This window comes from Cavia porcellus, unplaced genomic scaffold (assembly GCF_034190915.1).
Source record: "Cavia porcellus strain 051 isolate PalLab524CR breed Dunkin Hartley unplaced genomic scaffold, mCavPor4.1 scaffold_1, whole genome shotgun sequence".
NCBI classification, from domain to species: Eukaryota; Metazoa; Chordata; class Mammalia; order Rodentia; family Caviidae; genus Cavia; species Cavia porcellus.
The window spans coordinates 216,682,547-216,754,635 of record NW_026947484.1 but is presented as its reverse complement, the minus strand read 5'-3'; the positions used below and the strand labels follow the sequence as shown (position 1 = coordinate 216,754,635).

Sequence of the window (72,089 nt, the reverse complement as noted above, 5' to 3'; positions counted from 1 at the left end):
GGCGCGGTGGTGACTCCAGCCGCACATTCCCCTCTCGGGCGGGATTGGTGAAAAGTGCCTGGCTTGCGTGACGCTGCCGGCCGACTCCGTAGGCTGGCCCAAACCAGATCCCAGAGCCTGACGGAGGCCGGGAGGGGCGGGCCCCCGCGTAGGCTGCCTGGTGCGCAGCGGTGAGTGGGAACACCTAACTGGCGCAATTCGATCAGGCTGTGGCTGACAGGGAGAGAAGCTGGGCCTCTCATATAAGCTTGCATATATAAGGAGCAGAGAATATGGGAAGAGGCAGCAACAAGAAAGGCTCCTCAGCCCCCAATTCTGAGAAACAGGCAATAGCGGACACCGCACCAATACACATAAAGCACCATATAGAGAGCCTCATAGACCAATTCAGGAATGAAGTTATCAACGACCTGAAGCTAGAAGTATGCAAAATAGTTAGAGAAATGCTAAGCCCCACCCAAGAAAGAACAGATGGTGGAATGGAAGAACAGAAAAAGAGGGGAGAATTGTTTGATGGAGAAAACAGGGAAAGCATAGAATACGTGAAGCAGGTTCAAAGGGACTACCAAGAAACTAAGAAGTCTATCGAAGACTGGCATAACAGCTTGAAAGAAACTAAGGACAGACTATCTGAACTGGAGGGCAGAATTGTAATATGGGAGAATGAAATGAAAAACTTCTTAAAAATAACAAAGAAACAAACAGCAATAATACAAAGACAAGAAGATGATAAGAGGATACATAACTTAAGGATTAAGAACATAAAAGAAGAAGTAGGGACACAAACAAATGAACTACAAAAGCTACTCATAGAAATAATCCAGGAGAATTTTCCTAATTTAGCAAAAGGTAAAGATACTCAGATGTATGAGGCATACAGGACCCCAGCTACCTACAACCCAAACAGAGCAACACCCAGGCATATAATAATAAAAATTCCAGAAATTCAATACAAGAACAGAATATTAAAAGCTGTCAGAGACAAGAAACAGATCACTTACAAGGGAGCACCCATCAGAATTACAGCAGATTTCTCTGCACAAACCATCAAATCACGAAGAGCGTGGGGGAAATAATTCAAGCTTTGAAAGATAATAATCTCCAGCCAAGATTGAGATATCCTGCACAACTGTCCCTGGAAATTGATGGAAAAACAAGGTGCTTCCAGGATAAAGAGGAACTGGGGGAATTTGCAACCACCAATTCAACTCTACAGAGAGTATTGCAGGATATTCTAAAAAAAGAAAAATACAAAGAATCCAGAAATAGTGGAGGCCACAACTAATGGAGCAGAGAACAAAGTGAAGAAGACAAACTGACAGCTACTGACAGAATAAGAGCTCAACAGAAATGAAGCAGAGAAGATTGGATGATAGGAACAGCTATTTTGGAGAAAATGACATCTTAATAGGTAATACTGATTTAGTATCATCTTGTTTTGAAGTCTCATCTAGCTTTTGTCCTTCTGTCTCCAATGGTCTAAATAGGTTGTATCTTACTGGATTTTATTATGTACGATAGTATAAGCAAAAACCTTTTAAAGACAAGGAGATTATACAGAAACCATTGTTCATTTTCTGTTAGTCGATTCTAAATACTCTGTAATGCTGTCATTCTCTTAAATGGTTTTACATTGTTTTGATATACTTAATGCTACAGTATACGAAGTTGTACTCAAGGATTTCAAGGAAAGAGACAATATGGTAACTACTTTTAGGTCAGGATTATCTGGTGGTGAAACACTATTCTGCTTAAATGGTTATGTTTTGATCTGTGCTGTTTCGTTGTTATGCCCTCTTTTATCTCAATCTCCACTCAATTATTTACTTTTTTAATACTTTTTTAAAATTTTTATTCTTTTAATTAAAGGAAAAAAAATAACAGGATATATTATAGTAACCCACTTTGACTTTCCATTACCTCGATTTAAAGCCCTGTATTACTCTCACCATCTGGTTTTTAACTGATGTTCCCCTATTCTGTTTTGCTGGATAGTATCAGGTTCGAAAATTTAGGCATCAGCTGTGAAGATAATGAGATTCATTATAACGCCCATTCTCGTTGACTTTTATCTACTTTTGAAGACCTACAATGTCTCCAATGGTTTGGTTTTGTCGGTTTTGTTCTTTACTGTTTTGTTCAATTGTATTATAACTAATGGTATAGGCAATTCTATTAGAGATAGCGGGAGGCATTATGGTAACCATTGTTGATCACCTTGTATTATGTTTTCACATTATCTATTATGTCCACCCTTTTGACTTGACCAATTCTGTTCTGTTATGTCACATTTGGTTTTACTCTCTTCCAAAAAAGTAATAAGAACCGTGAGAGCAATGAAACCCAAAATGTGTAATAGTCATTGTACAAAAGAGAGGAAAAGAAAGTGCTCTAAACTATATAACTGCATGTATATTTAAGTGTATAAGATAGAATATGATATCACAGAGTTTTATTGGATCATTGAACAGAACTGTTTGCAGTATCATTGTTGGAATGTCCACTTTACAAGCTTTAATTTTGTGACTTGAACAATTATTTCTAAGATGACAATATGTAATCCATTAACTAGTAATTTCCTACTGTTCACTTTTTTTTCTGCAAATCTGTATAACTTGTACCCTTTCTCAGCTTTTTTTTTTCTTTTCTCCTTAAATAAAATTTAAAAAAAAATAAAAAAAAAAGAAAGCAAAAAAAAAAAAAGAATATTTTATTGCATGTCATAAACAACAAAAATAACCCATCTGGGGGCTGGGGATTTAGCTCAGCGGCATAAGCACCTCCCTTGCAAGCACAAGGTCATAAGTTCGATCCCTGATACCAGTAAAAAAAAAAAAAAAAAAAAAAAAAAAAAAAAAAATCTGGTCTCACACTTTTTCCCTTTGTTGAAAATCTTTTTTGTTATAAAATTGAAAATGTGGCTTCCCTGTTGAAGAGTAGGAGCAGCTATTTGACTCTCCTTGCCCATTCTGATGCCCAGCACTATTTTGGTGCTTGATAAACAACAAAAGCAGCTCTTGCATTTACCACCTCTCACTGTTGTAAGTCAGAATATGTTTATCTTCAACCCAGGCCTAATTCTTTCTTTATGATATCTCTCTGCACTTTGTTTAGTCAAGTACCAACTATACAGCTGTTGTGTGCAATCTTCATGGCCCGTGGACTCCCTCCAAAACTATGTTCCCTTTTGAGACAGAAATCCAGAGAGATGAAGATAATTCTTCCATCTGATCCTGTCTTTCTGACTAAGGTTTCACCATTCAATTCACTCTTTCTCATAGTGTCCTAGCCACTAACCATCTTAATCCACCTTCTCTTTTAGATGAACTTTAATTTGTCAGTGGACTCTCAAAATGAGGTCTCTACATTGCACGCCACACTTTAGGTGTGACCCACTGAAGAATCAGTCAACCTGTTGTGAAGGCCAAGGTGAACTGGCTCTTTAGTAAAAGTAAGACCTCAGGTCTTTTTCACGCAAATTCTCTCTCATCACAATCACTCCTTCTCTCACACTCACAGGTCATATTACCATATTAAATTATGGTGTATTGTATACAAGCCAGAATGTCTAGGTACCAGCTGATTACATCAGCAAGGCATTGAGTGAAGATGAGGAAAGTTGCCAGGATAAATAGGTGGAGAAGAAGCGAGGTGTGGAGGAGGGTTGAGGCGTTAAGGAAGCATTGTGGGTTCTCCTACGAGTTGCTGTCTGAGCTGTTCGTTCTCCAGGAGAGGCTTTGGTCCTGACATCGAGCAATGCTTCCTGGCTCCGGAGGGGAAGACATGTGCTGCTTGGTCTCCAGGATGAACTCTTTCATGCTGCTTCCTGGCATGTACCTGACTGTGCTTGTCGTCGGAGGAGCTCAGGGCCTTCATGTCACTGAGGACAGCTGTGGTGCCTTTCAGGATAGCCCTGGTCTTTGTGAGTGTGACTTCTCGGCTCCAGCGTAGAACCCTCATCCCATTAGCACAACTCCTTCACCCTGATGGCATAGACTTTCTGGCCTCCACCACTGAACGTTGGGTCTTCCTGGCACAGATCTGTAAAAGAGACTGGCATGAGTCCTTCTTGTGGGCTCTGGACCTCCAGTTGGACTCGTGGGAGGCATTGTCCTGAGCTCTGGGTTTTTATCTGGACTCATGTGGGACATTGCCATGGGATTTAGGCTCTTGACTAAATAATCTATGTCTTTGGTGTTGCAGATAGATTTCCTGCATGTTCCTGTGTTAACTTCTGGTGACCATTATAAAAATATTATAAACTCCATGTCCTAATCCTAGTTATTCTCTGTGTACAACCCTTGACTACAACACTCTTTAAACTAACCCTTCATACCTCAGCTTTTCCCAACAGCTGTTGCCTGAATAAATTTTTCTCTTCTCTAAAACAAAATAGGCAAACTATAGTCAATGGCCCAAATTCAGCCACCACCTGTTCTTGTAAATAAATTTTATTGGAATATAGCTGTGCTTATTTTTGACATATTGTCTACATTGTTTTCCCACTACACTACCAAAGTTGCCACAGAATCTGCATTTTAAACAGGTCAAAAATATTTACCATAGAGCCTTTAATGAAAAAAAAAAAAAATTACCAATTTCCCTACCCAAAGTTTTAACATGTATAGGACAGAACCAAGCTAAATTTTGGGTGACATATGTCCCCAATTCATGTGAAATTACTAAGCAGATTACTTGAAAACAGTATCTCACAGTATCTCTGTGAGATACTTGAATTCATGTAAAAAACATGATCATTAACTTGAGTCTGTGCTGAACTTAAGACATACTATGCTCCTGCCATGCCTTGATCCTAATAACTGCATCAAAGAAAGAATGAGTTTAATTAGCTAATTAGACATTTATCAGTTAATTCAAAATTTTGTCTTCTAGGATATAAGTAGATGAAAGAAAAGAACAGGAAATGGAAGAGGTAAATCTTGAAGGAAGAGAAGGAGGCTAGAAATAAAATTGACTCTAAGAAGCAATGAAGGTGCAGACTACAAGGGGTTTTTGCAGAGATGAATGGGTTTGTTCTGGCTGTGATTAAGCTCCCCACTTGTGCAGGCCTGGGTTCATGAGGGTTCGATCTTGCTCGCAAAGCAGGTAACTCAGAAAATGACCATGACTACTGCTTGAAACTGCTGCCCATCACGCTTCCTCCTTGCTGACCCTGTAGATGGTTCGTTCCTAAACTCAACACTATCGGAATCCAACATCCTGGCAGGATAGTGAATTCTCACAGCCTTCAATCCAGGCAACTCAAAGCTATTTGTCCTCTTTTAAACTCTGTGCCCTTTTCTCATTTTCCATTAACAGTTCTCACAGCAGTTTCCTAGAGCCTGAAGTGGATTGTGCAATGCCAGGTACCTGCTTGGAGGAAAAAATTATATTCACATTTGAATACGCACACACTAACAGAAAGTTAGGCCCAATGCCCTAAACCTCAGAGCACACTAAGAAAGGGGCATTTGCTAGCAGGAAAGAATACTGTCAAGTAATTGAGAGTATAGTCTTTGGTATCTGGCAGACCTGTTCCTTGATCCCTCCAACTCTCAGTTTTGTCATCTGCAAAACAGAAGTAATAGTGATGCTTCCTTGCCGGTTGTTTTAAGAATAAATGGTAAAATGCTTAAAGAGTACATCAGATCTAGTACATAATAAACATTCAGGAATTGTTTTAATTCCAGTGCTTTCTAAGACAATACCCAAAATACCCATCTTTGAATAACAACACTGGAATGCTATCATGCCCTACTTAACAAAGGAGAACACAAGGGCATACACGTTACAACGTTTTCCCAAGGCAAGAAAATAAACACCGACGCTGATGTGGAAAGAATGTTTTCAGTCCACTGCCTCCCATGCTTCTCCCATAAAAGAAGTCATTATATCATTAAACAAGCAATTGCCTTTGTTTTATTATTTTTCCAAATAAAAATTACCCATGTTGAACTTAAATGCCTGTTGTGCAGGCATTCTCAGAGTTCCAAACTCATTGTGGAACTCTTATCTTTTCTGTGAAGACACACGGTCAGCTGCCAAAACACAGAGACAAAATTACATGGCTCAAACATGACAGATGTTTATTTTATCCTTATGGTCATAGCCCAGAGGTAACACAGGGCATTAGGAGGCTCAGTTCCACCAAAGGACCCAGGGACTCAGCTCTGCTTTGCTGTTCAGCCATCTCCAGTAGTCCCTGTGATAAAGAAATATAACCTGCTAGATGTCAAATACAATGAACTCTAATGCCACAAAATCAAAAAATGAGTTAAGGAACAATGGAAGTTAAGAGTAGGAAAGGTTTATCAAAAGAGCTCCTGAAAGCCAGAAGTCCCAAAAGTGGGTCACTGTTGAGGTCATTTCTCCAAGAATGTTTTATATAGCAAAATCATAAGATACGTAAAACGTGGATCAATGAACCAATGAGATTACAAATATAGTCACTGAGCTACTATTGATCTAATAGAGAAGCAAGCTATCTAGCAAGGGTCCATAGAAAGGCATTTTTGGGAAGGAATAGATCCAGAAGCTCTGGTCACCCACATAGGTGACTGATGTGCATCTGGACTTTACTGGACTAAGTGATATCAATTATAGTATAATCTCAATTTATTGTGTATCCTTGTTTATCCTTATCTTGAGGTCTGGCTTTCAACGATGTGCCTTCAGTCACAGTTGTGATGTGATCTTATCTTCTGCACTTATTTCCTTGAGGGTCCAGCCTGCCTGTCTGCCTATTGATTTCCACCTAATTTAGCCATCTATAATACTTGCACCAATAGACTCAGCATTATCCAAAAACCTGTTAAAAACTCAAATACTCAGATCCCATCTCATAACCATTGGACCAGAAACTCTGGGGTGAGTGAGGCTCAGCAATCTATGCTTCACCAAGCCTTCTGGGTACTGTCCTTATCTATGTGATCAGAGTGGATTGAGCACCCATCTCACACATCACTGACTTCCAAGGAAGCAAGGTAGAAATTGCACCTGTTACACCTTCTGTCTGCCCTCCACTGCCAGGACACGGGATCATGAGGACACAGCCAGCAGCAAGGTAAAGGCAGTCTCTAACCTTGCAGTCATGTTCCTGGTGAAACCAAGGGAATTCCACTGTTAAAAGTAAGAACTGGGAAACAACTCAAAGTCCCAGTCACATCACTTAAGTGGAAGGGGCTGGCCTCCTGCTCCTCACACAGCAAGAAAAGATATCCTCATCATTTCTTAGGTCACAATTTTTTCCCTTTACACCTCTAGCTTTGACTTCACTTTCCCCAAAGTAAGTCTCTTAATCAAGTCAGTCCTTCCAAGGCTGATCATTTCTTTTGGCCTCTCCTGGTCTTTTTCTTTCATTTCCCCAAAATTGTATCACAAGAGTCCCTAGAATAGAGACTCTGGGGAGAAGTGACAACACAGCAGACCCCCTAGACTCAAATATCTTTGTTCCACACAGCTTCCAGGCCATGTCCACCAGAACTATTTACCTGCCCACTTTCTGATCGATCTCTCTCTCTGTCTCTGTCTCTCTCTCTCTGTCTGTGTGTGTGTGTGTCTCTGTGTGTGTCTCTCTCTGTTTCTCCCTGTCTTCTTTCTCCACTCCTCATCCCTAAACAAAAGCAAATCTCATCACAACAAGAACTCTTCCACTGAGTTTAAAGCAATACATTATTTTCTCCACCCAAAAGAAGTCCATGGTGCTGCTCTGCATTTCAATCAATCAAATTAAAAGGTCTTGGGAAAAGGGATTAGGCAATAAGACACATTTTCCCATGTTTATTTTTTACTTTTAAAATGGACTCCTTGCTATTGTTAACCCTGAAATGGTACTAATTTTTTGAAGTAGTATTTCTAGACAAGAATTCCCAGCCAGAGATATGGCTTGGCAGCACAGTGCTTGCCTGGCAAGCTCAAGGTCCTGAGTTTGATTCCCAATATCAAAGAGAGAGAGAGAGACAGAGAGAGAGAGAGAGAGAGAGAGAGAGAGAGAGAGAGAGAGAGAGAATTTCCTTCCCTACTGTCAGCTGTTTATTTCCTTGCATTAACCCCCCCCAAAAAGTCTAACTTTTTTAAATGAAGGATGTAGATAATTTTTTAAAAGTTGAAATAGTATAGGAAAGTATGAAATAAAAAGAAAATATTTCCCTCCTTACTGTTTCTTTCCAAAAGTGACTTTGCAAACAACTGCTTATACATCCTCCCACGGGAAAAAAAAAGGGTGCATAGTATAATGATGAATACACCTAACAATGCACTGACCACTTTTCTTAAGCTGGCTACTATACTAGGCATTTAACATGTGAGCCTGCAATCCTCCCAATTACTCTACCTACTGTGAGCCTCAGTTTTGCAGGTGACAAACCTGAGGTACTAGGAGAGAATAAGGCAACTTGCCCACTGGCACACATCAAGCAGCCCAGACAGACAGAATTCAAGGCTCTGTCCTTCAACATCTTGCCTAGCAGGACCTTCTCCACACAGTGAACCATACATTTCTCAAAGGCAAGTGAGCCAGTCACACACAGGACTGAATTGCATGAGGGATGTTCTCTCTCAGAGCTGGGCATAGCATTTCTAATATGTTCCCTTTGCAAAAAAAAAAAATTTTCAAAACTGTGTGTTTAACTATAAGAAAAATACAAAATAGAATCTTGTGAAAATAGAGATCAGGCCAAAAGATGGTCAAGAGATAAGAGTGGAATTGGCCTTCCCTTGGAAGAAAGGGGTTCTTCCAGCCTGGAAAGGTATCTGATGGGCATCTCCTAGGATCGTTCCACTAAGGAGAAGAAATTGTTCCACAGCAAGTGGTGTGATTCCAGAGTCCCAGAAAGAGATTCAGTCTGAGCAGTTGTACCTGACGGAGTTAAAGAGATAAGAAACACAAAACTACTGTTAAGAAAGGAGGGGGACTGATCTATAGAAAGACAAGGTGGGAGACTTGGCAGGAGCTGGGTGTGGTCTACAAATAGACTATGGGGTCTCATAGACCCTACAAGCTGGACACTGTGGTGAGACCATGAGTTTGTGATGTAGTACTCATCAAAGTGGGGATTCTACCTCTCACACAACCCGGGTTAAGGTGCTGTCTTTCTTGATAATCCCATTTCAAAGCAATGGCTTCAAATCCTCCAGAAAGACAGACCTGGACTATAAACCCACTGAGAGGCTGAAGAAGATTTGCACCTCAAAGGGTCAGAGAAGAAATTAAAGTGAATGCTCTAAGAGAAAGGAAGGCAGGGGGCCTATAATCCAGAAGAAGACTGAAATTTATTCAAAACTAGGGAACCTCAGTGCTGTCCTATTCAGCACCCACGTTTCCCAGTATGGGTCCTTATGATGCTCTCAATTAGATCTCAGCAACTTCCTTCAAGCTTACTGCCACAGCTGATTTTTTTCTTTCATTGTGCCATCAGCCTCTGTTTTTGGAAAGTGACTTTTTTTCTTCTTTTTCAGCTCAGGCATTCTTCCCCTCTCCTTTGGCATCTAAACTGTTAGGATTTTGAAAATAATTTCATTTAAAGATATAGAATTGAACTGGTGAGGCTTTTTATAATCAGTTCTCAGCACTACACCAATTTAGCTGACTTTGCATTTTTAAAAAGCTGCTGAGCTTCCTGCAGAGGCAAGATAGCAACCATTTAAACACAGCTATTGCTGAAAGGCTTTCTTCTGCTTAATTCTGGGCAGCTTTTACCTGAATGGCTTAGGTACAGTTGTGCTCAGAGACAAGACTCTCCAATGGGAGCCGGTCGGCAAGGAAGATGCTAAAACACTGTCAACAAAAATTCATGCAGAAAGAAGATATTCTACTTAAATAGAATTACCAGGAGCACAGTTCACAGCATTGACTGTACACAGTACCTGTCTGTATCTCTGAAAAATAAAAAGGAAGTCATTTCTTTAAGCTTCTTCAAGCAAGTCTTTGTCAAACTCTATTTAATTCCCTTCTGCTGGGATCTGTTGGGATGTGAAGGGTCCTTCTGTAGCCTCATTATGTCATCATACTATAGGGGAAATAAACTCCAAACCTACCAGATGTCTGGTACAAGTTTGTGTTCTGTAAAATCAGAGAATGAAGTTTATAAACAACACAGGTGAAGAGCAGAATATATTTACTGAGGGAAAGAAAGATTCTGTCTGAGAGAGACAGGAGGAGTCCCAAGTGGGAGGCCAAAGATCTTGTCTTTTCTAGGGATTTTATGAAGCAAAACCCCAAGATGAGGCAGGTCTAAGGTAGGGGGGAAATGGGAACTCACAAGGTAAGGATAAGGTGGGATAGAATTATGGACTACCAATAAGATTAACTGCTCAAATAAAATTGATTAAATCAGGAACATATGGAGAAGCACGTCCTGTAGCAAGCAAACATGCGTAAGGAGCAGTGACTCTTCCTAGAGGGTGTTGGGATGGTGACTCCTGGCTTCCTCAAGGTGACAGAGACAGTTTAGAATATCAGTTTTTGATGCTTATTCTTAGAACATATGTGGATGCATTTGTTTTATCTTTTGTCATGAGGTCTGGCCCACACTGGAGATGTCCATCTCCCCCATGGTTACAAGCTATCTGGTCTTCTGCACTGGTTCCTTTGAGGATCTAGCACTGACTGCCTATAATATTTTTATCTAACTCAGTTGCCTGTAACAATCACACTTAGAAAACAGTGTTTGCATCATGGTGTGAGATATATTTAAAGCCCAAAGGCTAGAGCAGCTTCCCCATGTTGTCCATCGAGAAAAAGCAAAACTGCAACAAGGCTGTGGTCATTCTCATCCATCCCACTCAGCTGATTCTAACATTAGCCACAAGGAAGCTGCTTTGGAAAGGGACAGAAAGAGTGGGTCTATTGTGCAGTTTATTTCATCTTTTATTTAACCCAAGGCCTTTGTACTAAGCTACATCCTCAGCATATATTTAATTGTTTGTTTGCTTGCTTATTTGTTTTAGACAGAGTCTCACTAAGTTGCTAAATTATCCAGGTTAGGCTCAAGCTTGTGATTTCACTTCAGCTCCCAGAGTGCTGAGACTGTGGGTGGGCAGCACCACACCTGGCTTCTCCAAACCTTTCAACACTAATAGGTATATAATCTCTGTGTGTTTCTGGAGGCCCTGTTCATGCATCCTGGAAATGTCATCCAAAGAGGTCTGGCAATGGTTCCCATGGTAGAGCCCAGCACCTGACTGAGGGCCCCATCAGCCTATTCCTGAGTTAATCTGAGTAGGCTAGGAACCCAGGAGACAGACCAGCCCCCACACATTTCAAGGACAACAGCTGAGGAAATGTATATAACACTGCAGGTTGTTAGAGAGCACTTTTCTCTTTCTGAGGAAAATCCCTTGAGTGAGGCAGAAAGAAAAGAGCTGTCACTCACTTGCCATCACAGCAGAGACATGTTAGTCTATTGGAGAGAACCAATCCATCAACCCACAGGGCCATTGCCTTGCCCTTAGGACCTGCCACTGCCACTCAACATCTGTTCCCTTCCTAAGCCAGCTCCATATTCAGGAACAAGTTTTCTTGACTGAAATAGATAAGATATTATAATAGGTTTTGCTTTGGTTCTCCTTTTAATGATTTTAAGATTATGAAGGATTTTTAAAATACCACTTAGATAACATCCACAGGCACCTTCTGCAAGGTGCAAATAATATCATATGTCGTATTTATTTTTAAATAGACATTTTCAAATATTTAACTGAAAGTGTTTTTTCAAGTGACCAAAGCAAATATCAGGGATTATTATGCAGAAGTGGGGCAATTAAAATTTGGAAAGAATACTTTCCACCTCTGTCACCCCAAAATTCAAGGTTTAATTCAAACCACTAAAATAACAGCCGATATGAAGCCAGGCAATGCAAGAGACCCCAGAAACCCAAGAACAATGAAAATGGTCTCAGTTCACATCCCATTAGCCTATGGGGTTTGGAGAAAATGCAACAAAGGAAAACATTGCAAGACTGGTGGTTTACCTTATCTTTGAGCCAGTATAAGCTTAAATGGGATCCTGTCTCATCCTTCCAGTGTTTTACATAAAGAAATTCAGGAACAAGGAATTTAGGAGTTGGCACAAATTTATAGACCTGATCTGAGTCTGAATTTGAACCCTAGTCAGTTGATTCCTTTTGAATTCCATTTTACACATTTGTCTTTCTATTCAGCTCTCAAACACAACTCTTCCCTGGATCAGAAATAAAGAAGACACAGAGTGGCCAGGGAAGGCTTTGGTAATAGGAGAATTCTTGGTTAGAGGATGCTGGATTATTAAGTTGTACCTTTTGTGTGATCATGTGTACACACACACACAGCTTTCAAAGTCTCCTAGGAGATACAAGCTGCATTATTCACTAATGAACTGTGGACATTTGGCTAGAAAGAGTGACAGGGAGGGAAACCATTAATGATGCCGGGGCCAAACTCTAAGTGCCAGGCACTGAACAGGAAGTATTTGTCAGTAATCACTTTATATAAGGACATCTGAACAGCTTGCAAAAAGAGCAAAATACATCCCTTACAGACAGGAAGAATCAACAATGTGAAATACTCTGAAAACTGTTCAACAGCAGTCCCTTTCAAAATACTATTAGCATACCTCACACACCAAGAGAAAACATTCCTAAAATTGATTTGGAAACAGAAGACACCTAGAATAACAAAGGCAATTCTGGGCAACAAACACAAAGCAGGAGGCAACATAATCCCTGACTTGAAGTTATAGCATAAAGCTACTGTGATAAAATCAGCATTGTACTCACATAAAAAAAGAAGACCTGAAAATCCATGGAATATATTTAAAAATACGGACACAACTACAAAGACATACAGCCACCTATCTTTGACAAAGCAGCCAAATCATGCTCACCGGAAAAAAAAGATAGCCTCTGTAATATAGGGTGCTGGAAAAAAATGGCTCTTTATATCCTAAACACTAAAACTAGACATCTCCATCACCATGCATCAAACTAAAGACAAAATGAATTGAAGATCCAAATATTAAAACAGAAACACTAAATCTACTGGAAGAGAAAGTAAAGAGAAATCTTGAGGACATGGGGGTAGGAAGAGAATTCATGAAAAAAGTATAAACTGCACAGGAAGTACTTCAAAGAATCAACAGCTAGGGTTGCATCTTATTAAAAAGATTTCACACATCAAAAAAAATCACCGACAGAGTAAAAAGACAACTCATAATTTGGGAAAAAATTTTAGTCAATTGTCCCTCACACAAAGAACTTCTATCTAGAACACAGAAAGAATTGGAAAAAATCAGACTACCCAAATTCAAAGATCTAATCCAAAAACGAGCCTCTGAGATGAATACACATATCCCAGATGAAGAAATACAAATGGCAAATAAATGTATGAAAAAAGTTCAACATCACTAGTCATTTGAGAGACGCAAATTAAAACAACACCGAGATTCCATCTCCTCCCTGAAAGAATGCTGTCATCAAGAAATCGGTAACAAATGCTGAAGGGACTATGGTGAAAAAAGAACCCTCCTACATTGTTGGTGGGTGTGTAGACTCGTACAGCCACTGTGAAAATCACTGTAGAAATCCATCAAAAAAGCCTTCCTGTGAACCCATGGCAGCCATGTAGGCCAGGAGGAGAACCAAAAGCCAATCCCCCACCTGGGAGCCAGCCAGCTGGTGTGCAGGCTGGGAGACAAGAACCCCACCCCACCATCCCCCTGGCAAGCAACCAGCTGATTCGGAAAAACAGAGGCTGAAGGGATAGCTACTGAATTTAAAAAACAACTTAATGCTTGTATTGTTTGATTGACTTTGTAGGCCTAAATAAATAGTCTGAGCATCTATTTGAGGGTAACAACATGCAATATGGCAACTATGGGGGATTTCCTTCTGTCTTGTTTTTGAAATCCAACCTTGTTCTCACTGTTTTGTTTGGTTCATTTTATTGTTTTGTTTTATTCTCTTAAAAAAAAAAAAACTAGGATTAGAGGTTCCATTCAATTCAGCTATTTCCCTTCTGGGGGTATCTTCCCAGAAGAGTTAAAAACATCATACCACAGTGACATATGCGCACCGATGTTTATAGCAGAACAATTTGTAATAGCTAAATCTTGGAAAAAACTCAAATGCCCATCAACTGAGGAATGGATAAAAAAGATGTGGTATTTTGATACAATGGATTACTACTCAGCCATAAAAAGAATAAAACTTGAAGCTTTTATAGGTAAATAGATGCAACTTGAGACCATACTCATAAGTGAAATAAATCAGACTCGCATGTATAAACATGATATTATCTCCCTAGTGTAAAATACTGAAAGAGTAAACAAGATGCAAAATGTACAATAGCTATTACGAAAGTGAAAGGGGAAGTAACTGCTCAAAAGGAAAGAGAACAATTGGGAGAGGGAAAGGAGAAAAGAAAGAAGTGAAGTTTATATATTCATATCTGAGCAACTCCTTTGAAAATAGCAATATGCAATATGCTAACCATTATTAATCTCCTTATTTTGTTTTCAAATTCTGTAGCATCATTTTTGTTCTTTTTTGGCTTTAAAATTTTTTTAAAATGAGCAAAACGAAACTCATAGGACCTCAGTAGTTTGTCTAAGGTTGGCAGCTATTGTTGCAAAAGCAAAATTTAAAACCCAAGTCTGAATAACTACACAGCAAGGCTCTTTCTGCAAAACTACATTGCCTCTCACTCTTACATTAGCCTTTTCCATTTTTAAAATGAGAATGTTGCATGGATGACTGTTAAGAAAAGGTTCACATATACATGCTTGTGTACCTATGCATAGGAAAGACTAAAAGGAAATGACCCAAAGTGTTAAAAGACTGGTTTGCTCCAGGATACAGAATGAGCAGAGTAGAGAAGTGAAGAGGAAGGCAGGCATACAAAACTTGAATCCTTTGTAATTAAAATACATTTATGTATCACTTGTGCAATTAGTTAAGAGACTGAACTAAATAGTCACAGAAATCCCTTCTAGCTACACCAATGAGTATTTCTCCTTATTGAGTTGTGGTTCTGCCTTCTGCAGATTCACTTTGCCTTTTAAAATGTGGTTTTTATCAGCACTGTGGGACAATTCTGCCATCTAGTGGTTATTTAAAATTATGAAGTCTTTTTTTTTTTTTTTTTTAAAGAAATTGGTCCATGTCCTATCTTAAGCATATTCCGTCTTGGGCAAAAAATAGCTTGACTTTTGTTTACTAATGATAAGCAATTAATTCAATAGAAGTAATGTGATCTATGGTGATATTTCTTTTATTTTTCCCTATACTACTCTTGGTTGACAGATTGACCAGCATCACAGCCACCAAGCACATTAGGCACATGTGGAAATTCCCCTCTTCATTTTACAGAGGTGAAAATCTGTCCCTGCGTTGGGGATATCTTTTTCCACCAAGACTGTCACCCTACCTCCAGCACCTCTCAAGTAGTTCCTGAGGGAAGATCAGCACAAAGGAAGTCTCTTTTCTATCCATGTTTTATCTAAACTTTAGATTTGGAACTTGTTGTCTGATACCGGATTAAGAAGCATGTCAAACCAAGCAAGACGGTAGACATCATTGGCTGACAAGGAAGGTCACTGCCATTGACTCTACATAGTGATGAGATCTGAATTGAGGCTTCTCTAGCTACAGAAAGCTCCTTCCTTTGAGACTGCACTGTTTTTCACCAGCTTCTTCCTCTACTGGTAGGTGTTTTCACAAACAGCATTTATGGATTTACACGCCAACCACATCGCATTCACCTCAAATTCTGAATTTGAAAAGCAGATAGAATCATGCCAGTCCAGGGAGGAATGATGTACTGCATGAGATCATTAACATCAGCTCTGTAACATGCTTTTCGTAGGACACATGAGAAAGGGACTTTGAAACACTGCTGGTGAAAATACGGATTGTTACAGTCTTTCCTAAGGCAATCTATCAACACCTGTCATGATTTAAAATCCTTGATAAGGAAATACCTATAAAAAGGCTTCTTGTAATATTGCTCCTAGTGACCAAAAAAACAAATCTAAAAATTCGGAGAAAAGAGAATATCTAATGATAGGGAGATGGTTGAATACATAAAGATTGGTACTTGATACTTTATGCCACTACTAAAAAAGAATTAGGCCTAAAGAAATAGACTTGCAAAAATTCCATGAAAATATTACTGATTGAGAGAAAAGGTAGACTGCAGGAAAAAAATCCTATTTCATATAATAGTCAAATATATATATGTTTATTTTGTATGTTTGTACCTATAGTAAAAGCATTACAAACAGGAAGGGTACACACAGATTAATACCAGTTAGAAAAGGGAAGTGCTGAATGCAGCAGGGTGTGCCTGTGGTCCCAGCACTCTGGGAGGTCGAGGCAGGATCATGAGCAACTTAGAACTTTTCTCAAAATAAAAAATGTTAGAAAATCTTTGCATATGTCTATGCCTTCAAGAGTTTTACCTATTTTATCTTCCAGCAGATTTCTGTTTAACCTTTAGATCTTGGTCCATTTTGATTTTAGTTTAGTACATGGAAGGATACATGGGTCTAGACTCAATCTTCTGCATCTGGATAGCCAATTTTCCCAACATCATTTATTAGAAACTATCATTCCAGTGTATGCCTTTTATCTCTTTGTCAAAGATCAAAAACTGAATGTACCTAGGTGTGGGAAACAATTTGAGTGACTCCCCTTGAATGCAGAACAATTGCTGCAACTTTGATTATATGGAAACTTCCTTACACTGATATGTACAGAGCTGACTATGGTATTTCCTTCTCTCTTCAGCTGGCTCTAAGCATTGTAAATAAGGCCAGCCAAGGTACTGGTATGCAATCTCTAAAGCCATCAGACAGTCTCTTGTTTCCCGCATTGTGTTCTCTTTAAAATATGTAAGCACAGCGGGATGGTAGTGCCAGTCAGCTCCAGCAACATCAACTGGGTATGAGCCTCAAGGTAAAGAGGCTATGACTCCCCAGGGCACGAAAGTTTACACATCAGAAACTGAAGCAACAGCCTCCTAAAACAATTCAGTTGCTACCTTAATTGAATTATGCAAATTGATCCTTCTGCATATCCTTATCTCTGTATTTTGCAGAGATGCTTTTCTCCCTACCTAGCCAGCCAGCTCAAGTTACTCAGGTAGCTCCCATCATCCTCACTGTGACTCATCCTTGAGCCACCCGCTTCTTCACAAAATAATAAATTCTGGAAGAGGCCTAGGATCAGGGGCATTTGTCCATGCATCCTCACGGGATTAGATTTAGGACCCCTGGGCTGCCCTTAAATTGGAATATGTCTTGGTGTCTTTACTCTTACCTTGGGTTGCACTGGAAGTGGTTGACTGGAATTAACTTGCTGGAATTCCAATGATGTCTCAATGGGATTGTAAATACAACTTTCTGGATTATGAGGAAGACTAAAGAAGGGATTTTGATACTCAGATAACTGTACTCAACATTTTGGATTACAATACCTAGGATTGTTTCTGCTTTCTCTGTTCTGTTTCATTGATCCATACATTTGTTTTTTTGCCAGCACCAGGCAGTTTTTAATCACTATAGCTTTGGAATATAACTTCAAATTTGGGATTGTAATCTCCTGCTTTGCTTTTGTTATCCAGATTGCTTTAGCTATTCTTGGTCTTTTCTGATTCCATATGAATTTTAGGATTATTTTCTCTAGTTCTGTGAAAAATGTTGTTAGCATTTGACTCAGATTCCACTAAATCTGTAATGTATCAGTTTTGGAAGTATAGCCATTTTGAGTGTATTCATTCTGCTTGATAGTATTTCCCATGCAGTTAGAGAGAATATAAAGTAAAAATGGCCTTTATTCTAAGGATGCGGAGAGAAACTCCATTACCCCGGGGCCTGGTTTTCTCTGCTGGACACGTGGTGTGAGGGGCATACATACAGCTTTTGTCTGGGGTTGTGCCTAAAGGTGATTAGAACTCTTTTCCCACCACAGGTAAATTGCCTAGGGGCGGGGAAAATGACCTCAAGGTAAACATCCTTTGGTTCCGTCTCCCACTGCTGTAATGTCCTATCTAGGGCAAAATCCTTTCACTGTCTATCTAGAAACAGGAGATATCCTGGGATAGAGGGAGAGAGACAGACAGAAAGACAGAGACAGAGACAAAGACAGAGAGAGGGAAAGGATAAATAAGTAGGAAGAAGTTCAAATAATTTTCCAAATTATCTATTCCATTGTTTGAAAATATTTTAAAATATTTACTGATTCATTTCATTTCATATTATTAGTTTCTTTTTGTTCACTGAAAAGAAAATTTTGTCCTTTCATTTGTTTGTTTGTTTTTCTTTTTTTTTTTCATGCTGCAATGGTGATCTATAAATCAATTTTAACTTTTTTTTAAATTCTATTTAAAAGGAAAAGGAGAAAAAACAAAACAAAGTGGTGTAACAGTCCAAGTAATACAGACTACAAAAAAAAAAAAAAAAAAAAAAAAAAAAACAGTAAGAAATCACCAGTTAATACATTACACATTATCATTTAGAGATAGTTGCTCAAGTCACAGTATCAAAGCATACAAAGTGGACATTCAAACAGTGAGACTGCAAACAGTTGTGTTCAGTGATCCAACCAAAAACATTAATGTGGTCATCTATTTAACACCCTAAACACACTTGTGGTTGTATCCTTTAGAGCACTTTTTTTCCCTCTGTTTGTTTTCTTTTTAAGACGGAGTACTTGGTTTTTTGTTGTCATTGTTTTGATTTGGTTTGGTTTGGTTTGGTTCAGTTATGTCTTATACTCTGAGAAACATTTGGCCATTCTTTTTTATGGAAAAAAAGGTAAAATTTCATAAAAAGATGATATGAGAAATAATAGTTAATACCTTGCATATTACTATCTTTAGTTACTCAGAGTGTCAAATATGGTCATAAAAATATCTCCAACCAATATTAGTATAAACTGTTTTTCTATGAACTAAGACTAATAATGTAACTAATTTAATATTTTTCTCTTTTCTCTTCTTTCTGTTCCCATTTTCCTCACCCTGTTCCATTTCTCTTTTTACTAATTTCTTCCCACTTCATAATATCTATTGTACATTTCAGACCTCGTTTACTTTTTCAGTTTCTTACACCAGGGAGACAGTATAGTGTTTAAACATGGGAGTCTGATTTACTTCACTAACGAGCACGATCTCAAGTTTATTCCACTTACCTATAAAAGTGCTCAAGCTTATCCTTCTTTATGGTTTAGTACTCCATTGTATAAAAATACATGTTTTTATCCATTCCTCAGTTAATGGGCATTTGGGTTCTTTCTAGAATTTAGCTTTTACAAATTGTGTTGCTATAAACATGTATCACTGTAGGATGATGTTTTTAATTCTTCTGGGAAGATACCCAGAAGGGGAATAGCTAGGTCAAATGAGACTTCTAATCCTAGCTTTTTGAAGAATCCCCACACTGATTTCCACAGTGACTGTACCAGTCTACAAGACCACCAACAGTGGTGAAGGGTTCCTTTTCACCACAGCCCCTCCAGCATTTGTTATTGGTTGATTTCTTGATGATACTCATTCTTTCTGGAGTGAGATGGAATCTCAGTGTTATTTTAATTTACATTTCTCAAATGACCAGTAATATTGAACATTTTTTTCATATATTTATTTGCGATTTGTATTTCTTCATCTGAGATATGTGTGTTCATCTCAGAGGGCCATTTTTAGATTAGATCTTTGAATTTGGGGAGTCTGATTTTTTTTTAATTCTGTACATGCTTTATATAAAAGTTCTTTATCTGATGGACAATTGACTAAAATTCTTAATCTGTAGGTTGTCTTTTAACTTTTTTATTTCTTTTTATGCGGGATCCCAGTTGTTGATTCTTTGAAGTATTTTCTGTGAAGTTTGGATTTTTTTCATGAACTCTGCCTACCCTTATGTCTTCAAGATTTCTCCTTCCTTTATCTTCCCATAGAGTTAGTGTTTCTGTTTTAATATTTAGATCTTTGATCCATTTTGACTTTAGTTTGGTGCATGGTGATAGACATGTGTCTAGTTTCAGTGTTTAGCATATAGAGAGCCAGTTTTTCCAGCACCATATTTTAAAGAGGCTATCATTCTTCCAGTGAACATGTTTGGCTGCTTTGACAAAGATAAGGTGGCTGAGTGTCTTTGTAGTTGTGTCTGCATCTTCTAACCTCTTCTACTAACCCTCAGGTCTGGTTTTTTTGATCATTCTTTTAAGATTATAATACAGAATATATTAAATATTATTATTCTCTATTTTTGTTGTGAAGTTTATTTTATTTTTTCAAAGAAGAATGTTTTACATATTTTATTAATATTTAATTGTGTTACATTAAAATAAAAATTTTTTAATTTTAAAAGGCCCCTGGGATGCATCTCAGTGCAAAGGCTCTGGGTTCAACATCCAAGTATACATAAACACTGACTTCTCAAAAAATTATTCAGGCAGATAAAGAATCATTTTAAGAGAAATTACAATTGCTCTGCCCAGGACACCCTAGACAGTGTTCTGTTAACTCGTCTGTAATGAGTACTGTCCCTTTATTGGGGAGAGTAAAGAAATGGAAGAGTATTGTGTGTTTATTTTACACAAAAACATACCCTTATACAAACACATATACACCCAGGACTGTGACCATACCTAGCAGGAAAATTACTAAGACTTGGTTCAGATGAAACTGAAGTAATAACATAACCAATTCCTAGAGTCATTTTGAAGATCAAATGAGATCATGTTCTTTTTTTTTTTTTTTTTTTTTGTCTTTTTCTTTTTTTTATCGGTACCAGGGATCGAACTCACGACCACCTGCTTGCAAGGCAGGTGCTCATGCCGCTGAGCTAAATCCCCAGCCCCGAGATCATGTTCTTAAACTCAGTGTTACAGGAGAGAAACAATAAAGTGTCTAACACAGTTCCTGACATTTGGCAAATAGTCAGTAAATGTTGGTGCTATTTTGCTGCCTTTTCATTACTGTAAAATTAAAACCAATGAAAAACAGCGTTAGGGTCCATTGTGTTAGGCACACTCCAGCTCTGACCCATCATCCAGTTAGGTAAGAGGGTGGAAGATTAAATCACATCAGATCTGATGTCTACTCTAACTCCATGGTTCTATGAGTTTCCCTTTCTGTCATGTAACACACAACAGACTCAGAAATGCCTTCAGTTCTTCCAATCCCACTCTGCCTCAGTAACATCTCAAAAAACAATGAACCTGCATGTCCAAATAAAGCAAGAATATATGGTAAAGACCTATGAACACAGCAGAGTACAGGAAATGAAACAACACAGCTACAGTTCTTTATTTATCACCTGTTACAATGCCTAACGTGTACGAAATAAGTGTTTCTTGAATAAAGTATCTATTTTAATTCTTACTTCCTTTATTCTCTGTGTAATGAATGTATTCCCTGTCCTTGGCCAGTGAGCAAAGGGACATTCAGATTCTGATATGGTTTAAATTGAGACTGTCCCACCAAGGCCTCATGCACTCATATGCAGTTTTGGGAAAGTGAGTGTGGCATTACAGCTGACTTGCTGTTGGGAAATAAGGCCTGGCTGGAGGAAAAGGGCCACTGGCATACAGACCTGGCAAAAGGTATATCTCCCAAGTGGGTTCCTCCTCCCACTCTCCATTTCCTGGCCAACACAACATAAGCAGCTTTTCCTTCACTGTGCTCACCTGTCATGCAGTCTTTGCCTTGGATCCAGCTGACCATGGACCATAACATAAAAGAAAATAAACCTCTCCTCTTTTATGTTGTGGATGTCAGATATTTTGCCCCAGCTACAAGGGAAGTGACTAAGACAGCATCATATTTTGTGCCTCTTAACCTTTAAATTGTGAATTGTTTTCATGATGTATCCTTTTTAGTTCCTGATATGTAAATTTCTAACCTTTTCTATCCTTTCCAGCTTGGCCTGCATCTCTGCTTCCTCCTTTTTCAGATGGCCAAATTTGAGTTTGAAGATTTCTTTTTGCTCACGGTATTCTGCTAATGTTAATGTTTCATTTTGAGCTCCTTGGTCTTGCTTTTCCTGTTGTTTCTGCTTAATGGTTACTACAGGGGTCTGACTCATGGCAGGAGGTTTCTACTTTCCTGACATTTTCCATTGTCTTTCTGCATCTTCCCTCTGAGAATTTATCCTTTCCTGTTGCTTGATAAGGTTCTAGAAAGCATAGCCATTTGTCTGTTCAATGAAGGAGGCCCCATGTTAGACAGTAGTAAAATGGCCTGATCTCAAGCAATCCTGTATGCTTTTATCTCTACATGCCATCTTCTCTTGTTCTGACTTGTCAATAAGTTTCTTGTTCATTGTGACACACCTATTTAATCATTCTTTTTATTTCTCTAGCCATTCATCAGTTCATCATCTTAAATCACAGTTGACTCTTAATAAATCATATATTCTTCCTTCCTTTTTCTCCAAATCAGAATTCTTACTGTTTTCTAGTAAAGATTTTCTTTTTCTATTGTGAAGTCAGACTGGGTCTGTCTGTGCTGGATGGAGATCTGCTTTTGGAAGTTACAGGAATGCTCTATGTTGCCAGACCCCATAGAAGAAGGACTGTTTTTGTTGAGCTGATAGAAAAGTGAAGCAGAGCCCACCTCCCCTTCATGCTAACTACTCTGTGTCAAGTTGAGGTTTTGCTAACATCACTGACACAGGATTGGTAGAGCAGATTTTTCTTCTAATGCCCCTTATGCAGCACTGCCAACTAAACCACAGAAGGCAGTACGGGATTGGATAAGGAAGGCTGTGGTGAGGATCATGCATTGGTAGAACACTTCTGCTAGGGCTGGTTCCTGTCCCTTCTGCCTCAGCAAACTCAAAGTAATCACCAATTTTATGTCCCCCAGAAATGCCTTTCCCCTGGCTAGTTTCATATGGCTCAGCATTTCTCTTCCAATTTCTCTGGTCATTCTACTTTTTCTTAGGAATGTCTGCTTCTTTATCACTCAAGGATCCCATGCTCCACAAACTCTGGTTGGAAGACTACTATTGAGCAGCCCCTTGTCACAGCTCTAATATTGCTCTCATTACTATGCAGTCTCTCCTGTCTCTACATATTGCAGATATAGAGACACTATGCTGAGGTATCATCCCTAACACACTGCACAATGTTTAGCATATGGTAAAAAAAATCAAAATCTTACTAACTCCAAACCCGGTCTCTAATAATTCCTACCACCATGAGTCCAGGTTAAGCAATTCTTCCATCATTTCTGCTGACACTGCAGCTCCATGTTTTTCCTGGGAGGGTCCCCAATTTGGCCCCAGTCTGAAAGCCACCCCACTCTCACATAGGACAGGCTCAAGGCAGACAGTACTGATTTTTGCAGTACTGTTTTCAGGGAAGAATTGTTCGCCTAAGGCTGCACTGAGATGTACTTCTGTGTATCTCTTAGCCAGGAGGTGTCCTGAGCACCATTTAAAATATAAATTACTAGGGTCATCACTGCTCAGTGTTCAGAGCAATGAAAGAACCACATTTCTTCTTCCAAGTTACAGGAACAAAGATAGTTGTATTACTGGAAAGGTGTAAATAAGGGGGTCTAATGCAGAGCCTGGCCAAGGGTTAGTGTTCCAGATGTTGGCTTCCTTCATTCACACAAATAATGGAAATACACCATCTGCAGCTTACCTCCCATTTCCCTTTCCAATCTAGTCATCACCTATCTTTGCTGGCTGTTTCCTGCAGTGAGGGTTGGCTGACATGATAGTATCAATGTGTTCCATGTTTGGCCTCTGGCTTTAGCTGAAACTGGATTGGAGAGGAATCAACTGGATATTAGAAGGAAGGAGGAAAATATAATCAGCTTTTGTTTGCATATGGATCCAAATCAGTTAGGTGTATACCCCAACAAAAGCTACAGCCCTCCCACTGTGAGTCAGCAGAGGCCCCACCAGCAGGTGGGAGCTGCTGCCATTGGCTAAGAGAGAAGAACACACACACACACACACACACACACACACACACACACACACACTCCATAAGCAACCAGCTGATTTGGAGGAACATAGACTGGGGATGATAGCAATTGAAATAATGAAACAACCTAAAACTTGAATTGTTTGATTGAATTTGCAATCCTAAAACCTGGAGCCTGAGCAACTATTTAGAGGATAACAATATGCAGCATAGGGCTGGGAATATAACTCAGTGACACAGTGCCTGCCTGCCAAGTGCAAGGTCATGATTTTGATGTCCAGTAGAAAAAAAATGCAATACAGTAACTATGGCAAATTCCTTACTATCTTAGTTCTGAAACCCAATATCAGGTTCTCAGTGTTCTGTTTGTTTTGTTTTATTGTTCTGTTTTATTCCTTTTAAAATAAAAAAAAAAATTAAAAAGCCATGGTCCTGGTCAGGTGGCCTCCTCTATAAACCCTTGTTTTCTGGGCTCCCTTAACTATTCCCTCTCCTTGCGCCTCCAGTGCAAGGATAGTAATGGCTTTGAGACTCCCCAGTAGGGAGTAATAACACCATTCTTTATTAGTTTCACTTAACTTCCCACACCATTATAAATAATCCTTTTGCCAAAATCTCCCATTTCAATCAACAGAATTTAATCAACAGAAACAATAATTGGCAAAATGAGACAGTACCTAGAATAGTACCTAAGGCATACAACAAATCATTCAAACAAGAGCGTGCACACATGCAAATGCACATACACATGAACACTTACACAGGCATGAACTCACACATGTGTGTACGCACACATACACATCCACGCATATACAAACACACAAACGTACATACATACTCATGGCATTTATAGTACTGAATATGTCTAGGATTATATATTATTTTGTTTGCTTTGTTAAGAGTGAATTATTTCAAAAAGAGGAGATTAAATTTCAAAAAGAGGAGAAAAAAGAGAAATGATAAATATTTTAGATTTTCAAGTCATAGTCTCTGTTGTATCTAATCAGTTCTATCATTGTAGCAATGTAGCAGCTATAGACAATATGTCAACAAATGAGAATGGCTGTGCTTCATAAAATCTGATTTACAAAATCAGGTAGCAAACTCATAGTTATCACTTGCTGACTCCTAAATTAGTGTAAAAAAGAACTGAGGGCTAAGACTCAGTGGTAGAATACTTGCTCAGCATGTGTCAGACTATGGATTACAACTCTAGCACACACACATGCACACGCACACACACACACAAATGCACAAAAAAACTGGAAAATACTTGATCCAATTTTAATATGTATATTATTATATACATATTCATATTATGACACTTCATAAGTATCTTTATAAGGTTTGATCAAAAATCCAGAGGCCACTGTTGCCCAGTGCCATCCAATAAAAGGCAGGCTGGTAAAAGCATCATGGTGTCTTCACCCACTTTATTCACCAGATCTGGCACTTTGCAACTTCTCTTCCTCAAAGTCTAAATGACTACGAAAGGTAAATGTTTTTAACTGATTCAGGACACAGAGACAACCATGAAAGTGCAGGTAAATACACAAAAGAGACTTTCAGAACTGCATCAGAAAATGGCAAGAAAAGTAGGAAAAGTGTGTTTGAAGCAAGGGGGAATATTTTTAGGATTAAGGACAAAGAGGTTTTTATGATAATTTTTTTTAAATTTTAAAACATTAATCACATTTTTAATTATACTTCAGAGAATACTCAAAGTAATCTCAAAAGAGGATAAAGTAATTATCATAGCATGATATTAGATAAAAATAGACAAACCGATAAACAGAATAGGGAGTCCAGATCTACACTGTTATAGTAAGATTTCATAAGGGAATAGATTTCATACAGGACACATAATTTATAGGATTTGTCATATTCACCCAAAAAGTCAAATGCAGAAGAGTGCCAGATATCTATCCATACACTAGACACCCGAAGAATGCAGTTGAGGCCCTGAATCCCACAGCAATGTTGGCATGAGTTCAGCTGAAGACCTAGAGCCTATGGCAACATCCTCCATGAGCCCAGCTGGAGGCCTGGAGCCCATGACAAGGTCTCATGCAAGTCTGTATTAAGGATCTGCACTGGGAAGGCCCAATGGCCAGTGGCTGAGCTAGAAAGTCTGAGCAAATGATAAAGAATCTGTGCCAGCAGGGTGAGGGATCTGCACTGGAGCCAAGAACCAACACTCAAGGTAAGGAACAGAGCTCCCCTAAAGAGAATCACAGCCATCCTCAGTAACAGTAAGGACCCAAGCTCCTCCAATGACAAAAAAAAAGCTTATTTAATATCAGAAAAACCAGCATGACAAGATTCTCCAGGAGAATCAATAGACCATCTTCTCCTCCAGTTCTCCTTTTATGTTGTTGGCAACAATCCTCAGGTGAGCCATCTAGACCCAGAAGCACACTGACTCAGTTCAGCTGGATGTTACAAGGTGACCATTAGTTAATCTATTACATAGACAAGCACCCAAATTAACTGGCTTCAACAAACTGATTTTACCAAGTCAATTTAACAGTAAAAAATTTTTCTTTTTTACAAATGTTAGTGAAACAGATATATAGATGAGAAGTAGTAAGCTTCAATTCAATCAAAATTGAACCTTAATTGCAAGCAAAAACTAACTCCAAATGCATCAAAGATTTATAAGCAAATCACAGAAGCATTAGGACTTCGGGTAGAAAACATAGGAAAATCCTTTTACAATTTCAAAACTGGAAAAATCATCTTGAGCTAGACATAAAAATCATATACCTTAAAGGGAAGAAACAGATAAATTAGACTTTATCAAACTTAATTTTTTCTGTTCACCAAAAGATGATATTAAGAAAAAGACAAGTCACTGACTGGGAAAAAAAAACTATGTGCATATACCACACGACACACCAGAACAAACATCCACTAGGATGCTATTAATGTTCCTGGAGATGAAGAGGTGAGCCAAAGTCTGGTGAGAGGAGCTGTGGAGGAGCTGCAGCTGTCGGTGTGACACAGTGTCAGGGCAGAGAGACAGAGTGATGAGTGCCAAGAGCTCCCTTTTCTTTCCTTCCAGGATGGGGCAGAGAGAAAGTCAGAAGCTGGCAGTGTCAAATATGTAAATATATGTAAATGGTGTGTCGTGTGGTATATCAACATTCCAGAAGCTGGATTAGTTGCTGCATCGATCATCAAAGTCCCTTGTTGTCTTTTGCTTTCCCTGTACCCTCTACCCTCAGTCTCATATCCCTTACATCACGTTGGGTATGAGACACAAGTGGTGGGAGACAGAGAGGTGACAGATCCATCGTCCAGGAAATGTACTTTCCATCTGGAGAGGGAGCCAGGCAGCAACGGGGTAATAGTGGAAGGAAGTTGAGAAGATGAGTCCTGCTGAGACTGGAATATTCAGACACAGGTCCAACCATGAATGAGGACAAACACCAGAGATGTCCCAGAGCACTTTACTGCTCAGAAAGCCACATCCTGGAGAAGGCCAGTAGGGGGGGCTCCCTGCAACCCACCTCATAAAATCATCTATCATAGCTGCTGTGGTAGATGCCATTTTAAATTCAATTTTTGGTTTACTTATTTATTATCTGTCTCCTACACTTGATCAAGTTCTCCAGGACAGCACCTTAGATTTAATAGGCACTCAAATATCTGATGGGATTGTTAATAAATGGGTGACTCTGAAACATTCTTATTCCTAAAGAAAGACAAACCACTTGCAGAGGCAAATCCTCACATTTGTAAGGACTGATCACTGTTGTTTATACATCTATATCTCTATATCTCTACCTGCCTACCAGACTGAGGCCCTACTCTGCCCTAAAGATAATAACAAAAGCTAACACTTGTAAAGAACTCTATTGGTCTTGGAGCATTTTCGTATCCATTAGTTGGTCGTCACCATTATTATCATCACTTCTTATTACTATTATGTTTTTAAAGGAAATGTTGTAGCTTTAAAGGGGGGAGATGGTTTATCCAAAATAATTGCATTAACAGATGGAAACGTTTGCCTGTCTCTAAATTCAATACTCAACTGTGTCTTCTTTCTTAGCTCAGAATATATAAGGGAGATAGGTACAATTGTTCATTTCTGCAATAAAATAAATGAGTTCCCAAGAAAAATGCAGACTTTTGCCCATACCAAGATTCAAAACTCCTCCTTAAAGTATTCAAAATACAAAAATGGAGTACAAAGAGTAAAGAAGCATAATATCTTCCCCTAGAAGAGAAAAAAGATAAGCAAAAGAGAAAAAAGAAATTGAGGAAATGTGCCTGTAGCCCACTAAACAGTAATGCTGACTACATCTACCAACTAATCTTAAACTTGGCCCCCGAGAAAGATAATGTGCCTTGGTGCCTTAGGAACCAGTCCACCTCCCTAGAAAAATGTATTTGCAACCACCACATAGCCTCATGTCCCAGAGATCAATATGAATATAATTTTAAATAGTGGGTCCCCCAGTATTGAAGAGACACCCATAAAAGTTCAGAAGAATACACTGTGTTGGACAGAAGAGTTTGACCTGAATCCTATAACTGACTAACTCAACAGAAGACAATAGAATTTAGGAGAATGTACTCAACAATCCATGTGACCTTGAACATGATTTTTTTTTCCTTTTTTTGAAGGTCTTTTCATCTTCAGCGTCAGAATCCACCAAAGGAGGCACACCTGTGTTCAAATACCATGTCCTACAGACTCTACAATGGCACCAGATGGATATAAAGAAATAGGCTCTAGTTAATTTTATTTTACTCAAACAAGATTTATAATAGAAAGTCATAGGGGCAAAAACGTCACTATTTCATAAACCTGGGTCTTAGTTATACCCCTGTTTTTTCATTGCCCATATAAAGTCTATGTAAGTTGATGAAAGAGAAGAGGAGTGAGATGAGAATGGGCTATAAAGAAACTGACCACCTACCCCTTATTGGATAACACCAGATTCAATCTTGGTGTTTGTGACTACATCAATGGTCCTACATACTGGAGAGACTGAGATGAGCATAGCAGATTTACTTTGTGCTTCTACCAGAACCAGGGACACAAGAATCTGGATACTTTAGGGTAATCACTCACAAAGAGAGGAACTAAACCCCCAACTCCATGTAGTGCTGAAGTTCATGTCACACTATTAATCTCTCTCCTTGGAAAGAATTACTAGACATATAATGCTCACTCCTCGCCCTGGATGGGCCAATACATCCAATGGTATGTCAAAAACAGGGAGATGTGCAAATGAGTGTTCTTAAGAGCCAGTTTCAAAGATTAAAAGATAGGCAGTCAACAGGTAACTATGTGCCAAAATTAGCAAAGTAGGGGAAAAGAGCAGAAAACTAACATTTCTTCTCCTTTCCTCAATGAATCCCAGTTTTGCTCAACTATCCATCCTGTCTCCATGTATCTCACATGACTCAGAGAAGTTTACAACATTTACAACTCTGGGTTATAGACTCTGACTAATCTAAACAAATCAAGGGATGGCATTTTCCTGGTGACTCTTACTAATCACAGAGTTGGCAAAAGACCTTAACTGGCCCAATCAAGTTAAAAGGATGTTTCATATTTGGTAAAACCATCTCTCATTCTTTTCCTTCTTTCCCCTCATCTCTCTATCCTCTCTCCTTTTCCCTTTTTTCTAATGCATGAAATGAAAAGCACATTTTTTCCTAATTTTATCAGGAGCTAAATTGTCCTGAGAAGAAAAATTAGTCTAATTCATATTTGTATCACAGATTTGGATTTCATATCACAGATATGGAGACAGTCTGGTTTCTTGTTGATATCTCTGCACTGTGGAGTCAACCAACACTGAAACTTGTATTACTTATTGCTATAAAAGATAATAAGCCATTTTGAGTCTGAATTTATATTATTTTTCACCAAACCATTTAATTGAAAGCTTATTTTTCATCTGCTGTCTCTATGAAAGATAAGAAAACATTGTATGTGATTGTGTACTGGAGCTTGTATATGGCCCTAAACCCGATTATCAGGAGCACAAAAAAGGAGAAAAAGAAAAAATGCCTCAACCTAGGGATAGATTGTTTTATGGGGAGAAGAGAGTTTGGTTCACTAGCTTTTGTCCTGTAATACTGTACTGCAAACCCTAGTTTGATCAAGGACAGGTACACTGGGGCAGCACCATGGACAGCACCCCTGACCTTCTGCATCCTGTACTGTTGACTTCAAGGCCAAGATTCATGCCATACAACCACAGGTGCTAGGAAAAGTTTATATTGGCTCCAATTAAGCAGCTAAAGAGAACAAAATCATGATGAATTTAAAACACCTTCCCACTTCATGACAGTTAAGACAGTGACTTGGCTGAGTTGAAAAGAAACATCTGAGTAAGTGGGTGAAAGGAGTAAGATTATGTTCTTCCATGATGTGAGTTGGCATAGAAGAGACTTTTTATTCTTCATTGCAGAATATCTGAGAATAAGTAGAGGAGGACTGGAAGGAGACTTAAAGAAAGGGAAAGAGAGGAAGTTCAGAAATTCTGAGACTCTATGCACCTTGATAGCCTGAAGATTTTGGGATCTCCCAGAAAAGAAAAACTATCCTCAAATGCTCAGCAAGGAAGTAGCCTCATGTTTTACAGGCCCCTTAATATTGACCTTGTGGAGGCACTTCTTTTGCAGTTTGTAGACTGTAAGCCATTGCTAAAAAGTAAAAGAAGGAAAGGAAAGTGAAAAAGAGGTGTGAGAGACAGAAGTCCTCACTTCTGGGCACATATGAGGTACTCCTTAAATACTACTTTGTTGGAGACCACTATGAAGCAGTTCTGAGCAGGATTTAAATTTTACTAATTGGCTTTCTATGTTTATCTGTGAGTCTGTCCTTGGCCTAGGTCCCTTACCTGACAACGGGAGCTGATTCATAGTAAGTGAACCTCTACGAATCACTGGTCCTGGATGAGGCCTGTAGTGGCCTGTGAGGCCAAAGATACCTCAAAGGGCAAGATAAGGCCACAGCTGCAGACACTTGGCTCCAACCCCAATTAACAAGGTAGAGACTGCAGCTGCAAAAATTACTCCTACAGTCTCACTTCTACCATGTCTTCATGATAAGACAGTGCTACTAAATTGACTTGATTCATGACTTGGAGACATCCTTGAAGTGACTCCCAAGGTCCTGCTTATTGTCTGCACTGTCCTCAGTTTCTCCGCCCTTTGTCCTTGGCCCTAAGTGGACTGCTCCAGAAATCTTTTGTCTTAACCCTCAAAGTCTTGAGCTTAATTAAAAGGTTTTGACCCTCCTGCAGCCCTAAAAATCATACAATATGTCTCTTTTTATTTAACCTCTGTTGTGCACTTGTTTGGGAAATCGGGGGGGGGGGTAGGTCAGAACCCGATACTACTTAAGAAAATCACAGAGAGTTTCAGGGGACTAACTTCCTGTAGCTATGATTTCAGGACTAAAACCTACCAGTTTTTAGTTGCTGATGACTGTATGACCATATGCCATTTCACAGGTTTGAATCCCATGAAAACTTCCCTATAGTAATAATCCTAGGGTGATCAATTTATTTGTTTTCGTATGGCTTTCTTTGTTCTTTTTTTCATGAAATCCTGCTATTCCTGGAAGTATTTCAAACTCAGACATGCTAAAATTGTGGGATATTTCTTCTCCTAAGCATGCCCTTCTCATCTATTATTGTTTGAATGTCTCATCCAAAACTCATGTGGAGACTTAGCCCCCTGTACAACAACGGTGAGAGTTGAGAACCCTAAAAGGAGACTCCATTAAGACTTAATGGGAGTGAGTTAGTTATCACAAGAGTTGCCCCTGATGAAATAACAAGTTCAACACCCCCCCCCCATCTCATGCACTCACTTGCCCAACTACCTTCTGCGGTGGGATGATGCAGGAAGAAAGCTTCCACTAGGTGCTGAGCAGAAGCCAGCTCCATGTTGTTTGACCTTCCTGCCTCTAGAATTATAAGCCAACTAAATTTATTTTCTTTATAAATTACCCAGTATTGACCTCCTCTCCCTGGTAAGCGGAGGCAGTGGGGCAGACTACAGCCCTTCCAGGGGGAGAACCAGCAGTGTCTCCTGAGATCCATGCCATGTTGGAACTTAGGACTCTGGGAAGCCAAACAAGCACCTCCCCTCCCTGGTAAGTGGTGGTGGTCTGCTGACTGCAACACTTCCAGGGGGAGAACCAGCAGCAGCTCCTGAGATCCATGCCATGTTGGAACTGAGGACGCTGTGAAACCAAATGACCATCCTGCCTCCCTGCTAAGCAATAGTGAATCTACTGCTACATGGCCTAGAGTGAAATACCCCACTTTCCCTAACCCCCTTCTCCTTCCCCCTCCCCCGCCCATTAGCAAATGGGCACCAGAAATCTGAGCATCTCCTGGGAGGTTGACCATAGCAAATAAGGGGAACTTCCTTCTACCATTTCTTTGAAGGCAAATATTCTTATTACTGTTTTGCTCTTTTCTGATTAATGGTACTGCTCTATTCAATATTCTGTTTTGATAAGTTCTATAGTGTTCTCTATTTCATCTCATTTTGATATACATGAATGAAAGAACAACTATTATAAAGATAACAAAATATACTGTGATACCTATTACTGTTATCCTGGTAACCTGCTGTGAAGTTCTGTAACACTTTCACTGTATGATCTTAGTTGGCTTTATTCTGACTTGTTCTGTTTTATACTTTCAAAATAAAATTTTAAAAAATAAAATAAAATAAATTACCCAGTATCCTATTACTCTGATATTCTATTATAGCAGTAGGTAAACCACTAAAACACTACATAATTCTTGGATTGAACATGTTCTACACTGACCATTTTTTATTCTACATCAAAATGGTTCAACAAGACACAGTAAAAATAAAAGCTGACAATTTTAACTGTCCTGACCCTCCTTTGATCTAATAAAGATGTTATTAGCCTGGTTAAAAGAGAAGAAGCATTCTAACTGCAAAAAATCTGGACCTGGAGAATGGAAGAAGACAATAGATGATATTGAAGGGAAAGCAAAAATCCCCAGGCTAATAAGTACCATATACAAGGTATCAACTCTTGCTTACTTTGGGAAACTGCCAAGCACCTAATGAGCAAGCAAAAGGCTAGTTTAGATGCCTCTTAAAAATAAATTAGCCAGGGAACAATTAAAGGCCTTGAGTGAGCAATTAGCCCAACTGGCAAAGACTTATAAATCCTCCCTTGATCAAAACAGTTAATTGAAATTATCAGCCTTTGGAGGCAAATTACTCTTTCTGAAATCAGCAAATGTGGCATTAGGGTGATGAAGAGCTACAAAGAAAAGGTCAATAAAGCACTTATTCAGAAAGAAGAGATCTGAATTCTTTATACAAAACAACAGTAATTAAATCAACAATACATTTAACTTGGGCATCCTTGACTATTACGTGGAATATAAGAGGGATACTATGCTCTCTTACGTTGGAGCAGGTAAGTTATACACAACTCTGGCCACACTGGAAAAAAAACACATACAATAGGTGACTAAAGAATACAGTGGCTAAATTTTTTTAAAGTTATTACAATAAAAGATACATTCTCATTTTCCTCCTTCAAAAGATTCCCCATTGTTTCTAAGAGACTTATCCCATCATTCTTGCCTCTTTATGAGGCAGTTCTAGAATTCCTCTTTTGTGTATTTGTGAGATAGGATCAAAAATACAAAGAATGCCACTACCAAGTGCAATTCAACAGAAAAACAAATACATAAAAATAATATAGCACATCTTCCTCTACCTTATTCATGAGATCCAATACCGTGCAACTTTTGGCTCTTTTCCAAAGTCAAAATCACCACGAAACTAAATGTTTTGAATTGATTCAGGATGTCAAGGCAGCCATGACAACAGGACTAAAACCACTGACAAAAAAACTTCCAGAACTGCTTCAGTAGTCATAAATAGTCTTCTGTGGTCATTCAACTCCAGTCCTCCAAATGAGCACTGAAACAGAAAATATCAGATTGCTCATATACTTGGATCATCTAAAAGCATGCTGTCTTTCATGTTCATTATAGAGTATTTGTTCAATAAGACTTCATCATTTTACCTGCACTATGTTAGATATTGCAGTAGTTTAGACCAGTGGTTCTCAAATAGAAGCAAATTTGCCCCACAGGGGCCATTTAACAATGCCTGTACATGTTGTTGTTTGTCATGCTTGGGAAGAGACATGCTACTAACACCTAGGAGATAAAAACCAGGGATGCTGGTAACATCTGTGATGCACAGGGCAGCCCCCCACAATGAGTAATTATACTGCCCAAAATATCACCAGTGCCACTGTTAAGACATTTCAATCTAGACATGGTCTAATTTGATATCTGAATTCACTCTATAAAAAGAAAAGCTTTATTTGACAAATTAAGACACTAGCATGATAAATGGAAATGTCATTTTAATTGAGTAATCAAATAACAGTAGCTGAGAAACATTTTTTGCATGTTAACATTGAGTTTATGAATGACACCTTTTTGTCTTTTCTTTAAAGAAAATCTGTCAAGATTTTTAACTGGCAATTTGTTATTGATTATTGTTCTTTGAAGTATTAATGCTACATATCTATTCAAATCTTTTACACTTTACATGTTTTTCTTTTTTTTTTTTTTTTTTTTTTGTCTTTTTCATTTTTATCAGTACCAGGGATCAAACTCAGGACTGCCTGCTTACAAGGCAGGCACTTATGCCACTGAGCTAAATCCCTAGCCCCCGTCAAGTGAGTTTCTCTGTACCACCGAGCCAATTATACCAACTAATGAGATTTTTCTATTGTAATATGTTTGCTTTCAACAATATATAGAGATATATGATACAACTATTCCATAATGACCAACATACACTGATTTTTTAATTTTAGGCAACCTTATCTTAAAGATTGCAACAAAAAAATTATACCATCTTATAATTTTTTAAATTAATTAATCATCCAGAGTTTTTTCATAATAGAAAACAACCACTGTGTGTCTTTGTCCAGAGCTTACCTCAAAAACTAAATTGTTAGCTGTGGTTTTGCATGTTTTTTTATTCCCAAGCATTCAATATTCATTACCTGAGAGACTCCTTTGTCAACTGAATATATATTAAACCAGTTACTAGAAGTATAATAAGATTATATATGTTAATTTGCATTTGACAAACTTGCCTTCCCATTGCCCAATGAGACACTAGCTAAATGCTAAATCTGACTTGTACTCTCAAAATTCACATAAACAGAACAGTCAAATCCCTACATAGGGCATAAAAATGTGAATGACATGATTCAGTGAAGGTTTCCAAAAGAAATAGAAGCCCCCATGGGGGAGGGTATTCCAGGGAGAGTCATAACCTTTGATGAGTCACATATTTTTCATCTGGTTGACTTTCTCCAGAGGACTGATAGGGTGTCCTTAGAGATGGGAAGAGTGATACAAAGGGTGATCAAAGATACCATGAATGTTTAAATTTGTTTTAAATTTATTGTAGTATTAAAGCTTCTCAAAATACCTCCCCCTCACTTCAAACAGACTCATCCTGGAAATCTTCTTGGCTGAATGTCTTTATGAGGTATTATCAGAAATACAGTAAATTATTTGCTGTTACTGAGTCCCACAAACCAAGAAGCAGGCTGGTTAAACTATTATGGAATGTCCTCATTCACTTTATTCACCAAATCTGTCACCATGCAACTTCTGGCTCTTCTCTGAAGGAAAAATGATAATGAAAGGTAAATGTTTTGAATTCAGAACATTGAGGCAACCAGAACAATACCATAAAAGACACTTGTAAAAGAGGACTTCCAAAACAGCTTCAGAAAATGGGAAGAACAATGGATAAGTGTTTGAAGTGAAGAGATGTATTTTGAGGGAGATTAATGGCAATTTTTATTGTAACTACAATTTTTATTGTGATAATTTTTCCAGTTTAATGATGCACCATACTTTTCTATTACACCTAACAGTTAAAACCTTACAGTGTCCCAGTCAGCATTTTAATTTTGGTTTTGCTAAAACTAGTTCGGTTCTGGCAAAACTAGTGTATACTGTAAAGTCTCCATTCGGCCCCTGAGAGCAAGAAAATAACTCAAAGAGGACAAGCTTGGCATGCAGTAGAGTCCTAAATTCTAGTACTACTCAGCCATGGTGCTCACTGTGATCTCAAGTCCCCAATCATCTCTTTCAGGGACTGTCACAAACTTGGCCTACAAGGGTAGTGTGACACCAATTAAGTATCTAAAGAATGTTTGGGTATATTCTTATGACTATTCTTTTTTTGTGTTTTTGTGAAATATTTTGTATTTGTCAGACTAATATTTAATTTTAATTTGCATGGTTTCCTTTCATAATCATAATGCATGCCTAAGCATTTATTTTTATTTTTAATTTAGAAACAAATACTTTATGGATATTGAAACTTGAATTTCACATAAATTTGTATTTTTTATTGCTACATATTTGCAGTGCATAATGCTTACATTCATGGGGAGACTTAGTACACACATATAAGTATCCCAGTTCTTTTTTTATCCATCTTACTTCCTCTCCTCTTCATTCCCTTCTTCTTCAATCTTTTGGTCACTTTTCCTTATTACTATTCTTATAGTCAATTTCTACAGTGACTTTTGGTTTCCAGAAAAATTGTGCAGAAAGTATGAACAGTCCTTACACATGAACTCCCCTAGTCCTCAGTTTTCCCTGTAATTAACATCCTGTATTGGTAGGGTGCATCTGTTAATACTGAAGAACCAATACTGATACATTATTAATTAAAGCTCATACATTACATAAGTATTCAGTCATTGTCTTGCACAGTCTTCAACAGTTTCTCCAAACATACATCACATATCTATTATTATAGTATCTCACAGAACAATTTGCCTTAAAAATGCCAGATGCTTCCTCCCCTGTGCATGTTTTTTCTTTTTTTCTTTTATTTTAAAGAGAATAGTATCAAGCAAAATGAAACAGAATAAAGCCAATCAAAACAAAACAATGAAAGCAATACGTGACTTCAAAACAAGATAATAGGAAATCAACAATGGCTACCATAATTTAACTTATCTTCAAAACAGCTATCCATGAAATCAGACATACTAGAATCCAGGGAGCTGAGGCCACAAGAGGTGAGTTCCAGTGCACCAGCACAGCCTGAGGAGAGTTTAAGATCATCCATCCCAGCAGTTAAGTGCCCGCCCAACTTCCAGCCACAATGGACTAGGCTCTACAGATGTCATGGACCTAACTGGGCCATGCCCCGTGACCTTCTCTCAATCTGGGGAACTGAGGGCACTCAAGGTGAGTTCCAGTGAATCAGCACTAGCCCAGGGAGAGTTTAAGACCATCGCTTCCAGTGGTTAAGTGCCTACCCATCTTCCAGACACACTGGTCTAGACTCGGGAGGTTTCATGGGCAAAATGAGACCATACCCAGCGACCTTCATTCAATGAAGGGAGCTAAGAGCACATGAAGTGAGTTCCATCACATCAGTGCTGGCCCAGGGAGAGTTTTGGACCATCATCCACAGTGGTTGGGGCCCGCCCAGCTTCCTGGAACACTGGAGGTGGCATGAGAGGTCCTAAAGGCCTGACTGGACTACACTCAGCAACTTCCATTCAGTTCCAGGAGCTGAGGTTGTAGCAGGCAATTTCTAACATGCCCAAAGGAAACTTCGGAACATCACTTGAACCATAGAAATATAGGAAAATAACAAGACAAAAGACCAAAATGCAATCTCAAACCTCCAGCCTATCCCAAGCAAGCCTAGGAGCTGTGTACATAGAAGAAAATATATGCCATACACCTGAAATACCTGAAATAATAGCAAATGAAATAAAGAAGCAACTCTGGGAAGCTTTAAAGGAATTCAAATTAGAAATAATCTCCCATATAAAAGAAGAAATGATAAAAGTAATGAAAGAGATGCTGAACACATCTAAAGAAGACACAGTTAAAAAATTAGAGGAACAATGCAAAAAGATAGAATCCCTGGATGAACAATATAAGAAACAAACAGAATACATGAAACAGATTCAAGACATATACAGGAAATCAAAAATTCCACTGAAAGTTGTCAAAACCGCATCAACAAAAATGATAGAATTTCAGACCTCCAAGACAAGGTTGTAGCTAGTGAACATGAAGGAAAGATCTTTTAAAAATAACAAGGAATCAAGAAATAACAATTCAACAGCTGTAAGATGATGCAAGGAAAAACAACTTAAGATTGATAGGGATAAATAAAAAACAAAAGGACAACACAAATGATATGAAGAGGCTATTTACAGAGGTAATAACTGAAATTTTCCCAAACATCAGAATGAAAACTGACATACAGATTAGTGAAGCATACAGAACTCCAAATAGCCATAACCAAAATAAAACTATACCCAGACATATAATAATCACCATCCCAGAAATCTGACATAAGAATAGAATATTAGAAGCTGTTAGACAAAAGACAGATCACCTATAAAAGAAAACCTATCACAATCACAATAGACTTCTCAATACAAACAATGAAGTCAAGAAGGGCATGGAGGAAAGTATTTCAGATCCTAAAGGAAAACAACTTCCAACCCAGACTGATGTACCCTACAAAACTGTCCTTCAAAATCAGTGGAGAAATAAGATACTTCCATGACAAAGAACAGTGGAAGAACTTCATGATCACCAAGCCAACTCTGCAAAGAATACTGAAAGACAGTTTAGATACACTTAGGAAAAAACCACTAAGCAATGCAGACAATTAAACAGCATGGAAAGATAAAGATGCAACAGCAGAAAGATAACATGTCAACAATAAACCAATATATAACAATTATAACCATTAATTTAAATGGTCTCAATTCACCAATTAAAAGAAACACACTGACAGAATGGATCAAGAAACAGCATCCAACCATATGCTGTCTATAAGAAACCCACCTAACCAAAATGGAAACTCACAGAGTAAAAGTCAAAGGTTGGAAAATGATACTTCATGCAACAGGAACACCAAAACTGTTCTGTTTGCAGACAATGAGAACTTCAAACCAAGAATGATCAGAAGAGATAAAGAAGGTCATTACATACTGGTTAGGAGAAAACTTCCAGAGGAAGCTATTCTGTTTGCAGACAATGTGAACTTCAAACCAAAGAAGAGATAAAGAAGGTCATTACATACTGGTTAGGAGAAAGTAACAATCTTAAATATATATGCACCAAATTCCAGAGCACCCAGTTATAAAAAGCAACAGTAATTTGTTATAAAAAACAAATTAACAGAAATGAAAAATCAAATAAGCAATAACACAATTATAACAGGAGACCGTAGCACACCACTGACAGCAAAGGACCAACCAACCAGACAGAAAATCAGCAAAGAAATAACAGAACGGAATCACATCTGTGAACAAATGCACTTCAACAGACATATACAGAGTGTTCCATCCAACAACATTACAATATACATTCTTCTCAGCAGTACATGGGGCATTCTCTAAAATAGACCATAAACTGGCCCACAGAACATATTTAAATAAATACAAAAGAGTTGAAATTATCCCATGCATGTTATCAGATCACAGCACCATGAAACTAGAAATTAATGATAAAAGTAACTGGAAAAATCCCACAAACACATTGAAATTGAGTAACACACTCTTGAGCAATCAGTAGGTCACACGGGAAATTAAAGAAGAAATTAAACAATACCTACAAGCAAATGAAAATACAAATATAATTTACCAGAATCTGTGTGGTGCAATGAAAGTAGTCCTCAGAGGAAAATTTATTGCACTGAGCTCCCACATCAGGAAAACAGAACAAATACAAATAAATAACCTGATGCTATACCTCAAATATCTAGAAAAGGAAGAGCAAGTCAAGCCCAAAGCCAAAAGAAGGGTGGAAATTATAAAAATCAGAGCAGAAATTAATGCAATAGAGACTAAGAAAACAATCCAAATAATCAATGAAACAAAGAGTTGGTTCTTTGAAAGAACAAATAAAATTGATAAACCACTAGTCAACCTTATTTTAAAAAGGAAAGAAAAAGATCAAATTCATGCAATAAGGAATGAAAAAGGTGAAAATCACTACAGACTCTGTAGAAATACAAATCATCAGTACCTATTTCAAAACCTTCTCTTCTCATGGGTTCAATAACACAGAAGAAATGAACAGATTCCTAGAAACATATGAAGTACCAAAGCTAGGTCAAGAAGATGTAAAACTGCTGAATAACCCAATTTCTATTAATGAAACTGAAAATCTAATTAAGTCCTTACTACAAAGAAGAGCCCAGGCCCAGATGGATTCACTACAGAATTCTACAAGAAATACAAAGAAGACTTAATGCTGACACTCCTCAAACTCTTCATTGAAATCGAAAGGGAAGCAATCCTTCCTAAGTCATTCCTGGAAGCAAATATTACTCTAGTACCAAAACCTGAGAAAGACAACGAAAAAAGAGAACTACAGGCCAATCTCCCTAATGAACACAGATGCAAAAGTCCTCAATAAAATATTAGCAAACAGGATGCAGCAAATAATCAAAAAGATTATACACTACAAGCAAGTGAGACTCATCCCAGGAATGCTGGGATGGTTCAACATGTGTAAATCAATAAATGTAATCCACCATATCAATAGAACCAAAAGTAAGAATCATATGATCATTTCTACAGATGCATAAAAAGCTTTTGATAAGGTCCAAAATTCATTCATGATAAGAACCTTACAGAAAATTGGAATAGATGGTCTTTACCTCAATGTGATAAAGGCCATCTATGACAAACCAACAGCCAGCATCATATTAAATGGCCAAAAATTAAAGGCCTTTACCTTAAAATCAGGCACAAGACAAGGATGTCCCTTATCACTGCTCCTATTAAACACTATTAAATACTGGAAATACTAGCCAGAGAAGTTAGACAAGAGAGAGAAATAAAAGGGGCAAAGATAGGTATAAAAGGAAATTAAATTATCATTATTTGCAGATAACATTATACTCTACATAGAAGATCCTCAAAACTCCATTGAAAGTCTCCTAGATATAATAAATAAATTCAACAATGTAACTCAGTACAAAATCAATACTCAAAAATCAATAGCATCACTCTAACAACAAAATCACTGAGAAAGAAATAAGAGAAGCCACACCCTTGACACTTGCATCCAAAAAAAATGAAATACTTAGGAATTAATCTCAAAAAAGAAGTGAAAGATCTATACAGGGAAAATTATAATACCCTGAAAAAGAAATCAAAGAGGATCTCAGAAAATGGAAAGACATCCATTGCTCAAGGATAGGAAGAATAAAAGTTGTGAAAATGGCCATTCTCCCAAAACTGTTATACAGATTCAATGCAATTCCAATAAAAATACCTTCAGCATACCTCATAGATCTAGAGAAATCACTCATAAAATTCATCTGAAGCCAGAAGAGACCTAGAATAGCAAACGCAATTCTAAACAGCAAAGGCAAGGCAGGAGGCATCACAATCCCTGACTTGAAGTTATACTACAAAGCTACTTTAATAAAAATCAACATAGTCCCAAAATAAAAACAGATCAGAAGATCAATGGAATAGATTAGAAGATATAACCACAACTACAAACACAATCAACCACCTTATCTTTGATAAAGGGCCAAACATTTTCACTGGAAGAACGACAGTCTCTCTAATAAATCATGCTGGAAAAATTGGCTCTCCAATATGCCGAAAACTAAAACTAGACCCATAGCCATCACCATGAACTAAACTAAAATCTATATGGATCAAAGATCTAAATATTAAAACAGAAACACTAAATCTGTTGGAAGACAAAGTCAGTAAAAATCTTAAAGACATAGGGGTAGGTAGAGAATTCATGAACAGGAATCAAATCACACAGGAAATACTTCCTCCCAGAATCAATAACTGGGATCACGTCTTATGAAAGAGTTTCTGCATGTTGAAAGAAATCTTCATCATAGTGAAAAGAAAACCCACAAACTCAGAACAAATCTTAGTGAACTGTCCCTCAAAGGACTTCTGTGTAAAATTTTTTTAAAAATCAGACCCCTGAAGTTTAAAGTCCCAGTCCAAAAATGGGCATCTGAGATGAATACACAGTTCTCAGATGAAGAAATACAAACGGCAAATAAATACATGAAAAAATGTTCCTCATCATTAGTCATTAGAGAAATGCAAATTAAAACAACACTGCAATACCATCTAATTCCAGAAAGAATGGCCAAGATCAAGAAAACTACCAACAAATGCTGTAGAGGCTGTGAGGAAAAAGTAACTCCCTGCACTGTTGGTGGGAATGTAGACTGGTGCAACCACTGTGGAGGTCAGTCTGGAGATTTCTCAAAAAGCTGAGATTTCCCGTCCAAGTACTAACCAGGCCCGACCCTGCTTAGCTTCCGAGATCAGACGAGATCAGGCGCGTTCAGGGTGGTATGGCCGTAGAAATAGTGGCGGGGAGGCCATAACGAATGGAGCAGAGAACAAAATGAAGAAGACAAACTGACAGCTACTGACAGAAAAAGAGCTCAACAGAAATGAGACAGAGAAGATTGGATGATAGGAACAGCTATTTTGGAGAAAATGACATCTTAATAGGTAATACTGATTTAGTATCATCTTGTTTTGAAGTCTCATCTAGCTTTTGTTCTTCTGTCTCCAATGGTCTAAATAGGTTGTATCTTATTGGATTTTATTATGTACGATAGTATAAGCAAAAACCTTTTAAAGACAAGGAGATTATACAGAAACCATTGTTCATTTTCTGTTAGTCGATTCTAAATACTCTGTAATGCTGTCATTCTCTTAAAAGGTTTTACATTGTTTTGATATACTTAATGCTACAGTATACGAAGTTGTACTCAAGGACTTCAAGGAAAGAGTCAATATGGTAACTACTTTTGGGTCGGGATTATCTGGTGGTGAAACACTATTCTGCTTAAATGGTTATGTTTTGATCTGCGCTGTTTCACTGCTATGCCCTCTTTTATCTCAATCTCCACTCCATTATTTACTTTTTTATTTTTATCCGTTTAATTAAAGGGAAAAAAATAGCAGGATATATTATAGTAACCCACTTTGATTTTCTATTATCTCAATTTGAAGCCCTGTATTACTCTCACCATCTTGTTTTTGACTGATGTTCCCCTATTCTGTTTTGCTGGATAGTATCAGGTTCGAAAGTTTAGGCATCAGCTGTGAAGATAATGAGATTCATTATAACACCCATTCTCGTTGACTTTTATCTACCTTTGAACACCTACAATGTCTCCAATGGTTTGGTTTTGTCAGTTTTGTTCTTTACTGTTTTGTTCAATTGTATTATAACTAATGATATAGGCAATTCTATTAGAGATAGCAGCAGGCATTATGGTAACCATTGTTGATCACCTTGTATTATGTTTTTACATTATCTATTATGTCCACCCTTTTGACTTGACCGATTCTGGTCTGTTATGTCACACTTGGTTTTACTCTCTTCCAAAAAAGCAATAAGAACCGTGGGAGCAATGAAACCCAAAATGTGTAATAGTCATTATACAAAAGAGAGGAAAAGAAAGTGCTCTAAACTATATAACTGCATGTATATTTAAGTGTATAAGATAGAAAATGATATCACAGAGTTTTATTGGATCATTGAACAGAACTGTTTGCAGTATCATTGTTGGAATGTCCACTCTACAAGCTTTAATTTTGTGACTTGAACAATTATTTCTAAGATGGCAATATGTAATCCATTAACTAGTGATTTCCTACTGTTCAATTTTTTCTTCTGTAAATCTGTATAACTTGTACCCTTTCACTGTTTTTTTTATTTTCTCCTTAAATAAAATTTTAAAAAAAAGCTGAGATTTCAAGTCCCATTTGATCCAGCTATTCCACTTCTAAGCCTATTTCCAGAAGAACTAAAAACATCATACCACAGTGATATTTTCACCCATGTTTATAGCAGCACAATTTGTAATAGCCAGATCTTGGAAACAACTTAAGTGTCCATCAACTAAGGAATGGATAAAAAAAGCTGCGGTATTTTTATGCAATGGAGTACTACTCAGCTATAAAGAATGATCACATTTAGATATTTATAAATAAATGGATGCAACTTGAGACCATACTCATAAACGAAATAAATAAAACTCACATGTATAAATATTGTATAGTCTCCCTAGTGTAATAAATGGTAAGAGTACATAAGATTTTATGGTAATCATGATTCCCCATTACATTGCTTTGAAGCCTTATAATGTTTTCATTCATCAGTTGGAATGGTTTTATTCTGTTTCGTTTGATTTTATTATGTGTGATGGTATGAACAGCTATCTTGGAACAAACAAGACATTACAGCAGCCATTGCTGATTTAATATCATCTTGCTTTGAATTCCTACCATGCTTTTGTTCTTTTATTTCCATTGGTTCTATCATGTTTGTCCCATTGGATTTTAATATCTATGATAGTATAAACAAATTTTCTATGAAAAATGAGATAATATAATAGCCACCATTGATTTTCTGTTATTTGGTTCTGAATGCCCTGCAATACTTTCATTTTCTTGAATGGTTTTATAGTATTTTGTTATGTTTGATACTATTGTATATGAAGGTATACTCAACTATTTCAAAGAAAGAGACATTATGGTAGCTACTGCTAATATCCAGTTTTCTTGTTGGAACTGCTGTGTTGCCTACATTGTTCTGTTCTGATCTGCTTTGCTCTGTTCTCTTTTGTCTCAATCTCTTTAAAAATAAATTTAAAAAAAGAAATCAGGCTTATAAAACAAAACAAATAAAACCAAGCAAAACCATGAAAATGATACAGGACTTCAAAACAAGATAATACATAATTAATGATGGCTATCAGCTTCCATTTTTAGAAGTTTCCTTTCCTTTCACTTTCACAATATATATTTTACATTTTGGATCCCACTAACTCCTAGTTTTTTGTACTAGCAAGCCAACATGATGTTCACCCATGTGAGTTTGAACCATTTCACACATAAGCATGATCTCAAGTTGCACCCATTTACCTGCAAGAGCCTCATGATTATCCTTCATAGCTGAGTAGCTTTCCATTGTATAAAAATACTGTATCTTTCTTATCCATTCTGTGGTTGATGGGTAAGTTATCCCATCTTTTTTCTGGGTCCCTATACCATGGAGCATTGTCTTCTCTCAACCAACCTTTATTCCATGAATTTCCTTTCAAGTCAAATGTGTTCCTTGTATACAGCATATTGAAAGATCATGTCTCTCAATCCACTCTGCCCTTGTTTCTTTTTTATTAGTGAATGGAGGCCATCTACATTAATGGTTATAACTGATGTGCACTGGCTCATCTCTGCCATGCTGTCCTCTTATTGTTGGTCCCTCACTTTTCACCTCCTTTCAGTTGTCTATAACACTTGGTGATCCCCCTCTGCTACTGTTCTTGGAACTATGGTCATGTTTGTCTCTCTAGAATATCCTTTAGCACTCTTTGTAGGGTAGGCTTAGTGGTTATGGATTCCTTATCGTGGAAATTATTCTTTATCATGGAAATATCTTATTTCTCCATTAATTTTGAAAGATAGCTTTGCAGGGTACATCAATCTGAGTTGGAAGTTGCTTTCTTTCAGGACTTGCTACACTTCACTCCAAACTCTTATCTTGATGGTTTGTGTTAAGAAGTCTGATGTGATTCTGGTGGACTTTCCTTTACAGGTGATCTGTTTCTTTTCCCTAACAGCCTCTAATATTCTAATAATGTTTTTATTATGAATTTCTGGGATCTTGATTATTGTATGTCTGGATGTAGATTTAGTTTGGTTATGGCTAGTTAGAGTTCTATATGCCTTATTTATCTGTATGCCAGGTCCTTTTCCCATGCTTGGAAAGTTTTCTGCTATTATTTCTATAGGGCCTTTTTATGTTATTTGTGTTGACCCCTGCTTTTTCACTGACACTTATCACTCTTAAACTATTTTTCTTTGATCATCTTTCAGTCATTGAATTGTAATCTCCTTGTTACTTTAAAGAGATCTTTCTTTGCTATCACTAGCTGCAATCCTGTCTTCAAGGTCCGAAATCTATCTTCAGATTCTTTCAAGCAGATTCTAATGGAGTTTTTAATTTCCTGAATATCTCTTTGAATTTGTTTCATACATTCCAATTCTTCTCTATATTGTTCATTCAGGTTTTTCATCATTTTCCTATGCTCCTCTTTTTATCTGTCTTCTTTAGATATGCACAGCAATTGTTTCATTGTGATTTCTTCCTTTATCTGAAATATTATTTCTGATCTGATTACTTTTACAGTCTCATGAAGATGTTTCTTTACTTCAGTTGCTATATTTTCAGAAATTTCAGGCATGTAACTTCCAATTTATCCCATGTCTATGTCCTAAACTTGTTCTGTGTGGGCTGGAAGTTTGAGACTGCATTATGCACCTTCATCTTAACATTTTCCTGGGTTCCACTGGACAAGCTGGTTGTGGTGTCCCAACCACTTCCTGCATTGGTTGTCCATCTGTAGTGCAGGGGAATGGGCCAAGCACCTGAGTTTCTCCTAACTTAGGTTCCTAGGGAGGTGTTGGGGTGCTGGTTGGGATTCTCCAGAAATGCATGCCTACACAAATACTTCATTGATGGTAGCAGATGTGTGGGGGCTTCACTGGCTGCTTCTCCCAGGCCATGCTGGTTACCAGTCTTCAGTGGCAGCTGGCAGGCTTGCAGGGGTCTGTTCATCTTGTTTTTTTCAATCCATGTCACTGATCTTTTTACCATCTTACCTTGTAGTTTTTATTTTCCAAAATTGGAATTATACCATAACGTATCCTCTTCAGACTGGTTTCTTTCACTTAGTAATATGTACTTAAGGTTCTCCTATACTTTTGCATGCCTTCATACTTCATTTTTGTTTATTCTATCAACTACTGAAAAACATGTGAGTTGCTTCCAAATATTACAGTTACCTAATGACTATTATACTGCGAGTTTTTTCATATGCTTATTTGCTGTTTGTATATTTTCTTGGGTGAAGTAGCCATTGAGTTGGTTACTCTCTTTTGCTGACTTCCAGAGATTTTGCATATTTGAGATATAAACCCTTATCAGATATGTATTTCACAAGTACATTATTTCCTTCTTCTCTTTGGCTTGCCTTTTCATTCTCTTAACAATAAATTCCTTTTCAAAGCAAAAGTTTCTGGTGTTAATGAAATCCTACTTGATTCATTGGCTAACATCATTATGTTTTTTAGGGTTGTATCTAAAAACTCTTTGTCAAACTAAAGGTCAACTAGATTTTCTCCTCTGTGACTTTGAAAAGCTTTATACATTAATCCATTTATACACAATCCATTATGAGTTGTTTTATTAAAAGTATAAAGTATCTATATTCTATTTTTTACATGTTATCAATTTAATAATAGCTCTTCTTCAGGGTAAAACATAGCCACAATAATATAATACAAGTAAATCAAGATGTATTCTGATTTTCATTATTTTTCTTTTGCACAGAGATGTATAGTTGTTCCAGCACCATTTGCCAAATGATGACAAGACTGTTCTCTCTCTGTTGGATTGCCTATGTTTTTCTATCAAAGCTCAGAAGACTATATTTGTGTGAGTCTGTTTACTGGTTCTTTGTTCCATGAATTCTTTAACCACTACCATACTGTCTTAATTACTGAAGCTTCATGGTAAGACTTGAAGTCATGTAGTTCAAATCTTCTGGCTTCATTTTTCCTCTTTAATATTTTGTTAAATATACTGATCTTGTGTTTCTACATAAACTTTAGAATCAACTTGTAATTTGGAAGGATTTTGATTGAGATTGTGTTGCAACTATAGGACAAATCTGGAAGAACTGACAAAGTTATTCAGTCTCCCTATTCATGAACATGGAAATTCTTTCCATTCTTTTTAAATTTATTTCATCAAAGTTTTGTCTTTCTGCATAGAGATCCATACACATTTTCTTAGGCTTATACCTAGGTATTTCCTTTTCTTGTTTTTATGCTAATATCATTGACTTTGCATTTTTAAATTTCAAGTTTTAGTTGTTTATATATAAGCAAGCAACTCCTTTATATATTAAATGTGTGCCAGTAGACTTGGAATAATCACTTATTAGTTTCAGGAATTTTTGTTGACTTGGGGAATTTTCTACATATCAAATCATATCATCTGCAAATAAATATAGTTGTATTTCACCATTTTTAAGCTACTTAACTTTTATTTCCCTTTCTTGTCTTATTTCACTATTAAAACCTCCCAACAATATTGACAGGATGTTTTGTCCATTTCTTCTAGTATTAAGGAAAAAGTACCCAGTTTCTCAACAGTAAGTAAGATATTAGTTGTGTGCCTGCTATCAGTATTGCCAAGTTGAGAAAGTTTACTCTGTTCCTAGTTTGCTGAGAGTTTTGTCTTGAGTATTGAATTTTGTGAAATTTTCTTCTGCACTTATAACTATATGATGTTCTCCTTTAATCTGTTGATGTAATGGAATACATTAACTGGCTTCCAAATGTCAAACTATTTTGACACACTTGGAATAAATCTCAATTGACAGTGCATATAATTCTCTTGATAAACTGTTGTATTTAATTTGCTTATATTTTGTTAAGATTTTGGCATCTACATTCATGAAGAGCATTGATCAGGGTTTTTTTTTTCCTTTCTTGTAATCTCTTTATGTGGTTTTGCCATTAGGGTAATGTTGACCTCATAAAATGAACTAGAAGGTTTTCCCTTTGCTATTTTCTTAAAGAGATTGCACTGTGATTTTATTATCTATTTCTATGTTACCCATTTCTCTTTGTGCTTTAGTAGATTGTGTCATTCATGGAATTTGTCTATTTCATGTAATATCAAATTTGTGGCTATATAGTTGTTCATGATCTTAGGTTATCATCCTTTTTATCACCATGTTAACAGAGGAGGTTATATATATAACAATATAACAATAGGGGGTTACAGCTAAAAGAACTTGGAACTTCAGATCGTTCTTAAGGAGTCTCTAGGAATACTCAAAAAAAAGGTAAAGAGAGTAAATGTTAGCTTTTGGCTATATAGTTATAGAAAACAGTGAATATAGACTAACCCCCTACTCAGATACACATAAAGCTCACACTAAGGGCCAGTTTACCTGACATATCATTACTGTTTAAAAACACAAAATATAAAAAAGGCAAAAACAGCAGTCTGAAGAGATAAACCAACCATTAAGAAACATAGTCAAACATGACAAAGATTTTGGAGTCACCAACTGGGAACTAACTAATTAATTCAGCATAGGATTTAAACTAATGGTGATTACTATGCTATAAAACAATGAGAAATACATAATAACAGATAGATAATATAAGCACAGAGATGAAAACTCTAAGAAAGAATGAAAAGGAAGTTCTATGGGGAAAAAGCATTTTAATAGAAACCAAGAATGCCTGTGAAGGGCTCATGGTGGGATATGGCAAAAAAATTAATGAACTAGAAGATATGTAAATAGACATTCCCAACAGGATAAAAGAAAACATGGAATAGAATATCAAAAAATTATGGGACATTTACAAAAGTGCAAATATGAATAATGAGAATACTAGGAGAATAAAGAATAAGGAGGGTGTGGTATATAGCTCAATGGCACAGTGCCTCCCTAGTAAGTACAAGGTCCTTGTAGGAAGAAAAGAAAGCAGGATAAAGAAAGACAAGAAGGTAAGCAAATACATGAGCTCACAGTGTAAAGCTTCAGCAAGGATGCCGCAACTATGTAATACAGAAAAGATAGTTTGCTAAATAAAGGAAACTATAAAAAACTGTATACCCACATATAGAAAAATGAATCTAGGCACCTATCTCACACTCCATACAAAAGTCAGCTAAAATGGATTAGAGATTTAAACACAAGATCTTAAGTGGTAAAACATCTAGAATAAAATATAGGGGGAATCTTGATGGGTTGGCAATAATTTGTTGAATAGATATCAGAAGCCTGAGTAACAAACATAACATTAAACAAATGAAACCACATCAAACCAGAAACTTGTCAGCAAGAAATGAAACCATCAGCAGTATTAAAACACAATGTACAGAATGGGAGAAAATACATGCAAATCATATATCTCTTAAGCCCTTAATAAACATATGAAAGGAACTCATACAATTCAAGAGTATGAAAACAAATAACCAAGTTTATAAATCAGCAAAGGACTTGAATAAATATTTTTCCAAAGACATAAAAATAGTCAAAAGGTATCTGAAAGATTTTCAGCCTTACTAATCACCAGGGAAATGCAAATCAAAATCACAATGAGGATCCCCATCCCCCTTAGACCTAGGACAGCTGTGGACTGTCACCTACCATTCCTCCTCATCCTTGGACCTAAGACTGCTATGGATCATCAGCTGCCCTTCCTCCTCATCACCTGGACCTAGGATGACTGTGAATCATAGGCTTCCCATCCTCCTCACACTGGCAACTTAGGACTGTTGATATTGGCTGCAGATCATCAGCTTCCCTTCCTATCCCCGGAACCTAGAATAGCTGCTAATCATTGCTGTCCCTTCCCCTTGACCCCAGCTCTGGGAAGACTGCAGATCATAAACTGTTCCTCCCTCTCAATCCCAGAACCTAGGCTGGCCACGGATCATCAGTTGCACCTTCCTCTCAACTCCCCAGACCTAAAATGGCTGCAGATCATTGGCTGCCCTCCTTCCTTACCTCTGGAACCTAGGAGAGCTGCTGATCATTGGCTACCCTCCCACGTGACCTCCCAGACCTGGGAAAGCAGTAGATTGGATTGTCAGTTGCCTCTCCTCCTTGACCTCTGGACCTTGGATGACAGTGAATTAACCTTCCTGTGCTGATGGGAGACTTAGTAACCACTCATCCACACAGAGGACCTCAGCAGACCAGTGACAGTGTGGTGAGTTTGTCCTTCAAATACAGGACCTCAGTGGGTAAACAAGAGCAGTAGTGAAGTCTACTCCCCTTCTCCAGCCAACTGTAGGACTTTGGTAAGCCTAGCACACATGCAGGTGAATCCTTCCTCCATATAGAGAACCACAGCTGGGTTGAGGAGAATGCTGATAAGGCCTCCTCCAACTGGGAAGAAATCAAAAGGACTTACAAAACACCAGTGAAACAGGAGAGTCTCAGCTGAGGCACACATTAAAGCCAGGAAGATCTGCTGGCCTGGAACAGCCTGAAGCCATAGTAACAGCAGGAACCAAAGGTTGACTTACATCAACACTCCTAGGCTAGTTAGCCTAGGAAGAATATAGGACTCACCCAACAGGCCCTGCAGGAGGAATTCAGATGACTGGCCCTCCCTTTCATGGTAGGACTCAGCAACTAGACAAACATCAACCACAGAGTAGGACCCTAAGACACACACTATTGATAGATCAGACTGCTAGGATTGAAAGACCAAATATTAGCCCAAGAGGTAAAAATAACAAAACAAAAAAGCATAATGAAATCTCAGACATCTAGTCCATTAAAAACAAGTACAGGAGACATTGAAACAGAAGACATTAAAAATCATAAAGCTGAAATTTCTGAAAAGATAGCAAGTGAAATAAAGAAACAAATCTATGAGGCTATAGAGAAAATTGGCTTAGGAATAATCTGTCATGTAAAGAAAAAAATAACCTTAATAAAGGGGTTGCTCAGCATATCTAAAGAAGACATAAATTTAAAAAAGTATAGGAGCATGGGAAAATGATGGAAACCTGGAGTGAACAATAAAGAAAAGAAGTAGAATGCATGAAACAAATTCAAAGAGCTATCCAGAAATTTAAAAATTCCACTGAAATCTGGCAAAACCATTTGAATGAAGCTGAGGATAGAATGTCAGACCTTGAAGACATGATTGCAGATAGCAATCATGAAAGGAAAGAACTTTTAAAAACAACAAGGCAGCATGAAATGACAATTCAAAAGCTTCAAGATGATGCCAAGAAAAACAATACAAGACTGACAGGCATCAGTGAAGATGCAGAGACAATGCAAATGAAATAGAAAAACATTTGCAGAAGTAATAGCAGAAAATTTCCCAAACATGGGAAAAGAATATGCTATTCAGGTAAGTGAGTCACATATAATGGCAAACAGTCATAAACAAAATAAATCTCTGCCAAGACATATAATAATTAAGATCCCGCCGGGAGAACATGGTGGACAGATAGCAGCAGCTACCGAGGCTCTCTGAAACAGCCAGCTTAGAATTCAGGAATGGTGCTGAGTAAGGAATCATAAGCAGGAGGAGATATGCCCCGATGACCCAAGAAACGAACTGGGCTGAGAGAAACCAACTGGGAATGCAATCCTGGTGCTATAATAGGAACAGATAAAGCCTCAGCGTGGAAGCTGGAGCCCGCGCTATTGGAAGCCGCGATTTGGGTTTCCCGCCGCCGCCATTGCGTCTGCATCGGCTCAGCAAGGAGAGAGACGCGCAGAAGCTCTGAGAACGGGAATCAGTGAACGGAGTTAGAGTGGGACGGGCGGGGAGCCGTGCATCCACCTCCGGTGAGTGAGGGAAAACTGGGACTCTGCCACAGTCCAGGAGACTCCAACAGAGGACATTCTTGGACCCGGCAGACTTGCGGGAACAGGGCGCTGCAGTGACTTCAGTCATGTATCCTCCTCTCAAGCAGGATTGGTGAGCAGTGCCTAGGCCACGTGACGCTGCTGGCTGAGATCCAGTAGGCTAGCACAGCCCAGGTCCCAGCTCCTGAAGGTAGATTGACCTGGAGTGGCGGTCCCCGCATAGGCTGCCCGGTCTGCAACTTCCTGGTACACTGCGGTGGGTGGGAACACCTAGCTGGCGCAATTCAATCAGACTGTGGCTGACAGGGAAGGAAGCTGGGCCTCCTATATACACTTGCATATATAAGGAACAAAGAATATGGGAAGAGGCAGCAACAAGAAAGGGTCCTCGGCCCCCAATCCTGAGAAAGAGACAACAGCAGACACAGCACCAATAGACATAAAGCGCTATCTCGAGAGCCTCATAGACAAGTTCAGGAATGAAGTTATTAATGACCTGAAGCTAGACATAAGCAGAATAGTTAGAGAAATGCTAAGTACCACCCAAGAAAAAACAGATGGTGGAATGGAAGAACAGATAAAGAGGGGAGAATTGTTTAATGGAGAAAATAGAGAAGGCATAGAATATGTGAAGCAGGTTCAAAGAGACTACCAGGAAATTAAAAAATCTATCGAAAACTAGCATAACAGCTTGAAAGAAACTAAGGACAGATTATCTGAACTGGAGGGCAGAGTTGTAATATGGGAGCATGAAATGAAAAACTTCTTAAAATAACAAAGAAACAAACAGCAATAATACAAAGACTAGAAGATGATAAAAGGGTCTATAACTTAAGAATTAAGAACATAAAAGAAGAAGTAGGGACACAAACAAATGAACTACAAAAGCTACTCGCAGAAATAATCCAGGAGAATTTTCCTAATTTAGCAAAAGGTAAAGATACTCAGTTATATGAAGCATACAGGACCCCAGCCACCTACAACCCAAACAGAGCAACACCCAGGCATATAATAATTAAAATTCCAGAAATCCAATACAAGAACAGAATACTAAAAGCCGTCAGAGACAAGAAACAGATCACTTACAAGGGAACACCCATCAGAATTACAGCAGACTTCTCGGCACAAACCATCAAATCACAAAGAGCGTGGGGGGAAATAATTCAAGCTTTGAAAGATAATAATCTCCAGCCAAGATTGATATATCCTACACAACTATCTCTGGAAATTGATGGAAAAACAAGGTGCTTCCAGGATAAAGAGGAACTAGGGGAATATGCAACCACCAATTCAACTCTACAGAGAATACTGCAAGATATTCTAAAAAAGAAAAATACGAAAAATCCAGAAGTAGCGGCAGAGAGGCCACAATGAATGGAGCAGAAAACAAAATGAAGAAGACAAACTGACAACTAATGACAGAAAAAGAGCTCAACAGAAATGAGGCAGAGAAGATTGGATGATAGGAACAGCTATATTGGAGAAAGTAACGTCTTAAGAGGTAATACTGATTTAGTATCATCTTGTTTTGAAGTCTCATCAAGCTTTTGTTCTTCTGTCTCCATTGGTCTAAACAGGTGGTATCTTATTGGATTTTATTATATATGATAGTATAAGCAAAACCTTTTATAGACAAGGAGATTATACAGAAACCATTGTTCATTTTCTGTTAGTTGATTCTAAATACCCTGTAATACTGTCATTCTCTTAAATGGTTTTACATTGTTTTGATATATTTGATGCTACAGTATACGAAGTTATACTCAAAGATTTCAAGGAAAGAGACAATATGGTAACTACTTTTATGTCGGGATAATCTTGTGGTGAAACACTATTTTGCTTAAATGGTTATGTTTTGATCTGCACTGATTTGCTGTTATGCCCTCTTTTATCTCAATCTCCATTTTATTATTTACTTTTTTATCCTTTTAATTAAGGGAAAAATAAATAAAAAATAGCAGGATATATTATAGTAACCCACTTTGACTTTCCATTATCTTGATTTAAAGCCCTGTATTGCTCTCACCATCTTGTTTTGAGTGATGTTCCTCTATTCTGTTTTGCTTGATAGTATCAGGTTTGAAAGGTTAGGCAACAGCTGTGAAGATAGTGGGATTCATTATGACACCCATTCTGGTTGACTATTATCTACTTTTGAAGACCTATAATGTCTCCAATGTTTTGGTTTTGTTGGTTTTGTTCTTTACTGTTTTGTTCAATTGTATTATAACTAATGATATAGGCAATTCTATTAGAGATAGCAGGAGGCATTATGGTAGCCATTGTTGATCACCTAGTATTATGCTTTTACATTATCTATTACGTCCACCCTTTTGATTTGACTGACTGTTATGTTATGTCACTTTTGGTTCTACTCTCTTCCAAAAAAGTAATAAGAACTGTGGGAGTAACAAAACCCAAAATGTGTAATTGTCATTGTACAAAAGAGAGGAAAAGAAAGTGCTCTAAATGATATAACTGCATGTATATTGAAGTGTATAAGATAGATAATGATATTACTGAGTTTTATTGGATCATTGAACAGAACTGTTTACAGTCTCACTGTTGGAATGTCCACTTTATAAGCTTTAATTTTGTAACTTGAACAATTATTTCTAAGATGACAAAATGTAATCCATTAACTAGTGATTTCCTACTGTTTATTTTTTTCTGTAAATATGTATAACTTGTACCCTTTCTCTGCTTTTTTTTCTTTTTCTCCTTAAATAAAATTAAAAAAAATAATTAAGATCCCAGAAGTTCAGCATAAAAACAGAATCCTAAAACTTGTTAGAGAAAAGACACAACTCATGTATCAAGGAAAGCCCATTAGGATCACAGCAGACTTCTCAGCACAAATGCCCAAGACAAGATGAGCGTGGAGTGAAGTATTTCAAGCCCTGAAAGTAAACAACTTTCAACCCAGATTGACATACCCTGAAAAAAATTCTTTGAAATTTAATGGAGAAACAAGATACTTTCATGACAAAGAACAACTGAAGAAATTTATGTCCACCAAACCAACTTGAGAAAGAGAACTGAAAAACATACCAGAGAGAGACAAAAATCACTACAATTCCAACAGTTAAATAAGGGAAAAAAGCAAGAAACCAACAATAGGAAAATAACATGACAAAGTTAAGCCAGTACATATCAGTTATATCCATCAATGTAAATGGCCTCAATTCTCCAATTAAAAGAAATAGGTTAACAGAATGGATCAAGAAATAGGACCCAACAATATGCTGCATACAAGAAATACATCTGACTCAAATAGAAACTCTTGGACTAAAAATCAAAGGATGGAAAACAATATTCCATGTGACAGGAACCCAGAACAAAGCAGGAGTAGCTATTTTGACTGTAGACAATATGAACTTAAAACCAAAAATGATCAAAAGAGATTAAGAAGGTTACTACATACTTTTTAGGGGAACAATTCAAGAGAAAGAACTAATAATCATAAACATATATGCACCAAATATAGGAGCACCCAACTATATAAGACAAATACTAATAGACATGAAAAGCCAAATAAACAACAACACAATTTTAATAGGGAACTTACTATTCCATTGTCACAAAGATACAGATCACCTAAACAAAAAGGCAGAAAAGAAATAACAGAAATTAATCAAACCTGTGAGCAAACTGAATTAGTAGATGTTTACAGAATGTATGTTCCACCCAACAACATCAGAATACACATTTTTCTCAGCTGTGCATGGGACATTCTCCAAAATAAGACCATATATCAGCCCATAGAGCATTCTTAAGTAAATTTGAAGGGATTCAAATTATCCCATGTGTATTATCTGGCCATAGTGCACTGAAATTGGAAATTAATGGCAAAAGAAATTGCAAAACCAGCACACAATGAAAGTGGTCCTAAGAGGGAACCATATAGCAATACATTTTCACATCAGAAAATACAATGAACACAAATAAACAACCTAAACTATATAATAAGCTTCAAAAAAAGAAGAGCAAATAAAACCCAAAGCTCTAGAATAGAAGAAACTATAAAAAGTCAGAACAGAAATTAATGCAATTGAGATTAAGAAAATAATACAAAGAATTAATGAATCTAAGAACTAGTTTTTTGACAGAATAAACAAAAGTGATAAACCTCTAGCTAATCTTACCAAGAAAAAAAGTAAAAAACTCAAATACATGCAATAAGAACTGAAAAGAGAGAAATTACTACAGATTCCATGGAAATTCAAAAAATTGTGAATACCTACTTTGAAAATCTTTACTCAAATGGGGTAGAAAACACAGGGGAAATAGACTGATTTCTAGAAACATATGAATAACCAAAGATGAATTATGATGAATATAACAATTAATATAACAATTAAGATGAATATAACAATTTTTGTTTTTTATTTTAAAGAGGGTAAGATTAAACATAACAAAACAAAACAGATCATAAAGAAACAGTTTTAAGAAACACAGATTTCAAAGCAAGTCCATTGGAGATCTTCATTGTCTATTGTATTGTCTCTTGTTTTCTTCCAAATAGTTGTCCCCATCTTCACACACATTGAATACATACTGAAAATTATAGAACTAATCTAATCAGAGAAGGATGATGAAGGCTTTTTTGGTCTTCAAGGCCTGACACTGGGTAAGTCAACAATGGCTGCCATAATGTTTCTCATTCTCTTTGAAGTAACTGGCCATATTTTTATGTATGCTGAAATTAAACTTGAGAGTCTAGACTAATATTACTCTGAACAGTGAATAACAGTATTGCTAGATTTTACATCATAATGCTACAGAATTATCACTGGGTATCTTAGTGTCTCTTCTTCAGAGTATCTGTTCATTACATTATGCATTATATAATCTGTTCCCGTAACTGTTGAGAAATTCTCCACATGTGTGAATCTCTACATGTATATCTATCCTTTCTGTATTATAGGGAAATACAGATCAAAACAAGACAACAAAACAAATTCCTAGAAAAACATGAAATGAAAAAGACATTTAAAACCACAATATTAGGTGATCTACAGTAGTCACTATGCTTTCTCTTGTTACTTTCAATAGAATTGTCTACATCATCAGACATAATATAATTGAACATAGCATTATGTAGCAATTTTAATAAAAACACAGCATTGGAGACATTGTAGGGCTTCAAAAGCAGTTAATAATCAAACCAGAATGTGTATCTTATTACATCTTGTCATCTTCAGAGTAGTTGCCCCTATTCTTAGACTTGATACTATTAAGCATACCAAATTCAAATAAAATCAGTCAAGACAAAACAGCAGTCTAACAAATCAGCTTCAAATAAGATCAGTCATAGTAAGACCATGTAAGCAATATAGGGCTTCAGTTTAAGTTAATAGGAAATTAAGGATAGTTACTGTAGTATAGCCTGCTATTTTTGAGATAGCTGTCTCTGCCCTCAAATCTAGTATGTGTAGACAGACCAGAACAAAATACAATCAAACTAACCAGAGGGATAAGACTAATGTGGTTTTTAAATTCTGATACACTATTAACAATGTCCTCTGCATTCCTTTTTTAGGCAACTGCTCCCCTTTCCCTTTCTCAGGATGCTTTGTATATTTCAGGTCCCACTAATTCCTTTAGTTTTTGAATTAGGGGGACAACCCATTATCTATCTGAGTGGTACTGAACCTTTTTACCCCTGAGCTTGGTCTTAAGCTGTATTCCTTTATTTACTAAAGCCACAAGATTTTCCTTCCTTCTAGCTGAGTAGTTCTCCATTGCACAAAAGTGTCATGACTTTCTAACCTATCTGCAGCTGCTGGATGAGTTGCCTCTATTTCTCTCTGGTTCCCTGTCATATAGAGTATTATGTTCTCATCTTTGACTTTCAGCTTATTAATTCTCTTTCAGGTTGAGTATATTTCCTATTCAGAGCATCTTGATTGATCCTGCCTCCTAATCCACTCTGCCTGTTTCTTTTTGTTAGTGTATCAAAGCTATCTATATTAGAGATTATAGCCCACCCTCTCTGCTTCATCCCTGCTATTCTACTTTTTTGCTACTATTTGTCCACTTTTCTCCTTTATTCCACTGTCTGCCCCAACATTGAGACATCTCTGCCACTGTTGCTGGAATCCTAGTATTTTTTTCTATCTCTCTCTACAATGTCCTTCAGTATTTTTTGTAGGGTTGGATTGGTGGTCATGAACTCCCACAGTTCCTCCTTATCTTGGAAACATTTTGTTTCTCCATTGATTTTAAGAGAGAGTTTTTCAGGGTACATCAATCTGGGTGGGAGGTTATTTTCTTTCAGGGCTTGGACTACTTCCCTCAAGGCTCTTCTTAATTTGATAGTTTGTGTTGAGAAGTCTGTCATTATTTTGATGAATTTTCCATTATGGTTGATCTGCTTCTTTTCTCTGACTGCTTTTAATATTCTGTTCTCATGGTGAATTTCTGAGATCTTGATTATTATATGTCTGGGTGTAGATCTGTTTTGGTTGTAGTTGGTTGGAGTTCTGTATGCCTCATTTATCTGGATATCATTTATTTTTCCCAATGCTTGGGAAGTTTTCCTTAATTTTTTCTGTGAATAGCCTTTGTAATTCATTTGTGGTTACTCCTCCTTCTTCGCTCAGGATTTTTATTAAGTTATAGATACTCCTGTTGCCTTCTAGCCTTTAAATTGTTACTTCCTGGTTCCTCATTATTTTTAAGAGGTCTTTTCTTTCACGATCACACACTGCAATTCTATCTTCAAGTTTTGAAAGGCTAACTTTACTTTCTGTCAGGGCATTTTGCCAGTTTTTAATTTCCTGGTAATCTCTTTGGATCTCTTTCATGTATTCTAAATTTTGTTTATATTCTTCACCAAAGGTTTCTCTTCTTTTTCTGGGTTCCCACATTCGTCCATCTGTGTCTTCTTAAGAGCAACTTAGCATTTATTTTATTGATCTTTTATATCTTGCCTCACTTGGGTTAAAATTTCAGTTTTAAGTTTGTCTATAAGGTCATGAAGGTATTTCTTTATGTCCGCTGATGTTGTGGCCAATACTGCATGATTGCTGCACTGGTTATCTTCTGTATTTACCTCTCCTGGGCTTATTTTCCTAGGGTCAGTGGCTAGAGGTTTTTTCTTGTTTCTTTCTCTTGTCATATTTCTGGTTTCTTTCAGACAGGTGTATGGTAGAGGTCTCAGGCCCTCTCTGTATTGCTTAAGGTTTTTCTGAAGTGTGCTGGCTAGGGGTTTGCTTCCCTCTCCAGTTTGCTGTTATCTAAGGTGCACGCAGGGACTGTGGGTTAACCCCTCTTCTCTGAGCCAGTCAATGGGCAAGTGCCTTCAGCAACTTAGCCTGTGCTTTGTGGACATCACAGGGTAGGGACAGTTTCATCCCTGGCTATTGGATCCCAACCAGGGGCGTGACTCAGCCCAGGAAGATCCCACCAGTCTTCTTTGGGCCAAGGGCGGCTTACTGACACCACTGGGGCTCCAGGCTCAGGTCTTGTTCTGCCGAACTCCAATATATCTTCCTGCTGGCCACACCCGCCATGGGGTCCAATTTCCAGCACTCACTGAGAATTAATGCAGCTCTCCACCTTGGCTCCATTCCACGCTGTGCCGTGTCCTCCTACCAAGGGCGCAGGACTCACCAACTCCCGTTATTGGCGGCCGTGGCTTCAGTGCATCCTTGAATTGTCCAACTCCACAGCATGCCCAGCACAGCACGAGTCTCAGTGAGTGTGTCAGGCTCCAGTCCTCCACCCACATTTTTCCTTCCACTTCCTATTTTTCTTTTTCCTTCAGATTCCTCCTGGATTGCGAGAATCCCTCTCCCATCATCCAGCCCTCTCCATGTTGTCAAATTCCAGCATCTGTGCTTTTTTCCCAGAGAGGTTCTTCACCCAGCTACCTATAAAGCCACCATCTTCTTGTCTCCAGCCATGTAACAATTTTGAATAATCTAGTATCAGCTACTGAAATTGCAAATGTGATTAAAAGTTTACCAAACAAGAAATGTCTAGGTCCTGAAAGATTCACAGCTGAATTCTACAAGAATTCTTTAATGAAATTAAAAGGGAAGTGATCCTAACTCATTCCTGCAGACAAGCATTACTCTAATACCAAACCAGAGAAAGACCCAACCAGAAAGGAGAACCATAGGCCAATATCATTAATGAACATCAATGCAAAAATTCTCAATAAAATACTGGCAAATAGAATGCAGCAAATCATCAAGAAGATTATACATCACTAGCAAGTGGGATTTATCCCAGGAATGTAGGGATGGTTTCACATATGCAAAGCAATAAACATAATACACCACATCAACAGAGCCAAAGACAAAAATCACACGATCATCTCAATAGATGCAGAAAAAGCTTTTGATAGAGTCCAACACTTGTTCATGACAAAAACCCTACAGAAAATCAGAATAAATGGTCTTTACTTCAATATGATAAAAGCCATCTATGACAAACCAACAGCTAAAATCATGGTAAATGAACAAAATATGAAAGCTTTCACTCTAAAATCAGGAACAAGACAAGGATGTCCACTATCACCACTCCTATTCAATATATTCAAGAAACAAAAGCCAGAACAACTAGACAAGACAGAGAAATAAAAGGAATAAGGGTAGGAAATCAAGAAATTAAATTATCACTATTTGCAGATGACATGATGCTCTACAAAGAAGACCCTAAAAACTCCATTAAAAGACTACTAGAGTTAATAAGCAAATTCAGCACTGTAGCTGGATACAAAGTCAACACTCAAAAATCAATAGCATTCCTGTACACAAACAACAAACTCACTGAGAGAAAAATTACAGAGACAACACCTTTCACAATAACATTCAAAAAATGAAATACGAGGGGCTGGGGATTTAGCTCAGCGGCATAAGCGCCTGCCTTGCAAGCAGGCAGTCGTGAGTTCGATCCCTGGTACCGGTAAAAATGAAAAAGACAAAAAAAAAATGAAATACGTAGGAATCAACCTCACAAAGAATGTAAAAGGCCTATATGCTGAAAATTATACTACTCTAAAAAAGAAGAATGAAGAGGATATTAGAAAATGGAAAGATATCCCTTGTTCTTGGTTAGGAAAAACCAACATTGTGAAAATGGCCATACTCCCAAAACTGCTATACAAATTTAGTGGAATCCCAATCAAAATACCATTAAAACACATTACATATCTAGAGAAAACGTTCCTAAAATTCATCTGGAAACAGAAGAGACCTAGAATAGGCAATTCTGGGAAACAAAGGCAAGGCAGGAGATATCTAAATCTCTGGCTTGAAATTATACTACAAAGCTACTGTGATAAAATCAGGATGGTACTGGCAAAGAAATAGACCTGAGAATCATGGAACAGATTAGAAGATGCAACACAGCTACAAAGACACTCAGCCACTGTATCTTTGACAAAGGGGTTAAACATGTTCACTGGAAGAACAATAGCCTCTTTAATAAATGGTGCTAGAAAAATTTACTTTCCATTTGCCTAAGACTGAAACTAGACCCATGTCTATCACCATGCATTAAACTAAAGTCAAAATGGATCAAAGATCTAAATACTAAAAAAGAAACACTAAATCTACTGGAAGACAAAGTAGGTAGAAGTCTTGGAGACATAGGTATAGGCAAAGAGTTCATGAACAAAATGCAAACTACATGGGAAGTACTTCCAAGAATCAATTACTGGGGGCTCATCTTATTAAAAGGTTTTTGCACTTCAAAAGAAATCACCAACAAAGTGAAAAGAAAACTCATAGAGTAGGAAGGAATGTTAGCCAGCTGTCCCTCAGACAAAGAACTTATATCTAGAACATATAATAAACTGAAAAAAGTCAAGCCCCCAAATTCAAAGGCCCACTCCCAAAATGGGCATCTGAGATGAATACACATTTCTCAGATGAAGATACACAAATGGAAAATAAATGCATGAAGAAATGTTCACCATCACTGGTCATTTGGGAAATGCAAATTAAACAGCACTGAGATTTCATCTTACTCCCAAAAAGAATGGCTGCCATCAAGAAATCAACTGATACAAATGATGGTGGAGCTGTGGGGAAAAAGGAACAGTTCTCCTTTGTTGGTGGGAGTGTAGACTGGTACAGCCACTGTGGAAATCAGTGTGAAGATTCCTCAAAAAACTAGGATTGGAAGTCTCATTCAATTCAGCTATTCCCCTCTTGGGTATTTTCCCAGAAGATCTGAAAGCATCACGTCACAGTGATATATGTGTGTTTATAGCAGCACAGTTTGTAATACCTAAATCTTGGAAACAACCAAAATGTCTATCAACTGCAGAATGGATAAAAAAGATGTGGTATTTTTAAATAATGGAATATTACTCAGCTATAAAAAAGATGGTCTTGAGGCTTTTATACGTAAATGGGGGCAACTTGAGAATACACTCATAAGTGAAATAAATCAGACTCACATTTGTAAATATCATATTGTCTCTCTAGTATAAAATGAATAATAATAATAATAATAAACTAAAAGAATAATAAAATCCAAAATATACTATAGGTCTTGTAATAATGAAAGGAAAACAAACTGCTTGAGGCCTTTATAGTTAAATGGAGGCAACTGGAAACTATCCTCATAAGTGAAACAAATAAGAATCATATTTATAAATACCACATTGTCTCTCTGGTGTAAAAATAAATAAAAACTGTAGGAATAATAAGATCCGAAATGTGTAATAGCTATTGTAAAAAAGAAAGGGAAGGAAAATGTTCTAAAGGATATAACTGCATGCATAAGTGTGTAAGATAGATAACCATATTACTAAGTTTTTGTTGAATCACTGAACAGAACTGTTTGTAGTCTCATTATTTGATTGTCCACTTTCTATGCTTCACTTTTGTGACTTGAACAACTATTTCTAAGATGACAATATGTAATTTATCAACTAGTGATTTCTTAGCGTTAATTTTTTTTTGAAATTCTGTATTATTTCCAACCTTTTTTCTGTTTTGCTTTATTTTTTCTCTTTAAATAATAAATCAGAAAAAAAGAAAGTGCTCAAAAGGAAAGAACAACTTGTAGGTGTAAACATAGAACTGCATGTAAGCTTAAGTGTGTAAGATAGATAGCCATATTACTGAGTTTTTGTTGGATCATTGAGCAAAACTGTTTGCACTCTAACTATTTGTCCACTTTTTATGCTTTAATTTTATAACTTGAACAACTATTTCTAAGATAACAATATGTGCTCATCAACTAGTAATTTCTTAGTGTTTATCTTTTTTGAAATCCTGTATTATCTCTATCCTTTTCTGTTTTGCTTTTTTCTCTTAAAATAAAGTTTTTAAAAAATTGAAAAAAATCTTATCCTCTTTAAAATAAAATTTAAAAAAGAATTTCATATACAGATAAAAAAAAAGTAGAGAATTATACAATTTTTCAAAAGACAGATTAACCTGGTGGACATTATCCTAGCTGAAATAAGGAAGACATAAAAGGAGATAAATACTTCAAGATCTACTTTCATAAGATATATAAAATAATTACACCCATAGCAACAGAAAATAGAGTGGTAGTTTTCAAGGATTTCAAGAAATGACAGTTTAACAGGCATAAAGTTTCATTCATAAAAGAAGTAAATTCTAGAGATTTATTGTACATCATAGTACTAACCACAATATGCGCACTTAAGAATTTGTTAAGAGGGTAAATCTCATACATATTTTTGTAATAACACTAACAATAAAAAGGCACAAAGAAACTTTTGAAGGTGATGGATATGCCTGTTACTTCAATGGTGGTGATGACTTCATGAATGTATGCATGTATCCAATTCATCAAACTGTATACATTAAATATATGCAGATTTCATATTTTAATAAAGTTATTTAGGAAACAATCTAAAGCAAAAATATTTAAAAACACTAAAAATAAAGGGATGGGAAAATACATACTGGACAAATGAAAAATAGTAGAAAACAATGATTACAGTCCTGTTATCAAACAGTGAAATATCAAGACAAAAACATTTTTTATAAAAGGACATTTTATAAAGGCACCATGAGTTACAATAAAAATTTATTAATTGTATCTTTGTATCAAATAATAACAATATTTATAAAGGAGAAACTATAAGAGAATCCAGGAAAAATATGCAGAAATACATTCATAACCAGAGATTTTAACAAACTATTCTCAATCCAAGACAAGCCAAGTAAACAAACAAAAGGAATACTACAAATGATCTAATGAACATAACATAAAATAGAGCTTACGGATGTATACTGAACTCTTTTTTTATTAATATATGTTTGCAGTTCATACACTTTATAAGCATCTTAGGAGTGGTTACATTTGTTTCTTTTTTTTTTTTTGTCCCTTTCCTATTCCCCACCAGTTCCCCACCCCCTTTTTCATACTTGTTGATATTATTTGTCTTAGCTCATGCTATGATATATAGTATTTACAGTACTTGGGGTTATTAGGTTCCTGTACATGCCATATCTTTATTCTTGTTACTTTCCCTTCTCTGCCCCCCCCCACTCCTCATCCTGGTTCCCTTGGACTACTTCCCTATTGCAAGACATCTATCCTCTTGTTCCTATCTATCACTGATAATTTTCTTTGTTTGTACTTTGCACTCAAGACAAATAATATCAACAAGTATGAAAAAGGGGGTGGGGAACTGGTGGGGAATAGGAAAGGGACAAAAAAAATGTAACCACTCCTAAGATGATTATAAAGTGTATGAACTGCACTGTACACTCAAATGAGAGATACCACTTACTCTTTAAGCTTGTATGTCTGGTTTATTTCACTTAATGCAACAATAGTCAATAAAACATTTTCCCAAGTATAAATGGAACAGTCACAAAAATATATGAAGTCACGAGGAAAAACTCAGGTTTTTTGTTAAAATAATATCAGTAAAAAGAATTATCCAGGTGTGATAGCATAGACCTATAATCTCAGTGCTTGAGAGGCTGAGGCAAAAAAATTTGCTGAAAGTTTGAGGCCAGCCTAGGGCTACACAGTGAGTTCAGGGTTACCCTGGACTACAGAACAATACTCTGTCTCCAAAACAATAATGTTGTAAATATATCCTAATGATTCCCAATGATGCATGCCCTTATACAAGTATCAGCTGGACCTGTACTGTGTTCCTAATCAATAGACTATGACAAAATAATGACCATCACTCAAATGAACATACGAACTTGAGTGAGACGTTCTCTCTCTGGCCTTGAAGTAAACAGCCATGTATGCCTGTTCTATGAAGAAAACGTGTCAGATAGCAGCAGCAACGTCTAGAAACTTCAGCTGACTCCAGTAAGAAATCAGGGCCCCTTGGCATAGAGTCACAGTAAACTAATTATACCAAAAGCCTGACCAAGTTTGACAGTAATACTTCTCTAGTTGGGCCTCCAGAAAAAAAAAATTTTTAAATAAAAAACATGCCCAAGCCAGGCATGGTGGTGCACTCCTGAAATCCCTGCACTCTCAAGGCTGAGACAGAAGGATCACTGATCACCAGTCTGGGCTACAAAGTGAGTTCAAGGCCAGCCTGAACTACATAGTGAAATCCTATCTCAAAAAGACAAAAATAAATAAATAAATAAAAGCAGGCCCAAACATTAAATGCAGCTTTGTGAAATTCTAAGCAGAAGATCAAGCTAAGCCATCCATATAAAACTCCTTTACATGGACCCCTGACTCACAGAAACTATGAGACAGTATGTGTTGAGTTTATGGTAACATCACAAACAAGAAGACACTAATGTAGAAATGAGATGCTGCTGTAACAAATTCCCAGAAATGTGGGAACAGCTTTGGCACTGAACAATGGATGGAGGCTGAAAAAAGTCTGAGTGACATGACAAAGAAAACCTGACATTGGACATATAGGAGAAGTCGGGACTTTAATCTGCTAATGAGGATTCAAAAGGAAATAAAGAACATGCTCCTAGAAACTGAAGGAGGAATGATCCTTGTTAAATATGGCATAGAGCTTAATGAAAGTATTTTGCATTTATTTGAACAGCAAGACTTGAAAAGATAATGTTGTTTATATAGAGCTAATAATTTCTAACTGAAAAGGTGGTGCTTGATTTCTTCTTGCTGCGTGTAATAAAAGTAAGAGAAGAGAAACAAATTGAGGATAGGAGTAGGAAATAAGAAGGGATCAGGACTTGATGGTTTTGAAATATCTTAGCCTCTCTAGATGGCAACAGATACTGAAACTAAAAGACCTAATATCAAGAAAGTGAGATTTAGAAGAAAAGGGCAGGAATATGGTTACACAATCCTTTGCTAGAAGCTCAGAAAGAGCAAAAGATTGGATCATTCAGTTGTGAGAAGGATCTTTTCAAAAAGTTAAAGGTGAGTTCAGAGATGCTCTCCGTCAACCACAGAGTTTTCAGGAAGCTTGAATGTGGTCCTCAACCATCTTAGCAGGAAACCAAGATAGAAATGGCTTTATCTCAAAAATATCTGTCAATCTGGATTTGGTCTAATACAATGAACCTCAGGGAAATCTACAGGGGACCCACAAAGATTTTGAGAAAATTGTTTCAGCAGAAATAATGCCAACTTGGATAAAAAGGGACTGACATGAAAGCATCCTGTCAGACCTTTGAAATTCTGCTGGCAGTAAGCAGGATAACAACATGACAAGACTGCATACAAGGACGACTGAAAGGGCAGAAACTAAGAGCTCAGAGGGAGTGACAAGACAAACAGAGAAATATCCCATTTTCTGCAGGTTTAAAGTGCCACAAAACAAAATGGAAAGAAGAAAAGGAACAGATATAGGCTTAAGGTCAACAGCCAAATAAATATGTTTAAATCACAGTTTAAAAAAATTCTCTAAGAGATATTTTTTGATAATCAGGAAAAATTTAATAAAGACAGTATTAGGAAAAAAATATTTTAATTAGGTAAAATGTGATAATTATATATGCTACATATTTAAAAAATCCATGAATATGTACACGTTGTGTATATACATGTATATAGAGTAAAAGTATAAAAAAATCAACGTGCAGCTAGGAATTTAGTTTAGTGGCTTACACGTTGTGTATATACATGTATATAGAGTAAAAGTATAAAAAAAATCAACATGCAGCTAGGGATTTAGCTCAGTGGCTTAAGTGCCTGCCTGGCAGGTACAAGGTCGTGAATTTGATCTCTGGTACCAAAAAAAAAAAAGCAAAGTGCACAAGTTTTAATTTTTATGTTTACTCTGAGCAAGAGAATATGTGAATTTTATACACTATACTTGCAACTCTTCTGTTAGTTTGAAAATAGTTTTAAATAAAAACATGAAATAAACACAAATGGAGTTTGGCACTTATAAACTTAGAACCTGTTTTGTTTTCAAAATACCTGTACACTTTGCATCACATTGAAAACAAATTTACTTTAACAAGAAAGTAAATACAACACTTGTAAAAAATGTAGGAGCACAAACAGAACATGAATGACAAAATGTTGCTAACTGATGAAGCTATGTGATGAGTACACATTTATTAAACTGTTGTTTGTTTTGTGTGCTTGATCTTTTCTACAATAAAATATTAAAATTTAATATGAATTGTAGCTCAGAAGGTAAGCAGCAGAGTGTAATATAATGTACAAGTCATCTGAAAATCAAAACAATGGCATCTTCTTCAAATCTTTCCTGAAATCTGGTATTGTCTCCATTGTAAAGTAAATGGACTAACTTAAGGTGACAATGACCACCACGCTGGCTTCTACCCTTACTAGTTCTCTACATTGCCACTTATTTGAGGGATTGGTGTCCTACATTATTCAATCTATAACAGCCTAGCTGTCCAAGTCAGCTTCCCACTAAGTAGCATCTCACTAATGTGGTTATAAATGATGTGCTCAGTCATGCAGATCCTGGTAATTCAGAGAGACACAGAAGACTATCAAATAATCCACAATGTAAATATACTTCAAAATACTATGTTGTACATGATAAATACATACAAAATTTATGTGTCAATTTAAAGTAAATAAATTTGAAAAATAAATAATTGGAAAATTTTGAATTATTTTTAAAATATTTAATTACTTTTGCAACCCAGAGTAACACATTCTTATACTTTCATCTATATCTCACCTTATCAACATCTATTTGGTCAAGATAGTCAGAGGTAGCTTGTCTCTCATAGACACTTTCCACAGGAGAATTTGGGGCTTTTGGATCATTCCAGGGAAATTAAAAAGGAGACCCAATGGCTAAATTTGGGCTCTCAGATACTGAACAAAATTAAGCATGAACAGAATTCTCTGCCTCCCAATCTTGAAATGTAGAGAAAAATCCTTCTTCAAGTACAGTCACCTACATAAGGCATGTCCTACCAAAGTCACCCATAGAGCTTAAAGAATATGACTATGCCTGAATCCCTCTGCTCTCTCTAAGGCAGAGGTCATCTCTAAAAGGATAGGCCCAGGATTCAGTTTTGTTTTTAAACCTCTAGAATAATTCTAAAATTTTTCCACATATCAAAGTGTCCTCAATCGTTTTTAGAACAAGTTCAAATCATGAAGACAAGGGATAACATCCTGAGATGTTTTGTGAAATTTTTGTTGGTAAGTAACAGAAACTCATCTATAATGGATTTGGCAATGGTTCCAAACGGCCTTAAAATCAACATGTCTATATAAGAAGAGAGACACAACTGAAACATTTCAAGGAATCACATTAAGAATACAAATTAAGTATACAACCGCACTTGCACAGCATGCACAAGACCCTGAGTTCCATCCCCGTCATCATAGCAAAAACAAAACGAAACCAAAACAACAACAAAAAATGGGTCTACTCAGAGATTCTAAGTTAATAGGGAAGACCTAGAAACCTGAATTTTAACAAGCTACTCTAGAGGTGAAACTCAGTGGTAGAGTGTGAGCTTAGTATGTGTGAGATTCCGAGTTCAGTTCCCAGCATCAGGAAATCAAGTTTTCAAGGTGATTCTGACATACAGTTAGGGTTAGGAGCTATCAGTGCACAGTACTCCAAATGCCATTATAGAGCCTTTGGCACATTCACGCTTACATTCATTTAGCAAATATTTATTGCATACTTACTGTGTGTCAAGCACCAGAGATTAAGCAATAAATAAGATTCAGACACTACTCTTGAGAAGTTCACAAGTCTTCTGAGATTTTGGCAAGTGTTTTAATAGAGCTGTGAGACACAGGAGGAAATAAATCATTTAACTTCACCCAAGAAATCAAGAATGGCTTCACAAAGGAAGTGACATTTGAGCTGAGCCTTAAAGAGAATTTAGAAGTTTGCTGGTTGGAAAGGGAAAGGAATTTCCACATAGAGATTCAGAGATACAAAAGGCATGGCATATTTGGAAACAAATGAGTCTTCCAACATGGCCAGAGCAGAGGGAGTGTGAGGAAAGGTGGCCACAAGTGAGGAGTAACACACAGGCCAGAGCCAGGTAGAAAAGAACTTGGTTTCATACTATAAAAAGTCATCTTTTGTTCTTAAGCATGGTGACATGATCAAATCTGCATTTTAAAAAGATAATCTTGGTGTCTATGTAGAGAGGAGAAAGATTACAGACAAGTAAATTAATTAAGATGACAAGAAACAAAATCAGTGACAGTAAAGGGGCTCCTAAAGTGAGAAAGTGGCCATAGAGACAGATTTGAAAGAGATTCCACAAGTAGCAGCTACAGAAAGCATGGGTGTTACTAAAGAAAAGCTATCACAACAGAAATACCATTTCCAAGCAGATCTTTATATCTTCTTTGCTTCATTGTCCCATAACCCAGTCACCCCACTCTGAGGAACGAAAGTCAGGCTAAAAGAATCTACCTCTGTCAGTCTTCACCTCACCAGGAAAAAATAAAACCAAATGCCTTATTAAATGGGCTAAAAAATGAAAGTATCAAGTGCTGCCCACTATGATGGGAGGGCCCTTAAGGAATCATTTTTAGCTCCCTTCATTCCCCTCATTTAAAAAATAAGATCCAGAAAAATGAAGTGAATTGCTATCATTACACACTTTAAAAATTCCATGTCACATATTCTCAAGGTCATTTTAAAGTTCCAGTAGATGTAACAGTTCCCTGTGTAGTGTCCTGCTTGCCTGCATTTCTTTAAAGAAAAGCTAAAATCTATTATTATCTCTAATGTATTTCTTGATCAAAAAGAAATATAGCACCATGGCTTCTCTCACATTAGAAAGGTGTCTGAGCAACATCTGGTGGTTTATCTGCAGAACTGCATCTGTGTCTAATCACATTGTTATTACGTCAAACTTGATTAGAAATTTGATTAATTGCATTAGATCAGTAATCTCAACCTGAGACTGTTGGGATGATCATTCCTCAAAAGTCTGTGTGTTACAGTTCCATGTTCCTCCATAATAGCACTATCACAAGAATGTGATTCCTTTCAGAAGTGGTCCTTAAGTTGTGAGTATATGCCCTCAAATGGGATTGTGGGGCCCTGGTCTCACCTTCTTATTCTGTTTACTGGCTCAGGAAATGAATTGCTCACTCCACCATGTGTTCTTGCTATTCTATGCTATGCTGCTCTCACCATAGGCCTACAACAGTAGGGCCATTTAGTCTTAAACTGAAACATGCAAAACTATGAGTCAAAATAAATTTTTATCTTCATAAGTAAATTGCTTTAGGCATTTATTTATAGTAATGGAAAGCCAATATACAGTCCTTTCAGGGCCAATGCTTCTGACAAGCAACAGAATCATTTACCTTTCTATCCTAACATTAAATGATTGCATAATGTAAGATACACATGTAGCTGCAAAATCTTATATAGTCCCCCAAGTATAACAAAAAAGAAAAAAAATTAATTTCAAATTAAATAATTATTTAATATGAAGTACTCATGTATGATAACTCAAAATTATGATGAAGCAGTCAGATACTTTCACATATACATGGAATCACTATAAACGTAGCACTAGCATGTGGTCCCTCCTCCTAACCCCAGAGATCTTGGCATCCAGGATTTATCAGTGGCCCTTCCTCCACACCACAGAGACCTTAGCAGCTGGTGAGATCATTGATCACCCTTCCTCCCCACTCAAAAGGCCTGAGCAGCCCACAGACCATCAGTGATCTTTTCCACCACCTAAAAAACCTTGGTGGGCTGGTGGGGCCTCAGCAATAGTTCACCCACACAAAGGACCTCAGTGGGTGACAGTGTGGTTAGTTTCTTCTTCAAATAGAGGCCTCAGTGAGTAAACAGATGCAGCATCAAACCCTTTCCCCAAGCTGTAGGATCTTGGTGAGCCCTGAAAGAGTATGGGAAAATCCTTCTTCCATACAAAAACACTGGGTGGTTGAAGAGAATGCCACCAAGGCCTCCCCATAATGGAGGAACTCAAAAGGTCCTACAAGACCCCCAGTGACACAGTAGGGTCTCAGATGAGGTGCACACTATAGCCAGGTAGATCTGGCAGCCTGGAACAGCCTGAAGCTGCAGTAACAATAGGAGTTAAGGGCTGGCTTACATCAATACTCCTAGGCTAGTCAGCCTAGGAAAAATACAGAACTTACCCAACAGGCCCTGCATGAGAAATTTAGGTGACTGGCCCCCCCCTTCATTGTGGGGCCCAGCTATTGGACAAACGCCAGCCATACAGTAGGACCCTAAGACACACAATAGATAGTTAAGAGTGCTGGGATTGAAAAAACCAAAATATTAACCCAAGAGG

General features: G+C 37.2%; 1 pseudogene; it reads right to left on the bottom strand.

Annotated features, from left to right (window-relative positions):
• Positions 1 to 21,807: 21,807 nt before the first annotated feature.
• LOC100723105 (serine/threonine-protein kinase tousled-like 2) lies at positions 21,808 to 31,832 on the bottom strand (annotated as a pseudogene).
• Between the last annotated feature and the right edge of the window lie 40,257 nt (positions 31,833 to 72,089).